This window comes from Trichosurus vulpecula, chromosome 1, assembly GCF_011100635.1.
Source record: "Trichosurus vulpecula isolate mTriVul1 chromosome 1, mTriVul1.pri, whole genome shotgun sequence".
In the NCBI taxonomy this organism is placed as follows: Eukaryota; Metazoa; Chordata; class Mammalia; order Diprotodontia; family Phalangeridae; genus Trichosurus; species Trichosurus vulpecula.
This window is the reverse complement of record NC_050573.1, coordinates 414,216,440-414,288,528: the sequence shown is the minus strand read 5'-3', so window position 1 is coordinate 414,288,528 and position 72,089 is coordinate 414,216,440. Positions and strand designations below refer to the sequence as shown.

Here is a 72,089-nt window from a genome sequence, read left to right as displayed (position 1 = left end):
CATTATAACCAGCATAGAAAGGGATCTTGTGTTGGACTTTAGGGTTGCCACTGAAACACACTGGCATGTTTATGATGACTATAAGTTCTTTGTTGCACAGATCAAATCTCCTTTGAGTGGTCATAGATCTTCTTGAAGAGGTCCTATAGTGTTCTGAGGTCCAAAGCAATCAACATAATAGCATCTCTAAACAGGAGCATCTGGTAGAACTTGCCATTCATGGGAAATCTGTTTTCCATTTGGATGGTTCTTCAATAAACTAAGCACTTATTGGTTTCGAAGACTTAGGAGAGGCAATGGGGATACAAAGATAAAAGTGAAACAGTCTCTGTCCTCAAGGCTCTTATATTCTAGTTGGGGGGGGCAATTGTTTATGTATGGTGCCCACAGATGGGTTCTATTTCTTCTGAGCCCAAATTAAACTAATGTTCAGCAATTCTGTAGGAAGAAGCTGTTAGGGATCAAGATAAAGAAAGGTATTTGCATATGTATAAGAAAAATAAGCAAAACGATCACAACATATTCTTGGGGGGGCACTAATAAATGGGAAAATCAGGGAAAATTTCCCATAAAAAGGTGGCTCTTGAGCTGAGCCCTGGTGGATGCCAGAGATGAGGGACAGTATAGTGAGGAAGAACCTCACATGGCACAGCCAGTGCAAAAGTAAGGAGATTAAAATTGGAATGTTGTTTGTGTAAACAACAAGTCAACACTATGGTTATACAGTAGAGTACATAGAAGGGAGTGAGATATAAGGAAAGTAGAAAGTAACCACATTTCAAAGAACTTTAAACATCAGAGAACTTTATATTTTGTCCTAGAGGTGTTAGGGTACCACTGGTGTTTATTAAATAATGGAATGACATGTTCAGACCAGCATTTTAGGAAAATCACAAAAAATAGGAGCTTCATGGAAGGTGGGGAGAATTGGGGAAATGCTTGACACAGTCAACAAAGAGGAAGCTGTTGCAAAAGTGTAAGTGAGAGGCGAAGAGGGCCAAAACTATGGTGAACATTATTTGAGTATCAAAGAAGGGGTGTACAAGAAATGTAGAGATAAAATAAAAAGATTCAGCAAATATTTGCATATGAAAAATAAACTGAGTGAGTGGAAGGATGTTAGGGGAAAAGATAATGAGTTGTGTTTTGGATCTATTGATTTTGAGATGGGACATGTTTGACAGGAAGTTGGCAATGAAAGGCTGCCATTCAGGATATAAACTAACTCTTTCTCTCTTCAAATATGTGTGTGTATACTATACATGTATATATATATACACATATATACACATACATGTGTATGTATGTACATGTGTGTCTGTATATACACATACGTGTATGTGTATGTATGTATATATGCACAAATATATACTGTAGGTAGCCATATAGATATATAGATAGAGAGGGATACACTCTTATTCTGTCTCTCTGCTCTATCTATATATCTATATGGTTATCTACAGTATGTGTGTGTATACAGAGAGAGAGAGAAATTCACAGATATAAATAGATGCAGACATGGATATATTTATAGGTAAATAGGTAGAAAGAAAGAGAAAGAAAGAAAGAAAGAAAGAAAGAAAGAAAGAAAGAAAGAAAGAAAGGGAGAGAGGGAGGAAGGGAGGAAGGGAGGGAGGGAGGAAGGCAAAAGAAAGAAAGAAAGAAAGAAAGAAAGAAAGAAAGAAAGAAAGAAAGAAAGAAAGAAAGAAAGAAAGAAAGAAAGGAAGAAAGAAAGAAAGAAAGAAAGAGAAAGGACAGAAGAAGGAGAAAGGAAGGAAGGAAGAAAGGAAGGAAGATAGATAGATAGATAGATAGATAGATAGATAGATAGATAGATAGATAGATAGATGGATGGATGGGTGGATATTTGTGAATCATCTGGATAGATATTATAACTGATCCCATGGATGCTGCTTAGGTCCCATAACTGAGAGAATATAAAGAGAAACATGATCACCCAGTACAGATCCTTGAGAGACACCCACAGTTATGAGGCAACTGCTATTCCTGATACTTTGTGCTGCTCTTTCTCCACAATTTCCTCTTCTTAACCCAATATTTTCCCCATAAAAAGATGCAAATTAAGAAGTGCCACATTTTAAGAAGAATACAAATTTCCTAGTGATGCGAACATTAAAAGATGCCTTATGTGCACAAGATGGCTACAGAATCTCTCCAAAGGTGACTTGGAATAAGCGTAAAAGGATAAACATGATTTGAAAAGGAGGTAGGCAGTTCATGTAGTGGAAATATGGGGTAACATATAACTTGTGCTGTTCAATTGTTATGCTTGAAATATTAAAAGATCCATTACAAGGTCTTCCAAACTAAGTGGACTGTCTATGGAGCAATTGCGGGATGATATGAACCAGAGTATTCATTAAAAGAGCAGGTAGGGATATATTTGATATGTAGTGATGGACATAGTACTCATTTCAATGACATCACAAAACTATCCCAATGCTGAAATATCTTTAATGCATCATGTCTAGAACAAAACTCATCATTTTCCAAGCAAATCAATAGTAATTTCTAACCTCAGTGTTTTTTCTCAATAGTGCTGTCATGTCTCCCAGTAGTCACCCAGACTACAAAACTGAGAAGGTTCATAAATCATAAAAGGTATGATCGTATATCTAGAGGTGGAAGGGACTCTCAGTATTATCTAGTTCAATCTTCTCATTTACAGCTGAATAAACTGTGAGACAGAAAGGCGACACCATGGATAGAATACTAGGCTTGGATTCTGAAAGATCTGACTTCTAATACATCTTAGACACTTATGAGTCAAGTGACTTTAGAGCAAGTCAGTTAGCTCTTTCCGCCACAGTTTTCCCACTTATAAAAGGTGGATAATAATTGTGCTTACCTCTCAAGGGCATTGTAAGGATCAAATGAGATGATAGTTGTAGAGAGCTTTATAACTCTTAAAATGTTTTGTAAATGCTATCATCATCATCATCATCATCATACTGAAGTCCAGTTAGGTTAAGTGACATGCTCAATCCAGTAAGTGACAGAATTCTACAAATTCTTTGATAATCTATAGTTTTGTGAGTTATAAACTGCTCTATAAATGTCAGCTATCACTGTTATTGTAATGCTTCTCAAATATGTTTCTTCCTTTCCATTTCACTGCATCTACACTAATGCAACTCTTCATTTCCTCATCTTTCCACATTTGTAATAACTTCTTAAGTGATCTGTTTGCTTCCAGGCTTCTTCCCTTTCAATTCATTCTGAATATTAATGTTAGATTAGTTTTTCTCAGTGGCATTATGGATGCCATTCCCCAGCTGCCAAACCTCTTATTGCCAAAGAAAAAGTCCAAACCATTTAGCCTGATGTACAATGCCATATATTATCTGGCCTTAGATCTACCTTCCACCCAGTGTTTTCAATTACTCCCTTGTACTTTTCCATATTGGCTAGACTCCTGTGTTCTATATCCCATGAAAAAATATTTTAGTCATCACTACCTGAATACCAATATGGGTGTCATTTCTCTAACATAGATAACCTTGTCCCCTCATCTCTACTTATTCAGGTGTTACCTATCTTTCTTTTTTAAATTTCTTACCCATATTTCAAAAGCCAGCTCCATCTCTTCCTGATGTTGTTGTCTCTTTTGGTTGTGAAATTAAAATGGTGCTTAAAACAGAATCTTTAAAAAAAAACTGCCAAACAATACAGAAAATTCAGAAATGCCTTATCGGTCATCCCCACAACAATTACAATAATAAAGAACTCATTATTTCACAAGGCAGACCATTCATTCCTTATCCTCTTTAATTATTAGAAAGTCTTTCTTTATGTTGAAATTGCTTTCTCAATAACTTCTACTTATTGAATTCAATTGTGTTTTATGGAACTATACTATGAAAATCAAACCCCTCTGATTCAAATATTTGAAGTCCCCTACCACAAGAGGAGCTTTGTAAACATTTGTTGAATTACTGGAATTGCATTATGTCTACACATGATTTAAAGTCTTTTGTGGGGGGGGACTAAACATCTCTACTTTGTTCAGTCATTCCTAATCATATGATTTGAATTCTATCTTGATTCTATTTCCATTCTTCAAGATATGACACAATTTATTACTACTCCATGGTCTACACGGATGGGGAAAGTGAAGCCTTGAGGCCACATGTGGCCTTCTTGGTCTTTGGGTATGGCCTTTTAACTGAGTCCAAGTTTTATAGAACAAATCCTTTTATAAAGAGGCTTTATTCTATGAAGTTTAGATTTAGTCAAAGGGCCATGCTTGAGGACCAAGAGGGCCACATGTGGCCTTGAGGTCACAGGCTCTGCACTCCTGGTACATAGTCTAGACTGTATAGTATAGTAAGACTACAATGCCCTTTCTTCCAAGTATTTTATTTCTATTAAGTCCAAGTTATCATCTTTGGTAGATATTTCCCACTATTGACTTATATTGACTCTGAAGTCAACTTTTTCTACATGAGCATTTAAGTTGGTTCTTTTTCATTATGTTCAAGTTCACATTTCTTTTATACCTGTGTACAGTATTTTAGGGGCAGCTAGGTAGTGCAGTGGATAGAGTGCTAAGCCTAGAGTCAGGAATACTCATCTTTGTGAGTTCAAATCTGGGCTCAGATACCAGTTATGTGACCCTGGACAAGTCATTTAACCATTTGCTTCAGTTTCCCCATCTATCAAATGAGCTGGAGAAGGAAATAGCTAACCACTCTAGTATTCTTGCCAAGAAAAGTCCAAATGGGTTCACAAAGAGTCAGACACAACTAAAATGACTAAACAGCAACACTTCAGATTTATCTGTATTGAAATCATCATGTTAGAACTATTCAGTCATTTTGCTTTCCAAGATATCTTTGAATCCTGATTCTATTATCCAACATCTTAGCTATCCATGTTAAATTGTGCCATACAGATTTGTTAAGTTAATCCTCTATTTTCTCTAATAATCTTTCATAAAAATATTGAGTAGGACAAAGGAAAATACCGAGCCCTTAAGTATCATGCAATAAAATTCCTTCAGGTTGACATTACTCATATTCTTGCTAATTTGGAACCAGGCCCAAAGTGCTATAAAACTGTCCATACCCCTTGATCCAGCAATACCACTACAAGGTCTATATCCCAAAGAGATCATTAAAAAGGGAGAAAGGACTCACGTGTACAAAAATATTTATAGCAGCTCTTTTTGTTGTGGCAAAGAATTGGAAATTGAGGGAAATTGGGGAGTGGCTGAACAAGTTGTTATATGTGAATGTAATGGAATACTGTTGTTCCATAAGAAATAGTGAGCAGGCAGACTTTAGAAAAACCTGGAAAGACTTGCATGAACTGATGCTGAGTGAAGTGAGCAGAGCCAGGAGAACATTGTAGAGAGTAACAGCAACATTGTACAATAACTGATTTTGTTAGACTTAGCTCTTCTCAGCAGTGCAATGATTTAAGATAATTCCAAAAGACTCACGATGGAAAATGCTATCTACATCCAGAGAAAGAACTATGGAGTTTGAATGAAGACCAAAGCACACTATTTTCTCTTCTTTGTCGTTTTTTGTTTTTTCTTTCTCATGGTTTTCCCCTTTCATTCCAATCCTTCTTTCACAACATGATGTAATATCAATTAAGTTGGGTGTCTTTGATTGAGTCTTATTAGGTGCTAAGCCCTAGGCTCAAACCCTTATCTATTAGGTGCTAAGCCTATGTGGGTATGAAGCCCCCAGGTTCCTAAGGGGAGTTACTAAGACCACAGCCAATAGTAAGAGCCTAAGTTCTGGTTGCTCAGATGACGGTTTGATGATTGCTGAAGAGCGCATACAAAGGGAGAACAGAGCTATTTGCCTAGGGCTCTCACTCTTGGCAGAGTGCTGATGTGGAGACTCTGGGCAACTGTAGTTAAGAGTCCTCCATCTTATAAACCTGGATGTTTGGACTTTGTTAAGCTCTGGTAACTATGCATTTAGATTTGAATCAGACAAGGCCTGTCTGCTGATATTTGTAATTTGTTTATATTTGCTCTGAAGTTCAGGGTGCTGGCTTTTTCCCCTGAACTAAGTGAATGATATTTGTATGCTGGATTAAAGTGAGGTTGTTAACCCCTTAAAGTTGCTTTCCTTAGTAAAGCAGATCAAAAGAACCTGTGTTGGCAGCTTTCTGTGTGCCAGTTGTTGGTGGGTCTTACACCCCTTCAGCAGCCACTAGCAGATTGTTGCAACACATGACTAATGTGGAAATATGTTTAATATGATTGTACATGTATAGCCTATACCAGATTTCCTGCCATGTTGGGGAGGGGTATGTGGGAGGTGGCTAATTTAGAACTCCAAATCTTATAAAAGTGAATGTTGAAAACTAAAAATAAATTTTAAAAAATTCTTGCTAAACCAATAAGGAAATTTCATGAGAAGTTTTTTTAAGGTTTCATGTATTCTATGCTCCAGATAAGCTGATGTTTTGCACAAATGAGAGTCCATCTCCCATCTTAGAAACTTTGTATAGCCATACATTTTTTCGTGTTTAAATACATTCCCTGCCTCCTTGGAATACCAAGTTCCCTTCAAGGATCAGCTCAAGTGCTACCTCCTATAGGAGACCTTCTTTATTTCCTTAAATTGTTAGCATTTTCCCCCAATCAATGTATGTATATCTACACACACACACACACACACACACACACACACACACAAACACATATATGTATATGTTTATATATCTGTGTATACATATGTGCATATACGTGTATGTGTGTGTATATTATATATGTGAGTGTAATAGTTACTTATCTATAGTTTATCCTACCTATATCTTATTTGTATATAGTTATTTGTATTAGACTGCAAGATTGTTGAGAGTATGGTATGTTGGTTTTTTGTTTGTTTGTTTTTGTTTTTTTGGTCTTTCTTTGAATCCTTAGCATTTACCACAGTGCAGGCCACATAAAAGAAACTTAGTAAATTCTCATTGAAATTTGATTTATCTGTGCATATTTTTTATTCACCTAACAAAGAATAAGCTCCTTGAGGAAAAGAGTATTTGTACCATTGGAATAAAATACAGTGCTTGACATATAGAACTTGCTTTAAAAATGCTTTTAGACTCATCATTTGTTTGATATTGAAGGATAATCATAAACTTAGTGCTGATAAAATATAAATTCATAGTTGAGGAAAAAGAAAAAGTTTGTGACTTGCCCAAAGTCACAAACCATGCTCTGACACTTGTTAAAAGAGAGGATAAAGACACAGATATTTCTTTGAGAGAATTCTTAAGAAGTGTCGGTGCTGGAACCATTTTAAAGATCATCTCACAATATCAATGAAATAATAGGACCAATCTTGGGAAAATCTTCCTAGTGGTATACCGTGGTGAGCTATTGGAGTAGATGGGAAGGGTCCTTCCCAGACTGTTTTTGTTTGTTTGTTTTTGTCTGCAATCATCGCAGTGAACTGACTGAGTCCCTTAGACATGGCTCCTGTGCTAGAAACTTAGCGGTAAATGATTTTAATTTCATTAGCACAATTCTATTTTTTAAAGAGTGTAATAGAAATCAAAGTGGGTGTAAGTAAGGTGAATCTTAGTGTAGGTAAGGTGGATTTTAGTGTGTGTAAAGTGGATTTTTTGTTATTATTGCTTAGAGTTCAGTTTCCCAGGATCTATGGCCATAACAATCTCAGTTTCCCAGGATCTGTGGCCATAACAGTCTCTTTTTCCCAAGTATTAGATATGAGCTCTCAGGCTCATGGTTCAAAACATCTCCACCATGCTTGCACGGCATTATTTAAGGATAAATAATATAAACATGTGTGCTGAAACTGTAAACACCCACTGCTACTGCACAATGAGATAAAGGGATGAGGTGATGTAAACTTGTGAGGCTATTGCTGGCAATATGCCCTCTTTATCTGATGCCCTATAAAACAGGTGGTCAGTGGTCAGTGGTCAGTGAGTTAGGGAAACTTTATGGTTGAATGCACAAGGTGTGATACTCTGTGCCTTGATTGGCCCCACCAAGGATTGGGAGGGCGGAATCTGTGTTTGCCTCCCCATTGAGGCTTGAGCGGATTTAGGGGGAACCCTGTAGGGTTTAATGCACAACTTGTGCTTGTCTTGATTGTCCCCATCAAGATATAGGGGTAGTTGCCCCCCCATTCTCGTTGGCCCCTGCATGAAGGGTGATTAGGGAATACTGTACGAGTTTGTGGTGCTTCAGTTATCAGCAATACTGTGTTAGAGAAAACTAGACTAGAATAAAGCTTATTATTAGCCCCTTTGAAGCTGTCTTTCCTGTCTGACCAGATCAAGAGCAAACCTGTTAGAGGTTGGAGTCCAAGCCTCCAGTGCCTCTTGTGTATTATCTGTCTAACAGGAGGCAGAGTCAAAATGGCAGAATAAAAGCAGAAACTTGCTTGAGTTCTCCCCCAAAACTCCTCAAAATACCTGTAAAAATGACTCTAACAATTTCTAGAGCAGCAGAACCCACAAAATGACAGTGAATGAAATTTCCAGCCCAAGACAACCTGGAAAGAGAACGGAAAAGGTCTATTGCACTGGGCTGGGAGAGGAGTAAAGTCTAGCACAAAACACACCAGCACAAACCAGGCCCCAGCAAATCTGGAGCAGGCCTCAGGGTGCTGAATCACTAGCAGCTGTGGCAGTTTCCAGACTTCTCAACCCACAAAACACAAAAGACAGCTTAGAAAGTCAGTAGGAAAAGTCTGTCAGACCTGGGTAAGAGAGGATCATGGTGTGGCCACAGCCCCAGGGAGACAGCAATGGCAGCATCTGCTTCCAGAGCACTCAGCTTACATATGGTGGGGAGACATAGCAGCTGATGAGAGGAGGATTGCAGAGATCACTTTGCTGGTGCTGAGGCAGGATTCTCTTGCTTTGCCCTTGCTTGGATGTGGGTCTCAGTTATGGGTGGAGGTCCTGAAGCAAGGAGGAGTACAAGGCAGAGCTTGTGGCAGTGGTGGAGAGAGAATCCTCCTCACAGTTCCAAGGCAGAAGAGAGTGCTTGATGTCACTCACAGACCAGAGAACAGGCCAAGGGAGGAGCACATGCCTCTTCTTTGATCATACCACCCTGGAAGAACTGAAAATTGCAGGTCCCTAGAAGTGTCATTAAAAACAGCTGCACAGAACCCCTGAAGCTTGGGACAGTATACGCTCCACACTGGAAGCAGAGCCCTACTTTAACAAAGAGTTAAAAGTCGAGTAATTGGCTGAGAAAATGAGCAAACAGTGGAAAAAAAAGACTCAGACTATATAATCTTATTTTGGCGACAAGGAAGATCAAAACATACAATCAGAAGAAGACAACAAAGTCAAAGCACCTATATTCAAAGCTTCCAAGTAAAATATGAATTGGTTGCAGGCCATGGAGGAGCTCAAAAAGGATTTTGAAAAGCAAGTAAGAGAAATAGAGGAAAAATTGGAAAGACAAATTGATGCAAGAAAATCATGAAAGACAAGTCAATGGCTTGCTAAAGGAGACCTCAAAAAATGCTGAAGAAAGTAACACCTTAAAATGGTGGTATACATACATATATATATATATACATATATATATATGCATATATATATGCATATATATGCATATATATACACACATATATATAGATATAGATATAGATATAGATATAGATATAGATATAGATATAGATATAGATATAGATATATAAAACACCCAAAAGGTTTGAAAAGTCAATGAGGAGAATGCCTTAAAAAGCAGAATTGGCCAAATGGAAAAGGAGGTCCAAAAGCTTACTGAAGATAATAATTTCTTTAACATTAGAATGGAGCAAATGGAAGCTAATGACTTTATGAGAAATCAAGAAATTATAAAACAAAACAAAAAGAATGAAAAAATAGAAGACAATGTGAAATATCTCATTGGAAAAACCACTGACCTGGAAAATAGATCCAGGAGAGATCATTTAAAAATTATTCGACTACCTGAAGGCCATGATCAAAAAAGAGCCTAGACATCATCTTGCAAGAAACAATCAAGGAAAACTGTGCTCATATTCTAGAACCAGAGGGGAAAATACAAATTGAAAGAAGACACTGATCACCTCCTGAAAGAGATCTCAAAGTGAAAATTCCTAGGAATATTATAGCCAAATTCCAGAGTTCCCAGGTCAAGGAGAAAATATTGGAAGCAACTAGAAAGAAACAATTCAAGTATTGTGGAAACACAATCAGGAAAACACAAGATTTAGCAGCTTCTACATTAAGGGATCAGAGGGCTTGAAATATGATGTTCCAGGGGTCAAAGGAGCTAGGATTAAAACCAAGAATCACCTACCCAGCAAAACTGAGTATAATCCTTCAGGGGAAAAATGTATATTCAATGAAAGAGAGGAGTTTCAAGCATTCTTGTTGAAAAGACCAGAGCTAAACAGCAAATTTGACTTTCAAATACAATAATCAAGAGAAGCGTGAAAAGGTAAACAGGAAAGAGAAATAATAATTGACCTAAGAAGATTGAACTGTTTAAATTCCTACATGGAAAGATGATATTTTAACTCTTGCTACCTTTCTCAGTATTAGGGTAGTTGGAAGGAATAGATAGATAGGGATAGGGATAGAGATAGAGATAGAGATGGAGATGGAGATGGAGATAGAAATGATAGAGACAGATAGACAGAGGACACAGGGTGAGTTGAATATGAAGGGACAATATCTAAAAATTAAAATTCAAGGGTGAGAGAGGAATGTACTGATAGTAGCAGAAAGGGAGGAGTAGAATGGGGTAAATTATCTCACATAAAAGAGGCAAGAAAAAGTTTTTAATAGTGGAGTGGAAGAGGGAGGAGGTGAGAGGGAATGAGTGAACCTTACTCTCATCAGATTTGGCTTAAGTAGGGAATAACATACTGTGCTGGTAAGCAAAATGGGCTCTTAGCACTCAGTTCAACCAAGTGCCCTTGAAGAGATTGGCTTTTGTTTCCTTTGATTAATTCAGTGTATTTCATGGAGTCTTACTAGGTGCTAAGCCCCAGGCCTAAACCCCTATTAGGTGCTAAGCCTATGTGGGTATGAAGCTCCCAGGGTCCTAAGGGGAGGTGCTAACTCAAGAGCCAATCATAGGAGCCTAAGTTCTGATCATTCAGATGACGTTTGATGATGTCTGAAATGGTATAAGAACAGAAGACAAAACTATTTGCTCAGGGCTCTCACTCTTGGTGGCGTGCTGATTTGGAGACTCCAGGCAGCTGTAGCTAACAGCCCTCCAGCTCGTAACCCAGATGTTGGGACTTTGTTAAACTCTGGTAACTATGCATTGGGATTTGAATCAGACAAGGCCTGTCTGTTGATGTTTGTAATTTGTTTGAATTTTGCTCTGAAGTTCAGGGTGCTGGCTCCCCCAACTGAGTTTATGGTATTTGTTTGCTGAATTACAGTAAACTTGTAAACCCCTTAACATTGCTTTCCTTAGTAAAGCAGCTCAAAGAACCTGGGCTTTGGCAGCATTCTTGTTGTTGGACTTGTGTTGATCTTTCATCCTCACAACAGCTGCTGGCCAGATTGTTGAAGCAGATACACGCTCAATTGGGTATGAAAATCTATCTTGTGGGGGGGGAGGAGATAAGGGGGGAATAAGAGAAGGGAGGTCAAATGGGAGGAGGGGGTAATCAAAAGGAAACACTTTTGAAGAGGGACAGAGTCAAAGGAGTATAAGGCCAATCAGTAAGTGAAAGATCTTCCCCACCTATTGAATAGACCTCAGGTGGAGCCACAAAGAAAGGTCTGATTAGAGGCAGGCCCATACCTTTGTGATGCCAAGCAGGGATCAATAGACCTCAGATGGGGCCAATTAAGGGAGGCTAAGAGGTTTGTTCATAGGCAGTCCTAATCCCTTTACTTACTAGGCACTAAGCCTCAGGCCCACACTCTTTTGCCGCTTGAGTATGAAACACTCAGGCCCCAAAAAAGAGTACATACACCCAGAAGGTAGCCATTGAGAACTGAGAATTCAGAAGTCAGAAGGGAAGCTAGAATTCAGAATTCAGCCCAAGGAGAATGAGGCAAGAAAGCTGCAGAAAGAGTACAGAGTGGAGAGTGGAAACCAGGAAGCTATAGAGACCAGAGAAATGAGGGGGGAGAGAAAGGAAGCAGGCAGTTAGGATTCATGAGTGATTGTTTAGCAGGGGGGAAGGTCACAAGATGACTTGGTTCCTTGCTATAATACTGTGTTATAATTTCCTTGAGGCCACATTGAGGTTGGCTTACTCATTTTGGAATATAATCACTGCTATATCAAATTGGAGATTTTGGTCCTTGGATTTGATCCTCTGGAGTCTAAATAAATTTTATACTCCCTCTGCCTTCTACCTAGAGAGTTTCTCATACTTTGTGATTCTGAACCATGCAGGCATGTTCATGGTCATCCTCAAGGTCATGAATCTTGCCTTACTGATACAAGGAAAAAATAAAATAAATGGGAGGTGGGATAAGATAGAGGAAAATGCAGTTGTTCTTTCACAACATGGCTATTATGCAAGTGTTTTGCATGACTACACCTGTATAACCTGTATCAAATTGCTTGCCTTCTCAATGCAGGTGGGTGGAGGGGAGAAAGAATTTGGAACTCAAAGTTTTATAAACAAACGTTAAAAACTGTTCAATTAGCTAGAAATTCTCTAAATGGTACTATCAAACCAGCTCATATTTATCTATCTTATTCATTAGTTTATATTGATAAACATTGTCAAGTACCTTGTTAAAATCCAGATAGATGATGTCACTGGCATCCTGCAATTCTAGTAACAGTGTTGGAAAAGAAAAGGAATTGATTTGAGTTTGTCATTGTTTGCCCTTAGTGAGACTTAGTGATTACTGCTTTCCTTTCTAATGGCTCGTAAATTATCCATTTATTAATTCATTCTGGAATTTTGATGTCAGAAGTAATCAAGCATACCCATCTGCTGTTTCCCAATTCTGCCTTTCTCAGATTTAACAATTAAGATAACATTTAACTGTTTTATGTCACCTGGCTCCTCTCTGGCTTTCCATGTTTTCTCAAAGATTGTTGACAGTTGTTTGAAAAGGTCATCTCTGAATTTTGTCAGCATGCTAGATCACAGTTTATCTAGTCCTAGAGATATGGACTCATTAAAAGCCAATAGAAATTCTCTTCAAATTACCTCATCAAAATCAGTTTCAATCATTTTCTTCACTAAAAGAAAAAAGATACAAAATGAAGTGAACAGAAAAAATGTTCAGTGCTTTTGTGTTCTTTCTAACCCAACCGTGGAAGTCATACTATCTGAATAGTGGGGTTTGCCCTTTTTTTGTGGTTCAAATATAGCTTTTCTCTTATAGACTCATATACTTCTTTAAAAAATTCCTTGGTTGTGTACTTCTTCCGTTTTTGTACATGCCATTGAAAAATCTGAAGTCAAAGGAGAGCATCCTATGTAAGCGCATTTAATTAATCACATATTTTCCAAAATTTTTTCAATCTTCCTTCTTGGAGTCTAGTATCTATATCTCTATATAAGGATGTCATATACATATACGTGTTATAAATGTGTATATAAATAAATATATAATAGACATATATACTAAGCTGTTAACACACATATACATAAATTTATATATATATATATACATGTGTGTATACACATATACATGCACATACATACATGTAGATATAGATATAGCTATACACACATATATGCTGAACAGATCCAAAATTTCCTATCATGGCAATTCCAAATCTAAGACTAAACATTCTCATTCAACAAAAACAATGGCCCCAAGGCAAGAGGAATATCAGGAGGCTCAACATCAACATGTTAAAACACTTCTCTGTGCATGAACAGTTTATTACTGATCTAAAAGGAAAACTGAGTGTGATATCAATTAAGTTAGGATTTTCTTACTGTTTTAAAAGATTAAGTATCTTTGATTGAGTCTTACTGGGTGCAAAGTCCCAGGCCCCAACCCCTATCTACTAGGTGCTTAAGCCATCAGGGTCCTAAGGGGAGTTGCTAAGACCAGAGCCAATAGTAGGAGCCTAAGTTCTGGTTGCTCAGATGACTTTTGATGATGGCTAAAGAGGGTATAAAAAGCTAGAGCAGAGTTATTTGTGAGGGCTCTCCCCCTTGGAGGTATGTTGAAGTGGAGACTCTGGGCGGCTGTAGTTAAGAGCCCTCCAGCTTGTAAACCCAGATGTTTGGACTTTGTTAAGCTCTGGTAACTATGCACTGAGTTTTGAATCATACAATGTCTGTCTGTTGATGTTTGTAATTTGTTTGTATTTGTTCTGAAGTTCAGGGTGCTGGATTTTTCCCCTGAACTAAGTCAATGATATTTGCATACTGGATTAAAGTAAGATTGTTAATTCCTTAAAGTTGCTTTCCTTAGTAAAGCAGATCAAAAGAACCTAAGAACCTGTGTTGGCAGCTTTCTGTGTGCCAATTGTTGGTGGATCCTAGACCCCTTCAGCAGTCGCTAGCAAATTGTTGAAACACCAAGTCAGCACACAGTTAGCAACATAGGAACAGAAAAGCAGTGGGTAGTTTTCAGAGACCTGTTGGATAGCATCATGTTTACTCTTCTGGGCCATAACAGTTGCAAACATTGATTGGTTTGATGAAAATGGTGGCGGAAATTCAGAAGCTAAAAATGAGAACTCCACAGGGTTGACCAACAGGAAAATTCATCCATCTTTAAGAAAGCATCATTTAGCTCCATCAAAAGGAAAGTGCAAGTGAAGCTCACAGATATGCAGGATCCTTGGTTCAGTGAGAAGACAGATGAGATTCAGTTCCACACTGATGGCAGCAATGGAAAGTGCTTCTACAATGTGCTGAAGGCTTTTTATGGGCTAAAGACATCTGGCACATCTCAACTTCTCAGTGCTGATGCACTCATCAATGACAAGGACATAATACTGGAGAGATGGGCTAAACAGTTGCACAGTGTTCACAACAGACTATCATCAACTAAAGTTGAAGCTTCAAACCATATACCTATGGTTGAAGTCAATTCCTCTCTTGGAGAACTTCCAGTTGAAGAAGTAGTACTGAATGCCAATAGGCTTTGATCATATGACAAAGTGCTGAACACTAAGTCCATCCCAGCAGTGATCTACAAGGCAGAGGGTCCCACTGTTCATACAGAAGTTGACTGAAATCTTCCAGGTTATACAGCAAGAGGAAGTTATTCCCCTGCACATTAAGGATGTCTTAAGGATGTCTCCCTTGTCCATTTCTATAAAGGAAAAGGAAACAAGTTGTATTGTGACATTTACAGGGGGTCTCTCTCTCTCAATCTCTCTCTCTCTATCTCGTTGGCAAAATTCTTGCCAAAATCCTCTATAATTGGCTGATCCTTCACCTGGAAGATGGTCATTTACTCAAGAGCCAATGTGGTTTCAGAAAGGGCTAAAGAATGGTCAACATTATGTTTGCTGCTCAGCAACACCAGGAGAAATGACAGGAGCAAAACAGAGATCTGTATACACTGTTCATTCATCTGCCCAAGGCCTTTGATACTATCAGTTGTGAGGGCTTATGGAAAATCACAGTGAAATTTGGTTGCCCAACAAGTTCATCATGCCAGTTTCATATTTATTGAGTATAGATACATTCAAATGTTAGCCTACAATTTCATTAATGATTATAACTCAACTGTAATACTCAAGAAACCTTAGAATTAAAACTTTATCCAGGTTTAAGACAAAAAGCATAGGAAGAATATCAATTTAAAATTGAAGATTGTGATAATTCACTGACATGAAGACACAACAAAACCTCCATCTCAATTAAAGATATTTTAAATTAGTGTCTGATTTCACAATGGTATGTATATTTGAAGTATTTTTAGAATTATAAGAATGTCCAAAATAGTTTAATAATCTTGATAAGGAAGTAGGTCTTATAAATACATCACTTCTTTTATCAAGGTATCAAAAATTAAAGAGTTTAAAGAAATCACATATCCTTGGTTTTAATTATTTCATAAATAAAATATAAACAAATGAAAACAGAAGTTCTATAAAACCACCAAGATTTTACAAGTTTTTCTTTTGAAAGACAGAAGGAATTTTAAAATCTTATATAAAGAAAGTTCCTATTAAATGAATCAGTCCTCTAAATGAAAAAAATATATATCACACTAAACTTTTTCAAGGAAAGGAATGTGGATAGGCAAATTGATTACAGTGACATTGGAAAAGCAAAATATTTCCTAGTTTTCCATAATTTGTGTTTGTTATACATAGGATACTATTAAAATCATAGCTCTACATAGCTGGAATCTGTGGCAGTCCAAATTCATCCATCAGTATACCATCCTTGTTTTTTGCATCACTGGGAACACCTTCAGGAACCGCTGGTGCAGATGCTGCTTCCTCTAAGTAAGAACTGTCTTCATCAGCTAAGAGCTCATCACTAAGTCATCTTCATCAATCTCTGGGATTCGAGAACTCTGACTCAGTGCCTCTTGGATTTCATTTACATCTTCCATCACATCTTTCAATTGGTCCTGTATATCCTCTGTCTGCTCAATTTTGACTTGCTTGTACGCTTTCTTCATTTCTTTCACACCCAATTTCATAGCATCCACCATAATTTTGGTGTCTTTTAATGACTAGATAATATAATTTGCTTGTTCCACATTAAAAGACTGTTGTGAAAGACTGTTCCTGTTGTTGTTCATACATTTGATTCTGCTTTAATACCCTCAAGGCTTTCTGTTTTACCATGTTCTTTGCAGGTCCTTCTCTCATCTTTTTTATCTGATCTTTATACTTTTAGTAGCTCTGAATCAAGTCTAGAAATCTTCTTCTTGTCAATTGATTCTGTCCAGCTATCAACTATGCTGATGAAGTCTGTCAAGCTGGGTGGCAGGGCCTTGGAGTTTGCTTTGCTGATGAATCAGTTCGTTTTTTTTTTTTCAGCTACTGAGGGTCTCAGCTGGGGGAAACAGTCATTCTTTTCAATTTTTTAAAAAAATTATTCCTTAAATCTAAAAGCTCCACAAGAAGGGAAAAATAAAGAATTTATTGGGGAAGGAAGAACATAAGGTGGAAAGATCACTCATTGTTAAATAGAATGACCACAAAAGCTTTATACATTATGTGTGTATGTATATATATGTATATATATATATGTGTGTGTACATATATATATATGTATATATATGTATATATATATATATATGTCATATGTTTAGGTGAAAACTTAGAATTAGAAATTAGAAAAATGGAAGACTTAAGATGAGTATCCCTCCTGGAGTTGGGAACATAGGGGAAAAATTAATAATTTCTCTCTAAATACAAACCAACTTCCAATCTAACGAATCCTCAGAGACACTCACTGTGTTCAAATGGATACCAATGGAGCTGGGAGAAGAAATCTTGTCCTAAATTGTGGAGGTAACTCAGAGACTAATTAGTCCCTGAACTACTTTTACTAAATAGAGATCCTCCAGATATGAAAATCTTGTCTAGGAACAAACCTTAGGATGATTTTGCACAAGATGAGGGCAGGATCTGGGAGCTAACTGACCATTAAAGTCTAGAGTAATTCCATAGATCTTTTGAAAGAAGATGGAATTTTAGTTTAGGCCTGGAAAACTCAAGATAGAGTCAATAAAGTATTGTGGCTTACTTAAATTTTTATAGGCTCCCATTTTTTCGATTATACTTAAAGCTGCAAATATTGTCTTAATTTTATCTTCACAACCACCCTGAGACATTGACTTTATTATTATCCCTATAGATCACAAAATCAATGTTGAGAGAAGTTACATAGCTTACCCAGGGTCACACAGTTAGTAAGTGTCAGTGGCATTATTTGAACTCAGGTCTTCCTGATTCTGGGTCCAACACCTTATCCACAGCTTCACCTAGCTGCCGATAACATAAAATCAAACTGAAAAGTAGGTTGGAGCCCAATATTGCAGGTTTTTTCATGACAGGCTATAGAGAATGTGAAGGTATGAAATACTTTTAAGTAGAAGAGTGACAGTCATATCTGTGCTTTGGGAAATTTCCCTTTGGCAATGTGTGAAGAATAGATCGGGGCGGGGAGGGAGGGAGTAAAAGCAGAAAGACCAATAGGAGGATTTTAAAAATAGAGCACACAATAAGTGAGGGCCAGTACCAGGGTGGTAGCTATGGGGATGGATGGAATGGAAGTGAAAGATATGGAGATAAAATAGACAAGACCTGGAGAATGAGTGGATACGTGATATTGAGAGGAAAAGTCAGTGATGACTCTAAAGTTATGAACCAAGATGACTGAGCTCATTGGTGTTATTTGGTTCAGGTCAAGTTTGAGAAGCCAATTAATTTTCTGGATGGAGGTGTCCAACAGGCATTTTTTGATGTAAGGTTGGAGTTAAGGGAGAGATTAAGGTTAGATATTTATGATAATCAAACATCTGCATAAAGATGGTACTTGAACTTGTAGGAATATCTGAGATCACCATGGAGAGAAAAGATAGCCCCTGGACTGGCTTTAGGGGATCTCCATGTTGAGGGGAAGAGAGTTGAAAATGATACAGAAAAAAAAAATATGCAGGAGTTATTATCTAGGTCAAAGGGCAACTAGGATATAGTAGTATAATGGAAGCTAAGTGAGAAAGAGTGTCCAGGAGAAGGAGGTGGGACATAATGCAAAAAAAAAAACCAAAACTGTAGAGAAGTCAAGAAAAGTTAGGTCTAAGAAACATTTTCTCTCTATCTCCATTTTCTGAATTATTTCTGTAGTCTCCCTGGTGGTCCTTGTTCCTTGATAATAGGTCTCGCTACTAAGAATTCCTCTCCCCTCCCCTCCCCTCCTTCCTCTCTCCTCCTCTTCCTCCTCTCTCCTCATTTTCCTCCTCTGTCTGTCTCTCTGTCTCTGTCTCTCTGTCTCTGTCTGTCTGTGTCTGTCTCTGTCTGTCTTTGTCTGTCTCTGTGTCTCTCTGTCTCTGTCTGTCTGTCTGTCTGTCTTTCTTTCTGTCTGTCTGTCTCTCTCTCTCTCTGCCTCCTTCCCTCCTGTTCTTGCCCCTCTTTACAATATTATACCCATCCACCTAATCAATACCTCATCTGGAATATACTTCCAAAGCAGCACTAAACTTACATATGTTTTTCAAATCAAACAAGTATGTATCTTTGTCTGGAGAGTGGGGGTGTGAGATGGGGAGACTGAAGGGTTAGTTTAGCTTTTATTATGATTAAGTGGAAAGGTGGTATTCCTAACACTGCATCTGGTCCTGGCATCAACACTCCAACCACGGTGAACAGGCCGACTCACAAGCAGTACAAATGGGGGGAAAATGGCTTTCCTCCAAATAGCACATTTCCTTCAAACACATGCTCTAGGAGCATATTAAAAAGAACTTGAGTGTCTGGCTAATGTTGAGATCGCCTTATAAGATCTCACATGTAGCTCCTTGCTTGTGTACAATGGTAGCAATAGAATAAAATCACCATAGGATTATAGGCTTACTTAAATTGATTGATTCGCCCATCAGTCAGGTCTTAGTCTGGTTCCTTTTACTATGTAGACCCTCTCCTCCCCTCGAGGGCATGTGGGAGGACATGGCCATTCTCAAACTAGTTGAGCATCAGAACCTGTGAAAAGCATCTTCTGCTCCAACATGTTGGACAATTTGGACACCTACACACTTAGGTTTTGAATTCACACAGTTATCTGAACCTTTTCAGGCTTGCTGACTGTGGAGCAATTTTGGTTAACCTTAGAAAGTCTTTTGCAGAATTTTTGTCATTTGGTAAATGTGAGTCAAAAATGCCGTAAGTGCTGTGTGTATTTTGGAATCCTTTTTGCTCATCAGAGAATGTGGTCACTTATAAAATAGATAATCTTTTTTAAAAATAATTTTAAATAATTTAAAAATTATCTTCCTATTACCTAGAAATGATCTGCCAGCTCTTCAGAAGTAAGGAAAAGAAATGTTCTTGCTTCTTTCCACATGAACTTTAAAAACTTTTTTGTGACCTTTTAAGTATAATTAGGAATAAAATTTTCATATAAGTTAGCATAAACTCTGGATAAGAATCTGACCTCAGTGGGGTTTTAGCCAGACCCACAAATCTTCAAACGTTCACGCATCACCACTTTGTAACTTGAATTGGGATTTCCAGCCAGGAACAGCAGGAGAACTAGAGCCAAGTGAATTATAATACCTAATAGTTATTACATTGTGGAGCAGCAGTTGAAAAGCTGGGCCTGGAGCCAGTCAGCTCTTAGATACTAACACTACACACACAAATCATGGTCCACGTTTTCAGCAAAGGCTGGGGGAGTGAACAGTAACAGAGCTTACAGATAAACTCCCCTGCAGAACTCAAATTCCCAGTTGCTTATCTCTAATTAAAATTTGACAGCAAACACTCCTTTTCAACTGTCAAGTCCCAGCATTTTCTAAAAGCCTATATTGATTATTGTGATTTCTGAAAGGTTTAATGCTGTAGGTAAAAAAAAAATGTTATAATAACATGCACTTTTCATCTCACCCACTCTATCAACAATAAACAGTTATTTACATTTGCAGATTGCAGTTCTAAGATGTAAGTAGACTGCTCGTGGACTGAATCATTTCTTTTGTATCATATGCTGGCTGCCAAGAATTCAGTGGATACATAATTGTTCAGGATTGATGGCATTGTCTCCAGCTTAGAGAGGAAGAAATTCTGGGGCAGAAATGCTTTGCATAAGGTCAGAATACATCCGTCATGGACAGAAGTAAAAATCAATTGTTTTTCCACTTCTCTTACCTTGCCTTTAAACAAACCCATCAATAGAAAATGACAGGGAAAACATTGAAGAGGATAACTTCTGATCTTCTTTAAAGTTTATAAGACATTCACAATAACTCCCCTTTAGTAAACACACACTGCTGAATTGTTTTTCCTGGTGTTCAGACTGGGAGTCATTGCTTGGGGTGGGGGAGGGAGGAAAAGGAGGAAGTTCTTTAATATGTATTCTATACCCTGAGGCTACTCATTTTCCTAATGGAGATAGATAGGTAAGAGAAGAATCAATGGTTTTCAAGAGACAGTCCCCTTAGGCTTAGTGGTTAGTTTATAAAACACAAACAAAACCCATAACTTTTTCTAAAGCACAGTACCAACATCACACTGTAAGGAGTGAGTACCTGGTGTATTTGTGTTGTTTACAAAGGAGTTAGTTCCATTTTAAAATCCCTTTGACAAGAAGGCACCAGGCTTGTTTTATCTGTCATAAAAAATGTTAAATGCTTTGAATTCTTAAAGTAAAAGAACAGAGCATACGTATTCATATTAAACAAACAAAAAACTAAAAAAAAACGTGTTCCGCACCACATCTGGATATAAATTTTAGGTCCCAGTAAATTATGGATTCTATTGAATTCTTGCCAAAAGAAAATGCTTTCACTATCTACCCACTCCCATAACAGGTCCATTATATATCTGCCAACCATGGACTTCCCTGGATGATGGTGATGAGGGCAATGATAATGGTGATATTGTAGAGGACTGGACATGGGATTTAATTGGTATAGGGAACCTCTACCAAGGCAGGTTAGCGCCTGCTCTCTATATCTTATTCTTAGATAGCTGCCTGGGGTACTGAAAAGGTCAAGTGAGAAGGTCACAGAGCCTGTGTGAGAAGCGGGACATGAACCCAGGTCTTCTGGAATGTAAGACCTGCTCCTATGTAGTCTTTTAGCAACACTGCCTATAAGTATCAGGATCATCATAGCAATTCATAACACTTATATTAGCACTTTAATATTTGCAAAATGTTTTATGCTCATTGAATCATTTGAGCCTCACCACAATCCAAGGAGATATAAACTCAAGGTGTTATTATTTTATTTATTTATCTCCCTCATTAGACTGAAGGGTTTTGGGGGGTATGGACTATTTTTTGTTTCTGTGTGTGGTTTTCTTTGACCTTTCTTTGCATCCCTAGTGCTTAGCACACTACCTTTCACACGTTGCTATTATTGCTGTTGTTCAGTTGTGTCCAACTCTTCATATTGTTTATGTGTTTTGAGGTTTTGTTGTTGTTGTTGTTGGGGTTTTTTTGCTGTTTTTTTTTTTTTTGCAAGGATACTGGTATGGTTTGCCTTTTCCTTCTCCAGTGGATTAAAACAAACAGATGTAACAAAAGTCACAAGGCTAGTAAGTTCCTGAGGCTACCTCTACCCATAGTAGAGTAGGTGATTAATGTACGCTAGTTGACTCATTGATTTTTTCTAAGTCTGCAAAGGATCATCATCAGGGGTTGACTACTAGGTGATGATTTTATTTTCAAACACAGAAGCTTGGGGAGTGTGCTCATTTTTAAATTTAATGGTAAGTTCAGAAGTTATGATTAAAACATAAACATTATTGTTTATATTTTGTGCTGGTTATTTGCTTTCCAGAGCAGCTTATATTCAGTGATCCTTTTTTTCTTCCCACTTCAGAGTGTGAATAATGTTGAACCTTTCAAAAATACAATTTCTATTATTTTGAGCATGTCCTAAAACTTTCATTTCTTAAGGTCTAGACTTTCATATGCTCAATTGTTTTACTACACGAACTTGGAAAATCATGGTACCTCTCTGATCCTTCATTTCTTCAATTGTAAATTAAAGAATTTGGACTAAATTTCTCTAACATCTAACCCAACTCTGCAAGCTATTATTCTAAGTGATGATATGACCATTTCAATTAGAATTCATAATAGTGTATATTGCTACATAAAAGTATTGCAGTGTCTATTGAAAAATAAATGAGGATTGTACATATCAGGTTTTTCATATGTATCATCATCATTTGATACAGCAGTACCCACCTACTCCCAATAGTTTTATTGCTAGCTGTAAAGCTACTTATTTTTAATTAGGTTTCTTGAAATAAGACCTAGTTTGGTTTTATTATGAAGTTAACATTCAGAGTAAATCATCAAAACAGTACTCAATACTATTGGTTTGTACCTTCAAGGCCTTTCTCAAAGTTTTAAATGAAATAATTTGTCTAGGGATATGACAGTCTTCTTTTTGCCATTTAATACTTAGGCCTAGCTAGAAATGATCAATGATTAGACCATCTTTTGCTGAATTTTACTTTTTCATTTGCCTTAAAAGTCTGATTGCTGTATAATCAAATTAATTATGTAGTCATCCTTACTGAACACCAAGAACAATTGAAAGCTGGAAAGTCCAATAATATAGTTGAAGCAGATAACGTATTCAACTTTGAGCCCAGAAGACCTGGGTTCAAATCCCACTTGAGACACTAGTTTTATAACCCTGGGGTAATTACTTAGCCTTTCTTTGCCTCAGTTTCTTCATCTGTAAAATAGGGTGGGGAGGGATGGGCTCTGGTTTTCACAGTCCCTTCTAACCCTAAAATGTTGATTTTCAATAGTAGAAAATGCTATGCACACTGAAGTTCAGTTACATGTTCTTATATTTTCTTAGTGCAGTTGTAGTTGAAAAATGTTTTAGAAAAGCATATTTTATTACCTAACAGTTCTCTGGGAAGGCAACATGATGTATTGAAGGAACACTAACTTTTGAATCAGAAGATCTGTGTTTGAATGCTAATTTGGGTCCTTACTAGCTATAAATTCCTATTGATTTTTACCTTACTAAGCCTCAGTTTCCTCACCCGTAATGTAGAGTTTTGCTCATGGATGAATCATCATGAAGTGTTTTGTAACCTTATAACACCATAAATGTGAGCTATTATTATTAATAACCAACTAGTTACTTTAGGATTCAAATGCCAGTATACAAGAAGTAATTTTCATAAAATGGGCTTAATTCAATCAGTATCCACTTACATTGCTAAACCCAACTTTTGGTAGCATTGTAAACTAAGGTCAGTTAAAATAAAGGGCAAAAAAAAAATAGAAAAACCCACAGGATTAGAGCCTTAAGATAAATAATTTAGACACATTGAGAGACTCTTTGTGAGATGTGAATGAACTGACTCTGCCTGCTGGGATATTTAGCAGATGAAAAGTGTGACAACGACATTACTGTGGTTGTTTGGTACATAATTTACAGTATTCCTAATGAATATTTCATATAGTATCATTTGAGTATGAATTGTAAGACATGTATATCTCCACTCACAAGAGGCATTGTCAAACTCCTCAGTTTGAAATAAGCATTTATAAATTACTTATGAAGACTGTGAGAGGGAAGAAGGCTGCTGTCTCCCTTTGCAATTGTCAAGCAACTTTTTAAGAAATAGAATCCACTTTTCCAAGAATAAAATCAATATCCTGGAGATTGAACAGGGTGCATCCTATCATACTAATGAATCCAAGTTTAGCAGGGGCTCAGATGGAAGATTAGCCTCAGTAGCTTTTTAAAGTAGCAACCACAAAATAACAAGGCTAAGAATCTTGAGTGATCCAATTTTGGCATGCAATATTTCTTTTCTTAATATTCAGATCTAATGTCCTCACCTCTCTTCCTCTATGCTCCTCTTTACCTCCTATTTCTCTTTCTTTTTTCCTCTATCTGTCTCTGTCTCTCTGTCTCTCTTTGTCTCTGTGTCTCTGTTTCTGTGTCTCTGTCTCTCTGTCTCTCTCTGTCTCTCTGTCTCTCTCTGTCTGTCTCTGTCTCTCTGTCTCTCTCTCTCTCTTTCTCTCTCTCTCTCTCTCTCTCTCTCTCTCTCTCTCTCTCTCTCTCTCTCTCTTCCTGCTCCCTCCTCCCTCTACTTCAGAGGTTAAGGGACTTGCATCTAAGGAAATATTTAGTGTCACAAACAAGAATTAAATCCAGATCTTCCTAATTCGAAGCCTTCCAGACTCCATCTACTATTTCATGCTAAGTTTTAACATAATTAACTAGAATTAATTGAATGTCCCCTTTGCTCAGACTAAGCTGTAAATACTGCATTTTGATATTATCAGTGGCTGTGTCACTAACTTCTTTGGTATCCCCCATACTACCTGGCCCATTGTTGGGCACACATCAGACACTCTGGAAATACCTGTTGGTTGAACTATAAAGAAACTTGAGATGCCTCACAGATACATACTCAGGCAACTGGGATATATTATGTCAGACCTCCAAAAATTTAAGGCTTCAGCTACTGAATTTTAACATCAAAAAAGTTCATCAGTATTTTTTCTTTTCCATAAACATTCATATTTTCTTTGATTATTTATTATCAATCAGTTATTCCCACTCATATGTAAACATTTTTGAGGGATTTCTATTTTCAATTTATACCATCCCTTAGGTTGTTACAAGGTCCATAAATTTAATTCCTACTTTGCAAAGTAATACTACCTTTTATTTATTGAAAACTTACTTCCATATTGTTTTAAGGAGTTTCCTCTAGTTCAGTTATACCAGTTGTAAATTACCCCTCCCTGCTCCAAACTTTCACGACATTGTATACTTTTTTAAATCATTATTTTTGGTAAATTGTTAGAAACCTGAAAGCACTGCAAATATATTACTTTTATTATCTTTTTAATTTATTTAAAGTCATCTTCCTACATGTATTTTCCTTTCTACCAAATGTCAGTTGCTTGAAAGCAGGAACTATGCCTTATTTATTGTTTTGCCCCCCCTTAGTCACTTGAACCTAGTAGGCAATTAATAAAGGTTTGTGAGGCGATTGAATGACTGGCCAGATCTGGTCAAAAAGCCTTTGCTTCCCCTATGTATGCAAGTGATAGTTGTTACAACCCCAGAGTCATAGTATATTTGAAATAGTTGATTTCCAAGGACACAGATGTTTTGCCATATTGTGTTATAAAGGTTTCTGTGACTGGGCAATAATCTGAAATAATGAGAAACTGAGCTTTGTTGTGAAGGTGGAGAAATGCAGCTGCAACTCTGAATCTTCTGACTTTTATGCCCTGTGTTGCCTCACCTTAGCATAGGATCTGATTGTAGATCCAACAAGACATCCACAGTCACATTTCACAAATGCTTGCATGACTAAAATCGTCCCTGGGATAGACAGTACTATACACAGTGCCCTTAGGCAAGACAAGCTGGAAAATTCTGTACCACCAGAGCTGAACTACTACTGTTAGCTTCTCAGAGCCTTATAGGATGGATTCACTGTCTTAGTATAAATGAATTCCATTCATTTCCTTGCCTTGGGGTGCTGACAGTGGACCTCCCAGAGAGTCAGCCTCACCTGCTGAATCTTTTTGAGGTTGAGGATAAACATACTCTCTATCTGAGTTATTATCTTTTTTGTTTCAGAAGTAGAGACTGGGCCAGACTCTCCATGGAAAATGGAATTTTAAAGGATTTGGGGTATAGAAGCAGGTGAGAGTTTTTTACTGTAGGCAAAGGTTTGGGGAGTGTGTGAGGGTTGTCAGGGCAAAGGTTTCTTGAGGTGGATGGAATACATTAGTAAATTAGGATAATAAAGAAACTACTGACTAGATTCCTTCATTAAGATACCCCTTAGGAATAAGAGAAGAAAAAGAAATTTAAGGAATTAGAATAGGCAGAGAAGAGTTATCACTCTTTGCAGACAATATGATGATATACTCAGAGAATCTTAGAGAATCAAGTAAAAAACTACTTGAGATAATAAACTTTAGCAAAGTTGCAGGATATAAAATAAACCCACATAAATCATCTGATTTTCAATATATTACTAACAAAGCACAACAGAAAGAGATATAAATTCCATTCAAATTTACTGTAGACATTAGAAAATATTTGGGAGTCTACCTGCCAAAACAAACCCAGGGGCTGCATGAACAAAATTACAAAATACTTTTTCACAAATAAAGTTAGATCTAAATAATTGGAAAAACATCAGTTGCTCATAGGTAGGCTGAGCCAATATTAAAAAAAAAGAAAATTCTATCTAAATTAATTTATTTATCCAGTGCCATACCAATCAAACTACCAAAAATTATTTTATAGAGCTATAAAAAATAATAGCAAAATTCATCTGTAAGAACAAAAGGTCTAGAATATCAAGGGACTTAATAAAAAGAAATGCTGGAGAAAGTGGTATAGCCATACCAGATCTTCAATTGTGTTATAAAGCAGCTACCATCAAAACCATTTGGTACTAGCTAAGAAATAGAGTACATCAGTGGAATAGGTTAGGTACACAAGACACGGTAGTCAATGATTATAACAGTCTACTGTTTGATAAAACCAAAGACCCCAGCTTCTGGGATGAGAACTCACTGTTTGACAAAAACTGCTGGGAAAACTGGAAAATAGTATGGCAGACCAATAGTATGGTGTAGACTAATGTCTGGCACCATATACCAGAATAAAGTCCAAATGAATACACAATCTAGGTATAAAGGCTGATACTATAAACAAATTAAGGGAGGAAGAAACAGTTTATCTGTCAGATTTATGGGGAGTGGAGGAATTTATGACCAAACAAGAGATAGAGAACATTAAGAAGTACAAAATGGATAATTTTAATTATATTAAATTAAAAAGTGTTTGCACAAACAAAGCCAATGCAACCAAGATTAGGAGAGAAGCAGTAAAGTGGGAAAGAATTTTTACAACTAGTGTCTCTGATAAAGAACTCATTTCCAAAATATATAGAGAACTGAATAAAATCTACAAGAACACAAGTCATTCCCCAATTAATAAATGCTCAAAGAATATAAACGGTCATTTTTCAGAGGAAGAAATTAAAGCTATCTATAATCATATGAAAAAAATGTTCTAAATCACTATTGATTAGAGAGACACAAATCAAAACAGCTCTGAGGTACCCCATCACACCTACAAGATTGGCTAACATGATAAAACAGGAAAGTGATAAATGCCAAATATGTGGGAAAGTTGGAACACTAATTTATTGTTGGTGGAGTTGTGAGCTGATCCAACATTCTGGAGAGCAATTTGGAACTATGCCCAAAGGGCTATAAAAATGATCATACCCTTTGACACAGCAATACCACTTCTAGTGCTGTATCCCAAAGAGATCACAAAAATGGGAAAAGGTCCCACATGTACAAAAATATTTATAGCAGCTCTTTTTGTGGTGGCCAAGAACTGGAAATTGAGGGGATGCCCATCAATTGGGGAATGGCTGAACAAGTTGTGTTATATGAATGTGATAGAATACTACTGTGCTATAAGAAATGATCAGTGGGCAGACTTCCAGAAAACCTGGAAAGACTTATATGAACTGATGCTGAGTGAAGCGAGCACAACCAGGAGAACATTGTACACAGTAACAGCCACAGTTTGGGAGGACTGATTTTGATAGACTTAGCCCTTCTCAGCAATGCAAGGACCTAAAACTTTTCCAAAGGACTCATGATGGAAAATGCCATCCACATCCAGATAAAGAACTATGGGGTCAGAATGCAGAGTGAAGTACACTCTTTTCTCTTTTGTTTTGTTTGTTTTCATTTCTTTCTCATGGTTTCTACCATCTTTATAATTCTTCTATGCATCATGACTAATATGAAAATGTGTTTAATAGAAATGTATGTGTAGAGCACGTATTGTATTGGATGCCATACTGGGGAGAGAGGGGGAGAAAATTTAAAACTTATGTAAATGAAGGTTGAAAATTGAAAATAAATAAATTAAATATAAAAAAGATACCAGCACTTAGGGATGCACTTTTTTGGGGTTGGTGGGGTGGGGAGAATGCAAAGAAGGAGGCAGAAGTGATTTCATCTGCAGAAGGAAATTCCAGATATGTAAATTCCTTCCACCAAAACAGTACCACAACTTAACAGCAGTTTAAGGTAGTAGAGATTTGCCTGGGGACATTGACAGGTTAAGAGCAGAGTCACACAGCTAGTATTATGCATCAGATCCCAGGACTTGGTCTTCTTGGCTCTGAAGAAGAACCTTTACCCTGACTTTAACATCCTAAAAATCCAAGCAATTTGGTCCTGTTCTCTAGGATATACTAGTCATCGTAAAGCCACAGTTTAAGTAAAATGACAAACCATGAAGAGTTATGTGTGAAAACTGTGTACTGATAAACCTCCTGTAATTAGTAAGGGGATGGAGTGGAGGAGAAAGGAAGGAGAGGTAAGAAGCAAGAATTTCTAGATAAAAGCTTGGTAAGCTTAAATGGGGCAATGATCAAACTATACCCAAACTTCTAATGTCATTATGGCTCCAACTTAAGGAAAGAGAAGGCAGCAAATTGGGAAAGTGTTGGACTTGCAATTCAGAACACCTGAATTCAAATTACTCGTTGTGTGACCTTGGGCAAGTGAATAAACCTCTTTGGACCTCAGCTTCTTTATCTGTAAAATAAAGGATTGGACTCAATATTCTCTAAAGTCCCTTTCAACTCTAACTGTATGCCATTGGACTGTAATTTCTTGAAGGCAACAACTATCTTTGGCCTCTTATTTTATTCCCACTGCTTAGCACAGTGACTGGCATGTAGTACTTTTCAAAGAAGACCAAGGACACCAATGATGACATCTTGACTCCTATGTCAATTGGATTTAAGTGAGGGAGAGTTGCAGAAAGCTGTCAGGCACACTCTCTCTTCCTGAGTCATCAAAATCCAGTGGCAGGACAAAAGTTAGGATGACTGTTGATGGCTCAGGATACAGTGGATTACCTTGGTGCATTTGAAGTCTGACCAGGCTTTAAGTGCTCCACAGCACATGCTTCAGCTGCCTTAATGGTCATTGGAACAAATTTTTCTTTTTTGCCCATTCTGCCAGGGAAAGTCTCCACATTTTCAGGGTAGACATCTCCAAACTCACCAGTGGGTTTGAGGCCTATCAACTAACCTCAACCTGGTTTATCCCATCTGAGAAAGTTTTACCAGGTTGTGGCTTCTGTGCATGCTACAGTTTCTTTGAGACACAGGTTAGAGGTAAAAGATGAACAGCAAAGATATATGAACAGCCCTAAAAAGGGATTGGTAAATCATCACACCATAAATGTAAGGCATTTGGTAGATGGCATAAAGTGGACCTTAATAAATTTTCATTGATTGATCTTACAATTTTCATGTCTTACTACATATAATTACTAATGGAATAGAGAAAAGCAATGTTAATTTGTGTATGTAGGGGGTGGTGGAGATGAGTCTGGACCTCTCATTGTATCTGTGTGTGAAGGGCCTTACTGTGGCATTCTAATCTGCATCTCATCTGCAACCTATAATTATAGAGTTGCCTGGACAATTGGGTGATAAAGTGACTTTCATATGGTCATATGTATGTATCAGTAAGGCAATAATAACAATGTAGATGATAATTGTCAAAATGCCTGTGTGGTTCTGTATAGCAAAGCATACAAGACTCTCCACATAAAAGGTGGAAGAAGTAAACCATTTATTCAGACACCAGAGAACCGTATCCCACAAGCCATTTACCCAATCTATGAGAGCACTAAAACATTCAATACACAATATCACAACATGGAGCCTCACCATTCCAAAACCTCTCTGAGCCCCTGCTTGGGTCTTCCCAAAAACAAACTCACAGTACAGCTAAGTCAGTCTGTTCAGCTCTATCATGACAGCGACCATTAGCAGCCATAACTGCTCTCTCTTTCTCTGCATTTACTGTGACATAACTTCCTTTTCCTGTCAGGAAGCTCTTCCTACCACATATGACTTAGGCTTCCTGGGACATAAGCAAATCACATGGCCTATTAATGGGTGAGAAAGATGTTTAAATCTAAATTGCTACTACAATGTATTAGAAGGGGGACTTGAATCTGGGTTTTCTTTTTACCAAGGGCATGCCTCTATCCATCCTCCCATTAGGAGTACCTTAAATAGAATTACCTTTTTTATATTTTTCCCTGATAAATGCAGGTTTAGAACAGAGCTCCTCAATCTCTTTGAAAGTCTGATGAATCTTATTTTATTCTTATTGGAATAATGTTTTTAAACTTATAAAATTTATCAGATTACAAAGGAAATAAATTATGTTGAGATATAGTTATCAAAATATTTAATAAAAACAAACAAGTTAATGGACTTCAGGTTAAAAACTTCTGGTCTACAGAAATCTAAAGCATAAATTCTTCTCCTCCACATTGTCATTTCTATTGCCTCAAACCATATATTCCCATCAGAAAGGGAGAACCAGGTGCTCAGTTTAGGATTGACTGGATGAACCATCCTAAGTTAAAAAAAATTCTCTCCTTGGTTTACATCTTGTCAGAGGGTAGTTTTCTAAATAATTTGGTTATTGTCTCCATCCTCATAGAGAAAAAATACACAATGTGTGTGAGGAGCCATTCTGCTTTCCAACTTTATTGTAGAATGCCTTCAGAGGCAATGAAACAACAACCACTTTCATTTCATAGATTTTATTGAATTACTTTCACAGACCATTATTTATAGAATAGAATTGATTGAAACTTAAAGTATTGACTAGATTGTTTATGGAGAGCCTCCTGAATTTGAATGTTATAATTTATATTTTAAAAAAATACTTATTCACCCTGTCTTTCTTCCAAGCCTCTCCCAAACATGGGGCCAAGGAGAAGTGGAAGATAGGGAGGGGAAGGTAAAGAGCAATGTTATGTGAACATGTCCTGACAACCTAAATTTGCATTTAGAAAATGGGGAGGAAAATATCCCTCTCAGCCCTTCACCCTACCCCTAGCCTTCCACATACAGGCAAAAGCCACCAGGACTATGTTTGAAGGCAGTTATGTTGGATGTATAAATATGTAATTATAAAACCAGTCATGTCTGGATCACAGGAGTCGCATCATCTTAGAATTCCTTATCATCTTTTCCAACATTTTCATTTTACAAATGAAGACACTGGGGCTCTAAATGGTGAAGCTGCTTTTCCAAGATCACATAGGGAGCAAATACACATAAATGATGCCCAGATTCTAGTACAGGTCCTTTAACTTCTGACCCAGTTTGTCCTTACTCCATGGAGCCTCCATGCTTCCTCTCATATGGAGGAAAGAGAAAAGCTGATTTGAAATTGAACTTATGTTGTAATTTCCCCTGGAACCTGTGCTCCAGCTTTTGTATGCTACAGGAGTGGGCTGCTTGGCTCTTCTTCCCTTGATGTTTAACAGATATTAGGGATATAGTGTCTAGGATTAACTGTTTTGATGTACTGTCAGTAATTGAGCTGATGGTGTCACTGTCAACAGAAAATTAAAAACTTTCTCCTGTGCATAGCAACTAAACATGCAAATTTTAAAACAAATGGAAAGAAGGTATCATAAACCTGAGCTGGCTTTATATGTTGCAAATCCCTCCACTCAGATCAAGCTCACGTGTTACTAATTGAGAATCATTAAATGTTCAAAGTCAACAGTACTTTAGAGATCACAGAATCAAAGAAGCCCAGGATTTCAGAATCAAGAGGTACCTAAGGAACCATACGGTCCAACCCATACACCCCAAAAATTCCCACTGCAAAATATCATACTGCCAATCACCCTGCTTTTGCTTGAAGGCCTCAAGTTAGGTCTGGCATTAGAAAAAAGGACCATTCCACTTTGGAATGGTTCTAATCTTTAGGATTAGTTATTAGGATCATTAGGAAGTAGAGAGGTGCGGTGGATAGAATGGTTAGAATCAGAAGGACCTTAGTTCAAATCCTACCTCAGACACTTCCAACTGCTTGATTCTAAACCATTCTCAGCTTGAGTTTCCTCATCTGTAAAATGGAGATAGTAGTAATACCTACCTCCCAGGGTCATTTTGAGGATCAAATGAAATAACATTTGTAAAGAGTTTTGCAAACCTTAAAGGACCGTATAAATGTTAGCTATTGTTATTAGCAAGTATTTCCTTATGTAAAACCCAAAGTAGCCTAATTGAGACTTTCTCTGGTTTTAGCCTTTGTGGCCAAATTGGAACAAATAGAATTTCCCTTCCGCTTGATGGCCTTTCAAATATTTAAAGACATCAATATGTTGTGGACTCAAGGTCCTTCACTATCTAGGTTGATTTCCTATGCATTTCAAGTTTATAAACGCCCTTCTTAAACTGTATCATACAGAACTTATGTCAATACTTCAAATGAGGCCTGAAGAAGGCTGAGTACAGAGGATCACCTCCTGATTTCTAGAAGATATTATGCCTCTTAATGCAGCCAAAGATAGCATTAGCCACATCACATGCTGATTCATATTATATTGCAGTCCATTAACACCACTAACAACCCTACATCTTTTTTCAGAAAAATGGATATCTAGCTATTTCTCTGATATTAAAATCTAAGTGTGCATTATCTTGACTTAATTTCATGTCATTAGATTCTCCCCAAAGCTCTAGAATGTCTAGACTTTTTTATTTCCAGATTCAGTCACTCACTGTGTTAGCTATCCCTGTCAACTTAAGGTCATGTACAAGTTTGACGAGCATGTCAATTATGTCCTTCTCCTATATCACTAACAAAAATGTTCAACAGCAGATCAAATAGATATGCCCACAGATACACACACATGTATAACCATAAAAAGGTTACTTAAAATTATCTGTCACAAAAATATGAAGTGTTGAGACATAATTGAAGCACGAGAGAACTCTGCTAACTAAAATCCATTAAAAAAGTGTATAACCATATGCTTATGTCTACCTTACATAGTGAAGATCGACAAAAAATAATAACTCAAATTTATATAATATCACTGCTTAAAAACCTGTTTTCTCATAACAACCCAATGAATCTGGAAAGTTTAGTATTCCCATTTTTCAAATGAGGTTGGAGCTTGTCAAGATTCTTGTTCTTGGTGATAAATTTTAGATGTGGAATTTGAATTTAGGTCTTGGGATTTCAAGTTCTAGATTTTTGTTTTAGCATGCCACACTAATAAAAGATTTGGTAATGTTTTTGTAGGTGAATTCAGACTTCAGATTTATGCACAATCCCAGTATGTAAAGTGTTTGTTGCAAATGAGCATATAGTAATTCAGACAATAAAAAAGAAGAGAAATCATAACATTAAGCCCACAAATGTAAAGAGCTGATTTGAACTGACAAAGGGTGAGCCTGTAATATGTACAAAGAGATTCCAGATACCCTGGGGGCTTTGAACAATCTTACAGACAGGGAGACTTTGGCCTCCCACTGCACTGAGGCCATGTCCAGTCCTCCTGATCTATGCCTTGCTACTGGAGCCAGATGACTCTGGAAAAGAGAGTGAGGCTGGTGACTTTGCACAGCCCTGCCTCCCTTAAATCCAATTCACTTGCAAGTCAACTTCCCAATGTCATCAATCCTCTTTGAGAAGGAAGGACACACAACAATGTAAGCTGGCCCTAACATCCCTTTCCAACCACCATTCAATGCTCTTCATAATTGGACAGACCCCTCCCCCCCCCAAAAAAAAATCTTTTCTATTTTCTTATACTTTGCATCCCCTCCTCTTGCCTGCTATCTTTCAATCCAGCAATACTGGCCTCCTTACTATTCTAGAACAAGTCACTCTGTCTCTCTGCTCAGGTATTTCACTGGCTCTCTTCTTTTTTTTTTTTTTTGGCCTTTTGGCAGGGCAGTTGGGGTTAAGTGACTTGCCCAAGGTCACACAGCTAGTACATGTGTCAAGTGTCTGAGGCCAGATTTGAACTCAGGTCCTCCTGACTCCAGAGCCAGTGCTCTACTCACTGTGCCACCTAGCTGCCCCTCACTGGCTCTCTTTTATGCCTGGAATGATCTCCTTCCTCTTCTGCTTCCCCTGGCTTCCCTGAGCTTTCTTCAAGTTCCAACTCAAATCTCACCTTTTTTGAGAAGTTTTCCCTAATCTCTCTTAATTCTAGTGCTTTCCCTCAGTTGATTATTTCCTATTTATCATATATATGTACACATATACATACATATACATATGTATATATATGTATTTATCTGGTCATTTTCTCTCCCACTAGTTTTCAAGTTCCTTGAGGGTAGGGGTGGTCTTTAGCCTTTCTGTGTATACTGAGCACTTTTAAAACCCATACCTTTTCTTAAATGTTGGTAGTGTTTGTCCAAGTATCTCAAATGTAACTTGTTTGGTTATGAAGATCTGAATTATATGTTTGCTTTTAATGGCTGTGTTTTGGGGGTCAGGGAGAAAAGCACAAAGTGACAGTTTGAGAAAAGGCATATAAAAGCTTCAGTATTCTGATGTGTGGAGAAATGCCTTTGCAATGAAAATCCTGAATTTTCTGTAGCAAGTGGTAATCCTTTCTCAAAACTAACATACAGACTAGTGAATCTTTTCCAACATTAAAAAAGTGCACAGTATCTGCCACATACTAGACACTTAATAAATGCTTATCAACTGACTGACTCTACAGAGTCTTCTCCTTGGTCTTCTCCATGCTGTTATTCTCAAATGACACTGTCTTGCATTTCTGCTACACTGGCTTTCCTGCATGTATATAATGCCCTCAAACCTTATCCCCACCTCTTAGAATTCCTGACTTCTTTAAAAACTCTGCTCAAGTACAATTTTTTATGTGAAGCCTGTCTTGATACCCCCAGTTGCTGGTGCTTTCTCTTATAATATTACCATTTTTGTATGTATTTGGTATGGATATATGTGTTTGGATAGATGTATGCATGCACATATTATTTCCTGACTATTAAATTGTTGTCTCTCTGAGGTTAGGATCTTTGTCTTTGTGTTTCCAGTACCTACCACAGTGCTTGGCACATAGTAAGTTCTAAATAAATGCATATTGACCAGTTGCTTGAAGACAGGTCTATGATGTGATAACAGATTACATTTGGTCTAGAGAGTGAGGAATGAGGTATAACCATTAATGACAAGAATACTCTTAGAACATACTTCCTCACTATTTGCAATTGCATTAAGATTGGTTGAGATAAAAGGAACAAAAAAATAATAGCTTACATTTATATAGCACTTGAAAGGAAAATGAGTCAACAAAAGATCACTCAGAAGTCAATAAAATAAGTATTTACAAATTAAATTTCCCTCTAATAATAGATTTACTTATACCATGAGAACTTACTTAAAATCTTTTAAATTTCTTTTTAGGATTTAAAGCTAAATTTCATCCTTCATGCAATAAAATACTATCATCTTTCAATTTAAGTCAATTCGAAGTATGAAGAAAGTGGCTAGAGAAACTGTTATTTTGAATCTGATTGCATATTGGACAGTCAAAGAAACAATGGAAAGCCTAATAGGAAACAAAAACTCTATCTTCTTATTTGTAATAGAGGAAAAGAGGAAGGAGAGTCTTATATGTGCTATCAACTTTGTGGCAAAAGATTTCAAGGTGTTCAATTAAAAAAAAAGGATAGATGGAATCCCAGTGCCTACAAGTCTATAGGAAAAGATCACCTGAGAGGGATGCGAAGCCCACTAAAACAATAAAAATAAATAAAAGCAATCTTGTACAATCATTATTTCCCAAGAAACCTGAACAAATTTCCTTACAAGGTACATTTTCCACCAGAATACTTGACCAGTTGTTAATCTGCCTTGAATTGACAGCATTATTTTACTTTCTTTTTATTTAACTAAAGTCTCATTGCCTCTCCTTGTTGATTGTATGAATGATGTAGTCACTGAATGTGTGCATATAAATTTGTTTGTGTTTCTTTTATATGTATTACTTCATATAAGTATCATATAAATCTCCTCAAGTTTTTTCCCTAAATTCCACATATTTCTTCATTCCTTACTACTTAGTTATAATCAGCTCAATTCCTCTGTTGTGATTTGTTCAGCTTTCTCCCAATTGCTAGGAGCATATATGGTTCTAGCTTTTACCATCATATATAATGCTACTATGTGTGTTTGCATATATGAGCTTTTTATTGCTTTTATTAAGATCCTCTGGATATAGAATCTATAGTGGAACCTTTAGGCCAATGAACATTAAGAATTTAGAACATTTCCTTGAAGTATTCAGAACTGATTAATAAGAATATTGAATTAATCCATAGTTCTAGGAAAAGAGAATTAGTATAATTCTTGGCTCAAACCCCCTACAACAATGGATTTTCCCATCTTGCAGCAACATTTCTGAAGTGATAGGTGTAAGGCAATATTTTGGGATTATTTTAATTGATATTTCTCTGGTAATTCAAGATTTTTAATGGATTTTTAAATGGTTATCAATATATTTATTTCTTCTTTTGAAAACTTTTCAAATCATTTTAACACTAAACACTGGATACTGAATTTGAAAGAGAATTGTTTGGATGTGGAGCCAAAATGGAGGAGTAGAGAAAGTGCTCAGCTGTGTTCTCCAAAAAATTTTAAAATAATGTCTCAAATTGAATTCTGAAGTGACAGAGCCAATAAGAGGTCAGAATGAGACATTCTTCCAACTCAAGACAACATGGGAGGTGGAAAAGAGAAATCTGTGATATGGGACAGGAGACAAGCTCAGAGTCCATGTGGATAAAACACAGTGGTGGGAGTAGGTGGAGGTAACAGAAGCAATAGCTTTAGGAGTTCTAAAAAAAGAGATGGTAAGGAGATCTGACAACTGGTCAGAACGAGATTACAGTAGAACCCAGTGCTAATAGTGGACAAAGCAACAGATGCTGTTTGGCAAATCCATTGCCTATACCCATTTCTGAGTCACAGCTCAAAGGCAGTAAAAGCATTTTGGGTCAAGACAGTGCAAGTCCTTGGGCAGCTAGGTGGCACAGTGAGTAGAGCACTGGCCCTGGAGTCAGGAGGACCTGAGTTCAAATCCGGCCTCAGACACTTGACACATGTACTATCTGTGTGACCTTGGGCAAGTCACTTAACCCCAATTGCCCTGCCAAAAAGCAAAAAAAAAAAAAAAAAGAGAGAGAGAGAGAGAGAGTGGAAGTCCTGAAGGACAGTATCACTTCTGGCCCCAAGGTCTTAAAGGCAGGGATAGAAATCATGATCTCAGACAAAACAAAAGCAAAACTAGACTTAATTAAAAGATAATAGGTGAAACTATATCTTGCTAAAAGGAACTATAAACAATGAAATAATATTAATACTAAATATATGCAAGTGGCATAATATTCAATATTCAAATTCTTAAAGGAAAATTTAAATTAATAACAGAAAGAAATAGAAAATAAAATCATCCTAGTGGGAGAACTCAACCTTTCCCTTTCAGAGCTAGATATATTTAACACAAAATAAATAAGAAAGAAGTGAAGGAGATGAATAATACCTTAGAAAACTAAGCTATGATGAATTTCTTGGGGAAAAACTGAATGAAAATAGAAAGAAGTACATCTTCACCTTATAAACAAATGCAGAAAGACAAAAATTTTAAATGTACCCTTTTCAGAAAATAATTAAATAAAAATTACATTTAATAAAGAGCCCTGGGAGCAAAATTAAAATTTAACTGGAAATTAAACAATCAAAACTAAAGAATGAATGAATCAAAGAACAAATAATAGCAATAATCAATAATATTATTAAAGAGAATGACAGCAAAACAATATTCTAAAATTTTTGGGATGCAGCCAAAACAGTACTGACGTGAAAATTTATATCTCTTAATGTATACATTCATAAGAGACAGAGACAGTGACAGAGGGACAGAGAGAAACAGACTGCTGATCAGTAAATTGGGTGTGCAACTAAAAAAAAAAACTAGAAAGAGAACAAATTAAACATCTCCAAGAAAACACCCAAATGGAAATCCTGAAAATCAAAGGAGAAGTTAATACAATTGAAAATTTAGAAGAAAATTGAACTAAGAAAACTAGGAGCTAGTTTTGTGAAGAAAAAAAAAACCTGATAAAATAGATAACCCATTGGTTAATTTTATTTAAAAAAGAAAGAAGAAAACCAAATTACCAGCATCAAAAATGAAAAGGGTAAATTCACCAACAATGCAGATGAAATTAAAGCAACAATTAGTAAGTAATTTTCCCAATTATATGTCAGTGAAATTGACAATCTAAGTGAAATGGATGAATATTTACAAAAAATATAAACTGCCTAGATTAACAGAAGTAGAACTGGAATGCTCAAATAACCCTAAGTTAGGAAAGGAAATTGAACACTCTGTCAATGAGCTGCCTAAAAAAAAAAATCCCCAGGACCAGATAGATTTACAAGTGAATTCTACCAAATTCTTCCATTTATGGAATAATTATTCCCCAAACTAGATAAATCATTTTAAAAGTAGGTAAAGGAATCCTATCAAATTCCTTTTATAACACAAATATGGATTGGATACCTAAACCAGGCAAAGCAAAAACAGAAAGAAGACTATAAACAGATTTCTTTAATGAATATTGATGCAAAAATTTAAATAAAATACTAGAAATGAGATTACAGTAATATATCACAAAGATCATACACTATGACCAGATTAAATTTATACCAGGAATGCAGGGCTAATTCAATATTTGGAAAACTATCAGTATAATTGAGCATATCAATAATAAAAACAACAAAAAATGTATGTTTCTATCAATAGACTTGGAAGAAGCATTTGACCAAATACAACACCCACTCCTATTAAAAACAAGGTATAGGAATCAATGGGATCTCTCTTAAAATGATAAGTATTATCTATCTAAAACCAAAAGCAAGAATTATCAGTAATGAGAGTAAACTTGAAGCCTTCCCAATAAGATCAGTAGTGAAGCAAGGATGTCCATTATCACCACTAATACTCAGTATTGCACTAAAAGTGCTAGCTATAGCAATGAGACAGAAAAAAGAAATTGAATGAATAAAAATAGCCAATTGAAGGAATAAAAATAGCCAAATCAGCCAAAAATAGCTACTCTTTGCAGATGATATGACAGTATACTTAAAGAATATTAGGGAATCAACTAAAATACTAGTTTAAACAATACTTCCATCAAGATTCCAGGTATAAAATAAACCCACAGAAATCATCTGCATTTCTATATATTACTAACAGAACATAGCAGAAAGAAATAGAAACAGGAATTCCATTTAAAATAACTGCAGACATAAAATAATTGAGAGTTTCCCTGCCAAGACAAACCCAAGGATTATATAAACACAAGTATAAAACACCATCATACAAATAAAAACAGATCTAAACAACTGGAAAATATTAATCATTTTTGACTAGGCCAAGCCAATATAATTAAAAATGCCTATTTTACCTAAGTTAATTTAGTTATTCAGTGACATACAAATCAAATTACCAAAAAATTTACTTTATAGAGCTTGAAAAACTAATAAAATGTATCTGGAAGAACAAAAGGTAAAAAATATCAATAATAAATTAATGAAGGGAGCCTAGCAGTTCCAGATTTCAAACTATTTTACAAATAAGTAATCAGCAAAACAATTTGGTAATGGCTAAAAAATAGAATGGTGGATCAGTGGAATAGATTAGGTACATAATGAACATAATAAGTGACTATAACAATGTAGTGTTTCATAAACTCAAAGATACAAGAACTCACCATTTGGCAAAAAAATTGCTGGGAAAAATAAAAACAAAACCACTTTGGCAGAAATTAGTCGTAGGCCAACATGTCACATTGTATACCATGATAAGGTCAGAATGGATAAATTATTTAATCATAAAGGATAATTTTGTAAGTAAATAGGTGGAGCATATACCTGTCAGATATATCAATAAGGGAAGAGTTCATAACCAAACAAGAGAGAGAGAGAGAGAGAGAGAGAGAGAGAGAGAGAGAGAGAGGGAGAGAACCATAGGATATAAAATGGATAATTTTGATTACATGGAATTAAAAATGCTTTTGCATAAATACAAATAATACAGCCAAAATTAGAAGGAAAACAGAACATTGGGGGGAAATGTTATAGTAAGCTTCTCTGATAAAGGCCTCATTTCTCAAACATATAGGGAACTGAGCAAAATTTGGAAAAATAGGAGCCATTCCCTAGCTGATAAATGGTCAAAGGGTATGACTAGGCAGCTTTCAGAAGAAGAAATCAAAGCTATCAATAATCACATAAAAATGGCCTAAATCACTACTAGATGAATGCAAATAAAACAACTCTAAAATGCCACCTCACACCTATCAGAACGGCTAACAAGACAGAAAAGGAAAATAATAAATGTTAGACTGAATGTGGAAAAGTTGAGACATTAATGCATTGTTCGTGGAGTTGTGACCTAGTCCAGCCATTTTGGAGACTACTTTGAACTATGCACAAATGGCTATAAACTGTATATACCCTTTGACCCACCAATACCACTACTAGATTTATATACCAAAGAGATAAAAGAAAAGAGAAAAGGACCTATTTGCACAAAAATGTTTATAACAGGTCATTTTGTGGTGGAAAAGAATTGGAAATCAAAGGGATGCACATCAATTGGAGAATGGCTGAACAAGTTGTGGTATGAAATTATGATGAAATACAATTGTGCTATAAGAAATAATGAGCAGGATAGTTTCTGAAAAAATTTGAGAAAACTTATGTGAGTTCATGCAAAATGAAGTGAGCAGAACCAGGAGAACATCGTAAACATTATTAGCAGTAATATAAGAATGATCAATTGTGAAATACTTACATACTTTTCTAAATCTCTGTTTCTATTGTTTTTGTTCACAAGATGGAAATGTCTTCTATAACTTCACACGTATAATTTATATATATAAAATCTTGCTTTCTTAAAGAGGGAGCATGGGAGGGAGAGAATAAAAAAAACTCAAAATTCCAAAAAAGATAGTCCAAAAAATTTACATGCAATTGGTAAATATTTAGTGAAATAAATGTGAGACTTTTTATCTGTATATTTTATGAACAAAATTAAACCTGTAACATTTTCTTCTGATTTTAGCTACATTGACTTTCTTTTTAGAAAAGATGTTAAAAATTTTTATATAATCAAAATATCTTTTTTCATTTATGATTCTTCTGTCTTCTATTGGTTATATTTTTCTTTTGTAACTGTAGAAAATATAAGATTTTATGAAGTTTCTTTTCATGTTAATAACACTTAAGCATTTGATATTTATCATCATGAAATCTACAAAGTATTGCGATGAACATAATTGTTTCTTTTTTGCCAGATTGCTATTTTTCTGAGCAGGGCTTATGGGAGAGTATGTTCACAGGAATTCATAGTCTTGAGTTTAATTTAAAAAATCAAATTAAACTTCTATGTGCATTTATTTCTAAGGCATGCTCATATATTACTCTATTCTACTTTTCTATTATCTAATAACAAATATTTTTGATAATTACTCTTTCTTAGCCATTTGGAATTTATTAGACTAATCACTTCTTTCTGCATTTTCAGATTGTTTGATATTTTGAATCTTATATTCCATCAAATGAATTATTTTTGTCTAACTTTAGATATATCCCTGGTATAACATGAGTGGGATAACAGTAAATTTGTTAAGTAATGATTATTATCAATATTTTTACCATATTAGCATGAATAAGCTACATTGTAGAAATTGTTCATTTCTTTCTATTTTGTGGTAATGGTTAGTCAAATTTAGATATAAGCTTTCATTTGGCAAAATTGCCAGAAGTCTCCTTATTGTTGTTGTTACTGTTCATTCATTCCAGGTTTCTCCAATTCTTTGTGACCTCATTATTTTGGCAAAGATACTAAAATGGTTTGCCATTTCCTTCCCCAGCTCATTTTACAGGTGGAGAAACTGAGGCAAATGGTAGTGTGACTTGCCCAGGGTCACATGGTGTCTGAGGCCAGATCTGAACTCAGGTCTTCCTGACTCCAGGCCTGGTACTCTATCCACTGTGGCATCTAGCGAGAAGTTTCTTTAACCTAACTTTAAAAGGTCAATCTGTGTGCATTCTACCTTTCCCATAAACTCACCTTTATTTTCTATCATTCTCTTTCAGGGACTTTATATTTCTAGTGAAATTAAATGCTACTAACTATTCCTCAAACTCAATATTCTATCTCCTCCCTCTAAGCATGCACACAAGGCTCTCCCATATTTAGAATGCACGTCCTCCTAATTTCTCGCTTTTCAGAATTTTTATACCTATAAAATTTAATTGCAGGAAGCCTTTACTAATCTCTGCCCCATGTCCCATATAGCTGCTCCTCAAATTATCTTGTATTTACTTATCTCTATGGGTACATATCTAGTTGAATATAATTATTTATATCTTTATATCCCTAGCATCTAGGAGAGTGGCTCTCACAGTCACAGATCTTAGTTTAAAGCTAGAATGGATCTCAAAGGTTACCTAATACAACCTCAAACTGACTTGCCTAAGATCACACAGGTAGTGTGAAAGATGGTTATTTATTTATACTTAATTAATGCTGAATTAATTGAATGGAATTCTAATTTCATTACACTTATTTTCCAAAATTCTTCAGACTGAAGTAATATTTGAAAAGGTTACACTCATAACTACAAGGGATTGGGAGTGTACCCTGAAATTCTCTATTGCGATGGAATTTTTCATTTGTATGTGTCATCTCTTCAACTTGATTGTAAACTTCTTGAGAGGGGTGATTATATTTTATGAAATTTTTATTTTCTAGGTCTGGGCTTAAACTTTTTCCACTAGCCAAGCATTTTCCCATTTGGCATCTTTGGTTGGCACTGAGGGGTCTAAGGGCATTGCAGTGCCAAGTGTGCATGCTTTGTGTTCAGAACCAAGGCTGCAGTAAAGTTGTGTGATGAAACACAGGCAAGCACTGCCAGAAATACCTTGGATTCATTACAGTTTTATTTTTAATTATGTTTTGGTCATTTTGCATTCAGAAACCTTTTACTGTTGGCAAGCAGTATCCCGTATGGGGTCGAGACCTACAATTTAAGAAGCACTGGGGTGAAGGAAGTCTCCTATCTTCTGCTCACTGGTAAGCCAATGCAATGGGAGACAAAATACCATGGAAAAATCATTTTCTTTCTTAAATTTCTCAAGAAGACATATTTTGTCCCCTTTCAGAGGGAAAATCCAGTTCACTCTCATTCATTTAATCAGTCTAAAATATTATATACTACTAGAGACTCCAATCATTTCATCCCAACACTTCTGCAAAATAAAAACAAGTTTACAAGAATACAGTAAATGTTTTGTGGCATCATTTATTATAGGAAACAATTTAATATCAGGTAAGTCTATCTTCGACTGAAATGAAGGAGATTTAGTTCCTGAGGGATCAAAGCACCTCATAAGACATATTATCTTTATGAAGTATAAAATACTTTACTATCAAAATATTTTACTATTAAAACCATATTATAGTGAAGTTCTAGTAGTGAATCCAAAGAGACAATGCATTTAAAATGCTTTGTAATCCTATCTAGACCAGCTTTGCAAAGCATTACTAATCCCAGAGTATATAGCAAGAGAAGATTCAGAAGAGATCCTGGGAAAGCTATGTGTATGAAAGTGGGTGAGAATGGTTTGATGAGAGGTCTAGGATAAGATGTTGGAAGATGGAAGAGAAAGCCATGAATCCACAAGGTAGGTTACATTGCTTCCACAATGAAGGTATGTGAATTTTGTAGTGGAAAGCACATAGTATGGTATTCATACATCTCCACTATCTACTTCAAAGACCATGAATAAAATTACTGAGGCTAGTTCAACAACAGTCATCTGGGGAATAACGTAACTGAGGTGGGGCAAGAATGACTGTGAACAGTAAGAAGGTTGGGTAAAATAATCCCTGAAATCTCTAAAAATAATCTCCTTCCAGGACTCTGAGCCAGGAAGAAGACAATTGCCCTAATTGCCAAACTCCTCCTGACTTCCTTCTTCACATCTTCTCCATAAGTGGATGGAATTAATGCAAGAAGTAGCATCAGGCTGTACCAAGTATGCACACACAGCCTTCACCTTCCTCTACTGTGGTTATTGTCCATTCTTTTTGCTGTTAGATATCTCATTTCTAGATAAAACAAAAATACTACTCTTATCTGTACTTCAATTATTATGTGAGAGAGAGGTTTTTGGGGAGGGGGTAGAGAAAGGAAATAAGTCTAAGATAAATAAGTTTGGACTCATACAGTAAATAATGTGAAGCTGGAAAATGGTAACTGAGGTAACTGAGCGAAAATTATGACTCAGGAAACTTCCCACCTGCTGGCATTCCCCACTGTTTCAGCCCTTAGCTAGGCCAAGGTCTCCCACCTCATCTGGGGCCATTTCCAATTGTCCCAATCTATATCTTACCATCGGACCCAGATGGCTCCAGAAAAGAGAATGAGGCTGGTGACTCTGCACAGCCTTCTCTCACTTAGATACAAGTCACTTACAAGTCATGGCATCACCTTCCTGATGTCATGGTCCTTTTTGAGAACAAAGAATAAACAGCAACATTTCATGATGATGAATGAGGTAAGAGCCAAGAAACATCTTAATTAGGATCTTCATTGTTAAACACTGTTCCTGTCACTATCTTTCTGTCTCTCCTGTCTTCCTCTTCTCCCTTTATCTCTTCCTCCCTTAACTCTGTTTTTCTCTTTCTCTCTGTCTCTCTTTCTTTCTCCATGTATCTCAGTCTCCATCACTCTTTTATCTTTGTCTCTGTCTCTCTGTCTGTCTCTGCAGGCTCTGTGTGTCTCTCTCTCCCTCCCTCTCTCATTCCTATCATATTTCAATCCTAAAACATAAGGACAAAAGAGGATAGAATATCATATATGCATCACATCATGTATTATATGTGTATGTGCATTATATATGTATGCTAACATATATGTGTGTCTATAATATTTCTCAAAATTTTTAGTGCTTCCACATAATGTCTGCACATTGCAAACAATACAGTAGAATAAACAAAATGAGCAACAGATGATATGCATGGGTGACATTGTCATTTCCTAAATAAGTCTGACTCATGAATGCTACAACTGTACAAATATTCCCTTGGCTTTTATAACAGGAAGAACATCTACATGGTAGACAGGATCTGTTGAACTAATTGCTAGCCATAATGGCAGTTTTACAAGTCAGAGACCATGCCACACAATGCAGAATACTGAAATGCAAAAAGAATCCAGTTCTACCATACATTAGTGGACCAAATTGGTGAATTTTTGTTCTGGATGAAAAAAAATTAATCACGTATTACAATTTTACACCTCATTTTTGTAATATTCATTCCATTTGTATTATTGTATTGTTTGAGAATACTGTTTATTTGATTCCTGACCATGCTTGCCCTCCCTTCTCACTTTCTCAAAAAAAATAGTGAGAAAATGTAGCTCTTATCCCTCATTGTAGAGGTAGAGTATTGAGGTACAAAATATTACACATGATACTGGATGTGGTTGATATTGTTTGCTTTTGATAAACTTTTTTTTGGGGAGGGCTTGCAAAGAAAGGCTCACTGAGTAGAAGGGGAGCACTTATTTAGAAATGAAGTGAAAATCACAATGTATCCACAAAGCTAAATAATACATAACATATTTAAAATTATGCTATGAATATGTTTTAACTTTATATGTGTGTGTGTATATATATATTTATATGTGTGTGCATATATTTATGCAATATATATATATATATATGTGTGTGTGTGTGTGTGTGTGTGTGTGTATGGGTATTTATAGGCATGTATATATGTATAATCCAGAAGCCTGGTGATGAATTTCTCTAATTTTTAATAGTCTTGTATTTGGACAACAGATACAGAGTATAGGACTCATACTTAAAGCCTTTGCATCTTAATAGCACCTGCCAGTACTTGGGATACACTGTCATGGAGAAAATAAAATCACTTCTTTGCCATGATGAGGTCTTCAAGGTACCATTGAGTAGAGCTTCCTCTTTAGCAATATCACTGATGAAAAGACTGATTGATCTGACCATCATGTAGAAATTAAGTCATAGAATTTCTGTACAGACAGGAGCATAATTGAGTATCTAGTTCTAAGGTTTCAATTTAGATGTGATTAAAATGAAACATGCAGTTAGTTAGAAAGCTATGTCCACAACTGCGGTTTCTAAATTCAAGATCACCATGTAATCTACCATATTGTCCTCACTTTTAGTGAGAATGCCAGAATGCCATTCTATCCTAAGGCTAATGATAAGAATGCCAAACAAACAAGGCCCCACCTAAAAAAAGAAAGATAAACAACAAGGTTCCTTATGTTTTACAGACTTTTCAAGTGCTTTCATAAATACACTGTACTAGGAAGAATAAGGAATCATTGAATTAAATTACCTACTGCACAGTAAACTCCAAAACATGTTTGGAGATTTAGGTATGCATTTCTTCCAACTTGTGATACTCATTTATTTTTTTCATCATCTCCTTTTTGCTTTGCTTTAGGACAATTGCTTTCTTCACATCAGTTTCTCCAGAACATGGATGGTGAGAAATTTCAAGATGTTTCTTCTTTCTTAATAAGGTTTATTTTCCATGGTTCTCTGAGTATAAATATAAGATGATGGCTCTAGTGTGGGATAGTGGAAAAAAAGCACTGATTCTTGGACCTGGATTTAAATGCTGCCGTTGATATTCCCATGTGACATTGGACAAATCATTTAGTATTCCCAGATCTTACTTTCTTTGTCTGTGAAGTGCAGGGGTTGCACTTGAAGGATTTTGGGGTCCCTTCAAGCTTCTCCATGAAAGCAATGAGTTTAGTGAATTGGATGTTTATTTTTTTAAATAAAATGTTATTACAAAAGCAAGTAGATAGTATCCCATGTTTAGGTCTGCTCTCTGTTGCATCTCTTCTTTTCATTTTTATTAATTTATTTATTTTTTGTTTTCATCATTCATTTCTACAAGATTTTGAGTTCTGAATTTTCTGCCCATCTCTCCCCTCACCCCCACCTCAAGATGGCATGCATCCTGATTACCCTTTCCCCCAGTCTGCCTTCTTTTCTATCACCCCCCTTATCCCCTTCCCCCTTTCTTTCTTGTAGGGCAAGATAATTTTTATACCTCATTGCCCGCACATTGTTGCATCTCTTTAGCCTGGTTCAATTACGTGCTTCATGTAAGGGAACAAATGGATAACACCTATCTGCCTCTTAAATTTAAAAATAATCAATTCCTTAATAACTTCTCAGATTCTCAAAAGAACAATAGCAGATACTAAGATACTAAAATAAAGAAATCAGGATACTTTACTGTTCAGTCAATATAATTTATTTATTGTAGCTACTTGTAAGGCTGTTAAATTGTTTATATATAAGAATAATTCTATACATGCACTCATCCCTTGCAAAAGATGCTGGTACATACACAGAAGTTATTTTCATGGGTGTTTTTCTGCTTAAGCTCCCCGTGAGTACTTCAAGGCAAGATTATCAATTACATCTTGTTATCTTTGGGCAAATGATAATACCAAATCAAGAAATATATTTGCTTCTCTGCCAAAGAAAATTTTAGCCTTCTTTCAATTTACTTGCTATTTTTTTTGCTTCTGATTTCATTTCTAGTCAGAATGTCAATAAAGATATCTTTGAGTTCATTCAGTTATACAAAAACCTGTTGGCCTTTCAGCAAAGATCACAGTTTGAACACCAACAGTTAGATTAGTTTTTACACAATCTAAAAGCTGTATAAACCTTAGCACACTCTACCTCTTTTTCTGCCCACTAATAAAGCCACATGGGATAATGGGCAATTTCATGTGTCAGCATGGACAGTCTTCTGATAATGCAAGCTTCCTATGTTTAACTAAGCTTCACTAAGATGACAGGTAGAAAATATGTTGCTAAGACTATGTTCAAAGCCTTTGCAGCCAAATTCAACCTACTAGAGCTTCTACTCCAAGGGCGCAGGCTAGGATCATGACCCACCCTCAAGCCATTTGCCAAAAGGACAATTGGTCATAGGTATTTTAGCCACAGCCTTAGGAACAACTCTTGTCTTGGTAAAAAATAGTGGGGATAGGTACATCAGAGAACTTTTTTGGTTTTAGAGGTATGAATAAGTTTCAGTTTTGCTCTCTTTGTCTGGAATACACTCCATCTTCACCTCAGCCTCTTGAAATCAATCCTTAGTTTCTTTCAAGATTCAGTCCAAGCACAGTCTTCTATGTGGAATTTTTGCTGATGCCTCTCCCCCTCACTCACTACCTCATTTCTAGTACCTTCCCTTCAAAAATTGTATGCTTATTTTGGATATATTATGTATATCATAATATACTATTAGAATGTAAGCTGCTTGAAGGCAGAGACTGCTTCATTTTAGTCTTTGTATGTCCAGTGCTTACTTAGCACAGTGCCCAGCTCGTAGCAGGAACTTTTTAAGTGCTTATTGAGTAACTGACTGATTTCTGCCAGAGATGTCGAAATAGGATCTTATAGAATCTTCATCTCATGCGATTCTCAGAACAACTTTGTAAAGAGAATGATATTATTAACCCCATTTTACAGATGAGGAAACTGAGGCTGGAGAAATTATGTGACTTGTTCAGAATCATATAGTAAGTATCTCAGTTGGATTTTGAACTGAGGTCTTCAGGACTCCAACTTTGCCCATAGGCATTTCTCTACTATAAACAACAATATACACATGCATGCACTTACAATACATACATACATACATGCATACATACATACATACATATATACATACATATGTATGTGTATATACACATAAGTGCATGCATGTGTGTGTGTGTATACTTACTCTGTGGTGTGGAGAAATGTAACTTACCCAAAAGGAAATAGGAGGGGAAAGGGATAAGAGAAATATAGAAATATATAGGTTGGGGCAGAGGATGATAAAAAGGAAGTCAGAATAAGAGAGGCAATGATTAATATAGACAAAATAGACTTTTGAGGAAGGACAGGAAAAGAGAGAGGGGGAGAGAGAGAGAGAGGGAGAGAGAGAGAGAGAGAGAGAGAGAGAGAGCCAGAGACAGACACAGACACAGACACAGACACAGAAACAAACAGAGGTAGAGGCAGAGATAGAGATAGAGAGGTAATGGAAGAAAACAGAATGGAGGGAAATACACAGAAGTGGACAGCAGAATGAATTAAATCTAGAATCTAACAATATGTTGTTTATAAGAGACACACAGAGAATTAAAATAAAGGGCTAGTGCAAAAACTGATATGCTTCAGGTAAACCAAAAAGAGGCAGGAGTAGCAATCATGATCTCAAATAAAGCAGAAGCAAAAATGGACCTAAATAAAATAGATAATAAGTGAAACTAGATTTTGCTAAATGGTGCCATAGAAAATGGAGTACTATCAAAAATATTTTACAGTAAATATCTATGATAAAGGCCTCATTTTGTAAATACACACTGAGAATAAAACTAAGTCAAGTTTATAGAAATATGAGCCATTCCCCAATTATTAAATAGTTCAAGGATGTAAATAGGCAGCTGCCTATAATCATATGAAAAAAATTTCTAAATCACTATTGACTAGGAAAAGGTAAATTAAAACAACTCTGAGGTATCACCTCACACCTATCAGAAATGTCAAATGCTGGGTGGGATGAGAGCAAAATAAGCAGACTGATGAATTATTGGTGGAGTAGTGAACTGGTCAAATCATTCCGGACAGCGCTTTGTAACTATGCCCAAAGAGCTATAAAAACTGCGTCTACCCTTTAACTCAGCAATACCACTGCTATGTCTGTATACCAGAGAGATAAAAGAAAAGAGACCTATATATTCGAAAATATGCATAGCAGCTCTTTTTGAGGTGGCAAAGAACTGGAAATTGAGGTGATGGTCATCAGTTGGTGAAGAGCTGAATTAGTTGTAGCATATGATTGTGATTGAGAACTATTGTGGGGTTGGTTTCAGAAAACCATAGCAACACCTTTATTAAATGAGGTGAAGTGAAGTGGAAAGAACTGGGAGATCATTGTTCACAGTAACTGTTTGTCGTTGTTGTTGTTGTCTTTGTTCTTCATTCTTGAAAAGGACCATGATATCAGAGAAGTGATGACAAGACTTGCAGTTGACTTTGATTTGAGTGTGAGGGCTGTGCAAGGTCACCAACCTCACTTTCTCCTCCAGAGCCATCTAGGTCCAGTGGTCTGATATTCACCAGGGTGACTGGAGATGGCCCAGAATGCACTGCGAGGCCTTGGCCCTTTCAGGCTAAGGTCTTACCGATGAGTTGCCTCTGCCTGTACCTGTGTTTCCTGCCCCTGCCCCTGTCCCTGCCCCTGCCTCTTCCTCTGCCGCTGCCTCCTCTCTGTGCTCCATTTCAATGACTGAAGGCTGCCTCCTTAACTTTGGGTTTAATGGCTAGATTTCTTTCTCAAATATCAAGTCTTAAACCCAATTCACTCTGGAGTTAATAGACTGGACAATAGGTCCCTGGTCTCCTAGCACAGAGTGAATGTAAATACCAAATAGTAATTGTTTCTCTTTTGGTCAGGAACCCTGAGGGTCATTCCCTCCCAGTTTGATTTTTTGGGGGGGGAGTTTCGATTAAAGGGGCCATCCCTTCTTTAACTTCTTAAGGAGGCCTTTTCATTGAATGGGCATTGCCTTACTCAAAGTGAGAACCTGAAAAGACAGTAACAGCAGTGTTGTAATGCTGATCAACTGTGAAAGACTTAGCTACTCTGAGAGATAACAATGACCCAAGACAATTCCGGAGCACTTGTAATGAAAAAACACTGTCCACCACCAGAGAGAGTATAAGTTGTAATATGATTTTCTCATGTTTTCTTGTTTTTGAAATATGGGTAATGTGGAATTATGTTTTGCACTGTTCCACATGTATAATCGATATCAGATTGTTTGCCTTTTTAGTGGATAGGAGAGTGGTGGAAAAGAGGGAGAGAATTTAGAACTCAAAATTTAAAATGGAAAAATGCTTAAAATAAATAAGGAAATTAAAATATAAAAAGCAAAATACCCAGAAAAAGTAACTAAATAGCTTACAAATCAAACAACTGAATACCACCTATTTTTTTAAAAGCTACAAAAGTTACTATTTTTGTTATTTTTGTCATCACCGTAATCAACAACAGCAACAGTTATCCTTCATATTTTTTGGTTGGAATTTAGATTGAAATGATCCAGGGACATTTCACTATCAGGCTCTTAGGCTTTTGTGATTGTCTTTTCTAATCAAATAAAAGTATTAGGACATTTACTCATCTTGTGTAGCTTTACTGAAAGCATATTTGGAACAATTCTATAGGATATATCTATTTCAATCTCTTCCTACATGTTTATGATTTCTTCTGTTGTATCTCTATATTTTAACAACTTTTCATTCCACCTAGTTTGGAAATTGTAAGCATTTGATTTAGCAACATCTATTAAAATCATCTTTCTTAAATGAATATGCGTTGATGTTAAGTCCATTTGATTGTGGGTAACTTTGTCATCATACTTTGGTGCTACTGCATTTTATTTGTCAAATTCTCTTGAAGTCTATTTGTAATACAAGAATTTGTCGTCGGTTAGCTTCTGAAGAGTAATTAACTTCCAGCGTCTATGCCTCAACATTTAATTGTGTCTTTCTAGGTATTCAAAATGTACTAACTCTTTGTGACCAGTAATGACATTCATTCATTGTTTCTACCATTTTCTTGCACTATTTGCATTAATAAATAAATCTGGGTACCTTAAGGATAATTCTCCTATAATTTCTGGTCACAAGGATATGACATATAATTGTTATTTTATTGTTGTTATTATGTAAAGAGTTTATGATTTGCTTGCACAGTCCAGTATTATTGGAAAGTCGTATTTAAAGGAAGATTTAAAGGAAGGTATGATGAATATCTCTGCCTATTCTATGGGTGAAATAACAAGAATAAGAACAAGAATATGATTATATAGTGCCAACTATGGGCCAGACATTGTACTAAGCAATTTACAAGTATCATCTCTGATAATGAAATATTTATTCTGATCTCATAAGCTATTTAATCTAAAATTAGAGATTTTATACTGTATAGAACCAAATTAGTAGGAAAATTTCAACACTGAAATAGACTGGTAACTGTGGCAATTAAATCAGTGGTAGGAGATTAAAGGAAATTATTTCCTAAATAGAACTAAAAAGCCAAAAAGTATTACCTATATCATTATACTCTTAGAAATAGTTTTCAAGTGTATTATTGTTCTACTCTTCCAAGTTTCAGGATAGTCATTAAATTCATTAACGTTCGAATTAAAACATTGTTTTACCAATCATGGACTTTTAAAAAAAATGCGATTCTATCCATCTTGTTCATCTCGTAAATTTATTTTTAATTTTTTCAATGGAAAATTTAATATAGTGAGCTAGTTTAGTTTAACAATATGTGGCTAGAATTGATCCAAGATTCTACCAAAATATCCATTGCATTTACTGTATTTCAAGTATATTTTTTACCACAAAGTAAGATGTTACCTAAGCTATCCTGGAGAGCAGGATAACCTGACTGAGGATTTAGTCACTCCTCCGCCCCAACCCCTTTTTAAGTGGAAAAGATTCAGGAGTTGTGTGGGATCATTAGTAAATATGACAGATTGAATGTCACTAACCAATCAAAAGAAGACAGGAATGGATTATCTTTGTGAAAACAGCACAAACTGGGGGTTTTAGTGGCCTTTTGACAAGAATGCCAAAGGAAGCTTCTGGCCACTTACAATAGAATGTTAATAGCTTATGTCACTTTTACACTGACAGCTCTGAAGTGAGAGGCCACTAATCTCTGTTTGTAATATCCACAGCTGAAGAAAAAAAATAAGTCTTTCTGCTTAAGCATGGGATCAGCATCAACAGTCTAAAAATTTAGGGAATGCTATACAACATGTCTGAAAGTAGGAGGGAATAAAAGAAGGTGTTGGAATGGGTTCTTTTTATTGTTATTTTCTCATGCACTGATATACCTGATTAAAATGGAATGCAGCTTTCAAGACCGATTAGCTAACAAATCAACCCTTTTGGGGGCTGTGTCTACATCAAGCACACAATTTAGATATAAATCATCACACAGATTTATCAAAGAGACGAAGGCCACTGTGCATTCATAGTCTGGGCTTTGGCTAAGGTCAACCTGGAATTTATAAAAGTAAATTAAATCAGAAGGAAATATTCTTTGTTAGGGAGTGGATGCCCCAAAACTAAAATGGAATCTGTTCATCAGCTCAACATTATTCAGGCACGTAAAAAGGAGACATTTTAACAACCCCTGGCTCAATTAGGCATCAAATGTGATTCTGGCAGGAACCTGGCATACTTCTTCATTCTCAGGAGGTTTAGATGGTGTTATTTACAATTTCTTCCCCAATGAATGCCCTAAAAAACTCTGGACATAATCGTAACTTATGCACCAATCTCATAATTCTCAGCTTGACAGATCAGTTGGACATCCTTCATCTAATTAGGTGGCACTATAGTGGCACTTGAAATGTAGTAGCTCAGTGCTCAGCTTTGAAGGAACAAGAGAAGGTAAAGGGTACATTTATGAAATTACTTTATATAGATATCAGAGGAATTTGAGATTCCGAAAGTTCAATGGCCAACATAAAAAAATAAAAACAAATGGTAAATAATGCCACAGATAGCAATGGCTTAATTACTCTGGAAATTTCCCACAAAGATTCAATAAGTTCAAAACCCACGTTAGTCCATTTGCGATTTTCTACGTTGTTCCTTACACAATTACCGATTAATTTACCTGAATCTCAGCAGTTTATCCTGTGGAAAAAATGTACTTTTCTTAGATGCCAACCATCCTAATGATCTGACTCATGCTTTTGGTACCAAAAAAGTCATCTCTTAGGTAATTGGCAAAATTGCAGTCATAATGGCTCCTCCTTATGGTTAGGGGCTTCAATTTCCCCAACAAAGAAACCTCAAATATTCCCCCCTTCCCATGAAATATATTGTAAAAACCTGACTAGTAACATGTTTCCATTCTTGAATTTTCTGTACGTGTCATCTAAAGGGTTACATTTGAGAAACAAGTAAAATTCTTTTTATTTGTTCAGATGTTACTTATTGTTCCCTTTCCCCCTTTTAGTCTTACTTTAGTTCATTAGATGCAGTAATATCTCCCTTGTCTGTGACAATTTCCATTAATATCTCAAACAGCAGCTATTAAGTCTCATTACAAGAAAAGATTATAGAAGGATACCGCATACAATAACAGAGAAGATAAAGACAATAGATAAAGACAATTTTCATTTGTTTCTTTGTTCTTAAGATGCAAATCAAACTTGAAGCTTCTTTTAGCCTGCTTTTTCTTACTTTGGGCTTTCAAAGCTTTCCAAAAGGAAAACCCTTCACGGCCAAATAAATTCTCGTATTTGGATTATTCATTTCTCAAATTTCAACAAAAGAAATGTAGCTCCTGTCAGAAATTTGCCACACTTATTACTTTCAAAAATCTCATTGTCAGAAAATACAAAAATCTTTTAGAGTTTCATCATTTGCATAAGCTATTCGGGGAAACTGAACAGTAGGCTATAATGAAGCTAATTAATGGTTGTTTCAAAGACACTTTATAAGGTGGTCATTATTACCAACAATATAGTCTATCATTCCATCAAAATACTTAAAAGATCAATTCTTAGACAATTATCCAAACGTATCCATGGGAAACTAGCTGTGTGTAAAACTCATTCAATATCCCACAAGAAATAAACTGTTCAATATGTGTTATTTACCTTGGCTAATAGCTATTTACAATTGTGGATTTAGTTCTTGAAGAAGGAGTCAGAGGCTGAGATGAAAAGTAATACACTTCCATTTGAAACAATGAATATCAATATTTACTGTGAAACAACCTAAAATAAGTATTTTCATCAGTTTTATCTTTAATATAAATACTTTGTTAATGAGCAGCACCTGTTTAATGAGTAATCAAAGCTCCATCAGAATTTATTCCTGGTCAGTCATAACTAATGTTGAGTAACCAGGCCTTTGTTTCAATAGATTTGATAACATCTCTAGCTATTCAACAGCATAGAAACACCTAAGTGTAGCTCCTCTTTACCAAAAGCAATTACTTAAAATGATGATTTTATCCAGAAATTGAAACAATCTAAGTAAGTAAACAACTATTAGCCCAAAGATCTTAGAAACCACCTACTCAGCAAATATCTGGCTTACTTGCCAGACAGAGAGTAATGGATGCCAAAGGCAAACCTTGGTAAGAATATAAATGTATTTGTACAATTACAAGTAGAAGGGTGATGGATGATTATGTGTAGTGTCATGTCATAAAGCAGATATGAGAGCAGGGGAAAGTAATACCAATTTAAAAGTAAATGGCTGAGATAATCTAATTGAGCAGTCATCTATGGACAGGTAAATGGGAGAACTACGAACAAAACAAAAATGAAAAAAACAAAGATTTGCAAAAAATTAAAAAAAGAAATTTTCTCCACCAAGGACTTTTGATCCACCACACTTGGATCCTAATATCACATTCCCAGATGTGCTTATCTGTAACAAGTAGAAAGCACAAAGACAGGTAAGGCAGATATATTGGGCCAAATCTATATAGAGAAGATATGTTCTGGAGGTGATAGAAATATATGGGATGTTGAGGGATAAATAATAGATAAGGTATATAAAGGAGGGGGTGATATCAAAGGTTTGTAAAACTTCTTGGATATTACTAATACTGAACAAGGTTAATAAGAGACCATCAATATTGTGCCAACCAGATGCCTAATCTACCATGTATGCAAAATGATTACAAAAGTAATCAATATGTGATTCAAGGGCTTCTTTGATAAGGGTATTAATGTTGTTGGTGTTGGTGTTCATCAATCTCGAAGAGGACCAATGTTATAAAGAAGGTGATGTCTTCACTTGCAAGTGAATTGGATTTGAATGAGGCAGAGCTGTGCAAGGTCATAAGCTTCTCTCTCCCCTCCATAGTCAGAACTAGTAAACTTTTGTAAGTATTACTAAAAAGAAATAACTGTTTGGGGTTCAAATGAGAGAGTGTGTGTAAACTGCCTTGCCCACCTTAAAGTGCCATATGAATGTCAATCATCAATATAATTGTTACATGCCAAAATGACAGTGATTCAGAATAGTTAAAAATGTGATAATGGCACGTAGGGTATGCTAACTAAAAAAAGCATTCAACTCATTGAGAAATTTTATTATAACAGAACTTAGCTACAACAGGGTTTCCAAAATAAATTATTTGGTACAATGTAGATGCTTCAGGGCCTGAAAAGAGGTGTTAATTAATAGAAGATGCTCAATGTAACAAAGTCTTACATAGAAGAGTAATCAAAGAATACTTTTAGATGGGAACTCTAGTGCAATTCTTTTAAAATATCTCCTACCTCATGTATAAATGCATCTAGAGATTGAATTATAAGGTGATTAAGTGATTTCTATTCAGTTGCAGATCAGTAACATAGAAAAGCATGATTAATAAATATTTAAGGAATTAAAATATAAATACAATAAGTCAATTATATACAGTATATACTAAACATATTATATATGTATACATATACCTTTATATAAATATCAAGAGTAATTCCTTAATCAATAAGGGGGCAAAGAATACAAACAAGTAATTTTCCAATGAAAAATTGAAAACTATACATGATCATCTTTGCTTCAAATCACTGATGGTAAAAAGAAATGCAAGATAAAATATCTATGAGGTTTCAAGTCCATGAAAATTGGTAAAGATGCGAAAGATAAGAACAGTTCATGTTAGAGGGGCTCTGAGAAGATAAGCACTTTTATTGGCTATTGGCTCAACATCATGGATTGAATTTGCAATTAAGCAAGAAGAGTGACTAAATCATCTATGTTGTTTCCCCAGAATTTCTGCTATTGGGTATACAACCCAAGAAAGTCAATGCCAGAAACACAGATCCAAGATGTACTAAAATGAACATAGATGTTCTATTTGTGGTAGAGAATAAAGGGGGAAGAATGAATGCTCCTTGCTATCAAGGATGATTTTATTTTTTTTTCCTTTTATATCCACAGTGCCTAGAAAATAGCCCAGCAAATAGTAGGCACTTAATCAGACATGAATGAATTGAAATGAAATCAAATCAAATTAAGAGGGCTCATAAATTGTAAAATGGCTGAAAAAAATCTGTGATATATTAATAGAGTGGAATGTTATTTTGGAGAAATTAGGAATATGAGGAATTCAGAGAAACATGGGAAGATCTATATAAACTGATACAGAAGAAAATAAGTGAAATCAAGGGAAGAATATACAAAGAACCTACAATGATTGAAATTAAAAGTTCACTAAAAGGAATTTGAACTTTGAGTAATTGGGACATCAAATAATGATGCATAGAGAAAGGGCAGAATATTTTACAACTTGTCAGATGTCATCACTATATCAGACATTTTTCTTCATTGCTTTTCTTTCTCAAAAGGGAGATGTCAAACTTGGACAGAGTGCTTTGAAATAACTGTGATAAAAGACATCAGTGCAACATATTTGTTAAAATGAGGAATGGAATAAAAAGGAAAGAAAATTAACAATAAAACCAGCACCTTTTCCCTAAGCTTCCCCCCCCGCCTTTTTTCTGGATTTGTCTTTTTTGAAAAAGCCCACAGCTTGGCAAAAGCTTTTTTCCAATGTTATTTACATTTGTGAAAACTTAAATAGTTGCATGTTGATTAACTAAAAATATGATAATCAGCCCACACATTTTATTAGGACACATAATGCACAATTCGTACCTTAAAAGTGCCGTTTGTTCACAAAGGTATTGCAGAATTATTGGTAAGTGCTATTTAATAACATTTTAAAATTGGAGTGATTATTAACAGAACAACTCAGAAGTATACAAATAAAGATAAAAGCAAGAGAGGCAGCCTTTCAATGCATTTGGGCTCAAGGTAGTGGTAGAAGGGTTCACAATAATCATCATACATTTATCACTTTCCTGAAGTTGTATTCATAGAATCCTAGATTTTAGGGACAGAAGAAAACTTAAAGGTCATCTATTCAAATTTTCACATTTTACGGATGAGAAAACTGGGGTACAGTAAATTGCCTAAGGTCAACAAGTATGGGCTTTCATAAGTGACATATTTGGATATCATAGCCAGCTATAGACTCCAAATTTAATTATTGCAACACTATACCTTGCTTTTAGAATATACACATTTTCATTCACTTTAGAAACAGGCATTCTCCCTTTTCATCATAAGAAACTCAATTTTAAAATACCCTGCCTATCCACAGTGGAAACACAATAATTCTCTTCTCTAGATCTTTTTTCCCAATTTCTTAGCTGGAACAAGGCTCTTTTTCTACTTATTACCCTGGGATAGTCTCTCATTCACTGTCTCTAGGGAAATTTTTTGAGGGGGAGGAGTAGAATGAGTAATCTGGATAATCCAGCCACTGAAATCTAGCTTCTTTTCTCTCAAGCATCATCAGATGGCTTTTCATAATTCCTTCTCCTACTCTTTCCCTTCTCTAATTTAATGTTCTCTGGCTTTTCTTTTCATTCTAATAAATTTCTGAAAATCCAGTTTAGGTCTCCTTCTCTGCTTTCAACTCTACCTCCTATTTTCTTTGTTCTTTTTCTTCTTGTTTCTATTTGGCCTCCTATTGTCTTTGCTTTGCCGGTAACAGCAATCTCAATGGCTAATCTTACCCTTCTTGTTTGTACATACCTAAACATACTAAGGAGAACCTTATATTCCAACACCATCCACCCACCTGTTTGTTTATTCCTTTCTTTTTTTTAATTTATTTTTATTTTTAGTTTACAACAGATGGTTCTACATAATTTTGAGTTGCAGATTTTCTCCCCTCCCTCCCCCCTCCCTCCCAAAGATGGCATGGAATCTCATATAACTACCACGAATGACTTCGCATTGAATTAATTTATACACTAGTCAAGTTGCAGAGAAGAATTATGAGCAATGGAATGAATAATGAGAAAGAAGAAACAGAACCAAAAAAAAAAAACAAAAACAAACAAAAAAAAACAACCCAAAAACAAAAACAAAAGAGAAGAGAAAAAGGTGAGCATGAAGTGTGCCTCAATCTGCATTCAAACTTCATAGTTCTTTCTCTGGATGTAGATAGCATTCTCCATTGTGAGTCCTTTGGAGTTGTACCTGCACCTTGTGTTACTGAGAGGAGTGAAGTCTGTCAGGGTTGGTCCTCAAGGAATCCATATATCTGTGGTTGTGTACAGTGTTCTCCTGGCTCTGCTCTGCGCACTCAGCATTATGTCGTGTAGGTTTTTCCAGGTTGTTATGAAGTCCGTATCATCCCCATTTCTTATGGCACAATAGTATTCCATTACCTTCATATACCACAGCTTGTTCAGCCATTCTCCAATTGATAGGAATCCCTTTGATTTCCAATTCTTGGCTACCACAAAAAGAGCCGCTATAAATATCCTTGTACATATGGGTCCTTTTCCAGCTTGTGTGATTTCTTTGGGATACAACCCTAGAAGTGGTATTGCTGGGTCAAAGGGTATGAATATTTTATAGCCCTTTGGGCATAGTTCCAAATTGCTCTCCAAAATGGCTGGATCAGCTCACAATTTCACCAGCAAGGTAACAATGTTCCAATTTTCCCACACCCCTTCCAGCATTTGTCATTTTCCTGTTTTGTTATTTTAGCCAATCTGACAGGAGAGATGTGGTATCTAAGAGTTGTTTTGATTTGCATTTCTCTAATCAGTAGTGATTTAGAGCATTTTTTCGTATGTCCATAGATAGCTTTAATTTCTTCCTCTGAAAATTGCCTGTTCATATCTTTTGACCATTTCTCAATGGGGGAATGGTTTATATTCCTATATATTTGGCTCAGTTCCCTGTATATTTTAGAAATGAGGCCTTTATCAGAGATACTAGTTGTAAAGATTTTCTCCCAATTTTCTGCTTCCCTCCTAATTTTTGTTGCGTTGGCTTTTTTTGTACAAAATCTTTTCAATTTAACATAATCAAAATTATCCATTTTGCATTTTGTAATGCTCTCTATCTCTTGTTGGGTCATGAATTCTTTTCTTTTCCATAAATCTGATAAGTAAACTATTCCTTGCTCTCCCAAATTACTTATAGTATCAGCCTTTACTCCTAAATCATGAACACATTTTTTTTTAAAAAAATAAATTTCTTTATTTATTTTTAGTTTACCACGCACGGTTCTACATAGTTTTGAGTTCCAGTTTTTCTCCCCACCCTCCCCCTTCCCTCCCCAAGATGGCATGAAGTCTCATTTAACTGTCATGTATAACTTCGCATTGAATTAATTTATGCACTAGTCAATTCGTGGAGAAGAATTTTGACCAATGGAATGAATCATGAGAAAGAAGAAACAGAACCAAAAAAAAAAAAAACCCCAAAAACAAAAACTAAAGAGAAGCAGAAAAGGCGACCATGTAGTGTGCCTCAGTCTGTATTCAAACTTTGCAGTTCTTTGTCTCGATGAAGATAGCATTCTCCATCGTGAGTCCCCTGGAGTTGTCCTTGCCCCTTAGGTTGCGGAGAAAAGCGCAGTTTGTCAGGGTTGGTCCTCACGGAATCCATATATCTGTGGCTGTGCACAACGTTCTCCTGGCTCTGCTCCGCTCACTCAGCATTATGTCATGTAGGTTTTTCCAGGTTGTTATGAAGTCTGCATCATCCCCATTTCTTATGGCACAATAGTATTCCATTACCTTCATGTACCACAGTTTGTTCAGCCATTCCCCAATTGATGGGCATCCCTTTGATTTCCAATTCTTGGCTACCACAAAGAGGGCCGCTATAAATATTCTTGTACATATGGGTCCTTTTCCCGCTTGCGTGATTTCTTTGGGATACAACCCTAGAAGTGGAATTGCTGGGTCAAAGGGTATGAACATTTCTATAGCCCTTTGGGCATAGTTCCACACCGCCCTCCAAAATGGCCGGATCAGCTCACAACTCCACCAGCAATGCAACAATGTTCCAATTTCCCCACATCCTTTCCAGCATTTATCATTCTCCTGATTTGTTATTTTATCCAATCTGACAGGAGAGATGTGGTATCTAAGAGTTGTTTTGATTTGCATTTCTCTAATCAGCAGTGATCCAGAGCATTTTTCCATATGCCTGTAGATAGCTTTAATTTCTTCCTCTGAAAACTGCCTGTTCATATCCTTTGACCATTTCTCAATTGGGGAATGGCTTGTATTCCTATATATTTGGCTCAGCTCCCTGTATATTTTAGAGATGAGGCCTTTATCAGAGATACTAGTTGCAAAGATTTTCTCCCAATTTTCTGCTTTCCTCCTAATTCTTGTTGCATTGGCTTTTTTTGTACAAAAACATTTCAATTTGACATAATCAAAATTATCCATTTTGCATTTTGTAATGCTCTCTATCTCTTGTTGGGTCATGAATTCTTTACTTTTCCACAAATCTGATAAGTAAACTATTCCTTTCTTTCCCAAATTACTTAGAGTATCAACTTTTACTCCTAAATCATGAACCCACCTCTTTACATCTCTTACTGAACTTATTTATTTTGAGGTTAGATTTATCAAGTTCAGAAAGGGGGAAGTTGAGGTCTCCCAATATTATAATTTTGCTGTCTATTTCTTCCTGTAACTCCCTTAACCTCTCCTCTAAGAATTTGTATGCCTTACCACTTGGTGCATATATGTTAAACAATGATATTGCTTCATTGTTTATGGTTCCTTTTAGCAGGATATAATGTCCTTCCTTATCTCTTTTAATTAAATCTATCTTTACTTTTGCTTTGTCTGAAATTAGGATTGCTACACCTGCTTTTTTTACTTTAGCTGAGGCACAATATATTTTACTCCAGCCTTTTACCTATACCCTGTGTGTATCCCCCTGCTTCAAATGTGTTTCTTGCAAACAGCATATTGTAGGATTATGGTTTTCAATCCATTCTGATATCTGCTTCTGTTTTATGAGCGTGTTCATCCCATTCACGTTCAGAGTTATGATTTCTATCTGTGTCTTTTTCTCCATCCTATTTCCCCCTATTAATGCTTTTATTTCTCCCTTTCCCCTTCTCCTCCTCCACAAAGTTTTGCTTTTGACCACCGCCTTCCTCAGTTTACCCTCCCTCTTTATTCCCCTCCCTTATCCTACCGTTTCCCATTTGCTACTTCTCCCCTCCCTTCTGACCACCCCCTTTTCCCCCCTTCCCCTCCTACTTCCTGTGGGTCAAATTAGATTTCTAAACTTATCAGGGTATGTTATTCCCTTCTTGAACCAGATCAGATGACAGTGACACTCAAATACTGCTCTTCTCCCTCCCTTCTTTCCCTCTACTATAATGTTTTTGTGCCTCTTTACATCTCTTACTTATGTTTTTTATCTTTACATCAGTTAATTTATACAGGCATTCACAATCTATGTGTATCCCTTTCAATTGTCATAATAGCTGTACCATTCTCAAGACTGACATATATATGTATATAAATAAAACATACATATGATGATATAATCCCACATAAAGATACAGACAACCTGCCCTTATTGGTTAATAAGGTTTGTGGGGGGTTTCCCCCTGGTTACCTTTTTATGTCTCTCTTGAGTTTTGTATTTGGAGATCAAATTTTCCATTGAGTTCTGGCCTTTTCATCAGGAAGGTCTGGAATTCCCTTATTTCATTGAATGTCCATCTCCTTGCCTGAAAAATTATGCTTAGTTTTGCTGGGTAGTTGATCCTTGGTTGTAGTCCCAGCTCTTTTGCCCTTCGGAATATTATATTCCAAATTCTCCTGTCTTTTAATGTGGAAGCTGAGAGATCCTGCATGATCCTTACTGTAGTTCCACGATATTTGAATTGCTTCTTTTTGGCTGCTTGCAGTATTTTCTCCTTTAGTCTATAGTTCTGAAATTTGGCTATAATATTTCTTGGTGTTTTCAGTTTGGGATCTCTTTCAGGGGGTGATCGGTGAATTCTTTCAATGACTATTTTGCCCTCTGGTTCTAGGACCTCTGGGAAGTTGTCTTGGATAATTTCTTCGAAGATACTGTAAAGGCTCTTTTTTTCATCGTGGATCTCCGGTAGACCAACAACTCTTAAATTGTCTCTCTTGGATCTATTTTCCAGGTCAGTTGTTTTCCCAATCAGATATTTCACATTTTTTTCTATTTTTTCATTCTTTACATTTTGTTTTACTACTTCTTGGTGCCTCATAGATTCATTAGCTTCCACTTGCTCAACTCTAATTTTTATTGAATTAGTGTTTTCATTTTGCCTTTGAGTCTCCTTTTCCAATTGGTTGATTTTGCCTCTCAGGGTGTCATTTTCTCTCTCTAGATTCTGAATCTCCATAGCCATTTACCAATCTTATTCTTTAGGGACTTTTCCATTTTTTCAATGTTTTCTTTTACCTCCCTAATTTGGTTTTTAAAATCCTTCTTTAGCTCTTCCAGCAATGCTTTTGGGGCTGGAGACCAGTTCATATTACCTTTTGAGGTATCCAATGTATCTACAGTGTCATTGCTGTCCTCTTCCATATTGGTATTTTAATCCTGCCTGTCTCCATAAAAAGAATCTATTGTCCTCGGTTTTTTTGTGTTCTTCTTCATGTTTGTTGGTTTGCCTTTTCCTGGCTTTACAACGAATTTCTACCTTGGGGCCTCAGGGCTCTCTGTCCCAGATTTCTTATTCTGGGGATTGTGAGTCTAGAATTATAGCCTTCATTTTCCTGAGGTGTGGGGGAGGGGTCTGGCTCCCTGATGTCTCACTCCCTACGGGTGCTCTCCAACACTTGCTTTTCAGCAATGGTCTCAGCTGTTTGTTGTTTGAGCTGATGTCTGGCACTTCCCTTGGGGGAGCAAGATTACGTCTGGGCTCCTGGTGTTGACCCCTGCCGATTCTGCCCCTCTGGGACTGATGAACTTCTACTATTTGACCACTGAAGCCCCACTTCTTTCTGCTCAGTTCCAGCATTCTTCCCCCCCGCCCAGGAATTCTCTGGGTGGGGAGGGGAGGTATTAGAGCTCTTTACCTGGCCATTACGTCTCCCGGAAGTTCAAAAACCAAGTTTCTGGGCTGCAAGAGAAAGGACTTGGTATTTCCCAGTTGGTGGTGTTGCGCTGCCTCTCATCGCTTCCAGAGACTGCCGTCCTGTGTTGGGGGTCCTGGGGATCTCCACCAGTTTTGGGCGCCCAGCTTTCTCCCAGCCTGTCTCCCATGTGTATTTCCCAGCCCGCCGCTTCCGCTTTGGTCTGGAGCAGCTCGCACCAAGCACTCTCTGAGCCTACAGATTCATGCCTTCGGGTTTTTAGACTCTCCCGGCTGGGAGATTCGCCCCACGTAGACTGCTCGCAGTTTCTAACTCTCTCAAATCTGCTCAAATTCACTTTTTTATAGGAATCTGACAGACCTTGTGAGAGAGCTCCGGTAAAACGCTGCCTTCATGCGGCCATCTTGGTTCCGCCCCTCCCCCCTTGTTTATTCCTTTCAAGGAAATCTATTAAGCCTCTATAATACCATTGCAATACTATTGTGTTATATTCTTAGGTCACTACTAATAAATAAGACTCAGATGATAAAAACAGGTATTAGGAGAGCTGTAGTACAGGAAAAAAATACATATATAAGACATCTGCAAGAAAAAACATGAAGATCACATGTGGAAGAGATCGTTTCTGGCTAGGGTGGGTGATGCATTGAATCTTCATGCCTATAATGATATTAGAGCCGAACCTTGAATATTAAGTAAGATTAGAACAAATAGAATTAGAGGGCATTCAGGCTTCAGGAATGAAATGAGCAAAGGCACAGATGCAGGAAAATTCACTATGTGGTCAGGGGATGACTAGTAGATCAATTTGCCTGAAGCATAGAATAGAAAAGAGGGAGTAGTGTAGAGAAAGTTGGAAAGGTATAAGATATCAGACCACTTTGAATGTCAAGTGTTTGAGTCAGGTCTAATGCCAGTTCTCTCAGTTCAAGTTCATTGTTGGTAAAAATGAGGCACTCAAAGGTCATTGAACAATTAAGAAAAGAAGGTTTGCTTGGTCCTAACACAGCTAGAATAAGCAACAATCACACCAACCTTTTCTGGGTATGCCCTCCTCATCTACATATGGAAATATCTATTCATCAGGACAGGATATGGTGAAGGACATGGTGACTCTTGGAGTCTTCAGAAATGCCCTCCAAGTTGGAGGATTACTGAGTTTTTATGTCCTTAGATCAGGGCTTCTAAAACTTCTTCCTTTCACTCCCCATTCAGTGCTTCTTAAATTGTGGGTGTGACAACCAAAAATATGAGAGAAACAAAAGCCAATTAGGCCTCTGAAAAAGGAGTCTCTGTCACAGGAAGGAAGGGTTATCCTAACCTACGTTATGGGGGAAATGCTTCTAGGTATTACTCCTATTATGCAGGGCAAAAGAATATAGCCTTTATTCAGTGGTCAAAAGGGACTCATCAAAAGTTTGTTTTTTTTGTTGTTTTGTTTTTTTAATCAGGAGATTATTCTGACCATTCTCATAAATTAAGATACTTTCAGAAGTAATGTATAGAATGGATTAGGGGAAATAGGGACCAGGAACAGAGAGACCAAACAGGAGGCTACCACAGAAATCCAGAAGAGAGGTAAGGAGGATGTGTATGTATAGCTAAAATGAAAATGGTTAGAAAGAAACAGGTGCATAACCTATAGAACCTCAGCATCCTTTTAAAATAGATTGGTTGGAAGACCTGTCAGAAGCCATTTAATCCACTTCATATTTGAACAAGAGCTTTGTCAACAACATACTGAGGTGGCCAGTAGTTATCTAGTATTTGCTTCAAGACCTGTATCCAGTGGAGACCCACTACTTCCTGAGGTCACCCATTCTACTCTAGGATATTTCTAATTGTTAGGAAGTTTGTTCTTATATCAAGTGAAAACCCATTCCCTTATAACTTCCATCCCATTACTTCTAACTCTGATGACTTGGAGTAAGCAAAACAAGTCTCATCCCTCTTTCAGATACTACAAAGCAGTTATCAAGGTCCATGTTAGTCTTTTCTTCTTTAGGTTAAAGATCTCCAGATCCTTCAGCTGATCCTCATATCCCTTACCTGATCTACCCTGTTGCAAAATCTCTCCTTTTCCACACAGCATTAAGTTACATGCATGTACCTAATATAATGTTAATTACTTCAGGACAGAGATTTTTATTCATGTCATCAGGGAAAAATAGCACCTTGTACATAATAGGCACTTAATAATTATTTGTTGAATGAATGATTATGGAAAGCATCTCAAGGGTTTTCATGATCCTGGATGCAATTCTCTAGATGTAGTCCAGCTTTTCAATATCTTTCCAAAACAATGGTCTCTAGACCATTATACTCATACGTATACTTGAGTATGCATAATACTCAATTTGTTTTCTGACCAGGTAAAAATGCAACAGGACTATGCCCTTCCTAGCTCTTGATGCTATGACTATTTTAAAGTAGCTTAATACAACATTGAGCAAATTTGAGAGGGAAGAAGAGGTATTTGGTATCACAAAGTTGGTCTTATAGTTCACTAAAAGCCCCATATCTTCTTCAGATGAATTGCTATATATCTAGTCACATCTCTCCAATCTTGCACTTGCAAAGCTTTTTTTTCAAAACAAAGTTACAGGCTTTATATTTGTTCTTACGAAATGTTATTTTGGTTTTAACAACATTCTAGAATTTTGAGATCTTAATTGTCATCCAGTAAAAGACTCTTTCTTAGTTTTCTGTCATCTGAAAACTTAGGCAGCCATACCTTTATTCAAGACACTGATAACAATGTTAAACAGAACATTAGATTGTGAACTTTATGAGGGCATGGGGCACTTTTTGCTTCCTTTTGTATCTCCAGCACTTAGCAGAGCATCTGAAACAAATTAGGTGGTAATAAATATTTATTTATCAATTGATTGATTGATTAAGGTCTAGTATAAATCCTTGATGCCCTCTGCCAGATCCCTTTTGCTAAATAAACATCAGTTGACTACCTTTTGGTCCAGAGATTCAACACATTTCAAATATATCTAACTGATTGATCATCTTGTCCATATTTCTTCATTTTACCCAAAAGAGTTACAAGAAAATATGTGTCAAATGCATCGCTAAAATTTAGGTAAGCAATCTCTACAGAATTTCTCTGACTACAATCTAGTAATCCACTCACAAAAAGAAAGGATGTCAATATCAACAATGGTTCTTTTAGATCACCACTTTCTTTGCTAGCCATTCAGTTACTCTCTCCTTATTAATACATTCCAAAATCCTGACAATGATCAAAGACAAAGTCACTAGCTTATTGTTTGCAAAGCCCTCTCTCTTCCTTATTTATTTTTAAAATCAGAGCAGCATTTTCTCTTCTCTGGTCCTGTGGCATCTCTTCTGTTCTTTTGCATTGTGGGTGATCTCTAGTCATCCTGATCACTGGATCCAGGTCACTGGATTCAGATGGCTCTGGTGGAGAAAGTGAGGCTGGTGACCTTACACACCCCTCCCTCACTCAAATCAAAGTCAACTTCAAGTCATGTTATCATTTCCCTGATGTCATGGTCCTCTTCGAAAATGAAGGACAAACACAACCTGTGAGTAGACTGAGCTGCCTGAAAGGGGACCCAGCTAGTTGGGTAATTCAGCTCATCCTCTCCCTCTCCCTCCCCTTCTCCTTCTCCTCCTCCTCTCCAAAGGAAGGTAAATTTTGATGACCAGAAGCGATCCATTTAACTTGGGGTTTATTAGCTAGATTTCTTTCTCTTTCCTTCCTTCCTCCCTCCCTCCCTCCCTCTCTTCCTTCCTTCCTTCATTCCTTCCTCCCTCCCTTCCTTCTTTCCTTCCTTTTCTTTATTTTTCCTTTTCTTTCTTCCTTCCTTTCTTCCTTCCTTCCTTTCTCTCTTTCTTTTTCTTTCTTTCTTTCTTTCTTTCTTTCTTTCTTTCTTTCATTCATTCTTTCTTTCTTTCTTTCTTTTTTCCTTCCTTCCTTCCTTCCTTCCTTCCTTCCTTCCTTCCTTCCTTTCTTTCTTTCTTTCTTTCTTTCTTCCTTCCTTCCTCCCTTCCTTCCTTCCTTTCTTTCTTCCTCAAAACCTTAAACCCACTTCACTCTGAAGCTCATATATTGTACCACAATAGATCCTTGTCCAAGCTCCACTTAATGACTGTATTTTGGGCCCTCCTGGCTTAGAGTAAATGTCGATGGTAACTGTTTCTCTTTGGAACAGCAATCCTGAGGGTCTTCCCCTCCCAATTTGATTTTTTTCCTTTTTTTCTAATAAAACAGTCCATCTCTTGACTCACTTCTTAAAGAGGCTATTCACTGAATGGGCATTACCTCACTGTAATTGAGTACATGAAAAAGCCTAAACCTACAAGGGCCAAGGCCTCCCACTGCATTCTGGGTCATCTCCAGTCATCCTGGTGAATATCAGGTAACTGGATCCAGATGACTCTGGAGGAGAAGGTGAGGTGGGTGACCTCCCTCACTCAAATCAAAGTCAACTGCAAGTCATGTCATCATTTCCTTGATGTCATGGTCCTCTATGAAAATGAAGGAAAAACACAACAATAACAACAAAAAAATCTCCCAAAGTTTACTGACAGTGGCTCAGCAATTCTAACTGTCATTTCTTTCAGGACCCTAGATATTGTCCAGTTGGGCCTAATGACTTGAATTTATTCAAGGCAAGATAAGCACTATCTTACAAACTCTAGACTCAAGACTATTCTCTGGTATAAAAAAAAAAAAAAAAGGAAAATAGCTCAGATTTCTGTCCTTGGCAAGTTAGCATGAATCTACCCATTCTGAGAAGTGGTTAGAAAAAGAGTCAATAGGACTTGGTAACTGCCTGAATTTAAGATATAAGGGAGGAATTGTGGAAGTGTTTTACATAATGATATAGGTGTGACCTATGTTGAATTGCTTGCCTTCCTAGGGAGAGTGTGCAGCAAGGGAAGAGGGGAGAGAATTTGGAACTCAAAGTTTTAAAAGCAGATGCTCAAAAAAAGTTGTTTTTGCATGTAGCTGGGAAACAAGATATATAGGGAATGGGGCATAGAAATCTATCCTGCCCTACAAGAAAGTAAGGGGGGTAGTGGGGTGACAGAAGGGAGGGCTGACTGGGGAATGAGAAAATCAGAATATATGCAGAATATATGCCATCTTGGAATAGGGGGGAAGGTAGAAATGGGGAGAAAATTTGTAACTCAAAATCTTGTGGAAATCAGTCTTGAAAACTAAAATATTAAATAAAAATGATAAAAAAATTAAAAAGATGTTAGGGAGAAGTGTCAAAGATGAAATGTAGATTTCAAGAAAAAATATGAACTATTCCATGAATTTGTATGTCTACTAATCTTTTCACTATCATTTCAATTTTAATGTACGTGCTAAAAATATTTCATAACTTAAAGTAGTCCTTTTCAGTTAATAGGTGCTTAATAAAATGTTTTACTAAATGGAATTGTATTTACTACACATTTAAGTCGCTAATTATATTTTACCCAATTTCTAACTACCTAGAAAAGAATATGCTATCCTGGGCAGAAGAATGACATCATGGAAAGGAAGCAGAAGGACTTGAAATAAGAAGATCTGAGTTTACTTAACTATGTGTCTTGGCTCTTGTGCTACCTTCAATAAGTCATTTTCTCTTTGCCTGATATTTTTTTGGTCTATCAAACAAAGAATTAGACTAGTTGCTTTTCTAGATTTTCCTTGGAAAAACTCTTTCAGCTCCGTGATTTTGAGGCTCAAGGTATTGACAATCTTCTCAGTGCCTTGCATATTTAAAGTAATTGACAATTTTTTTTTAAAATTAACTGCTTAAAACATCTTTGTGGTTAACCTAAAGTCTCCAGTGATTTGAATGAATCCTTTTTATCTTGCTAGCAGCCCTATCACCTTCTCAAGTATCCTTTCCTGCCCACCCTCACCTACTTTCCATCTCTTGCTCTGTACTCAGTAATCAAATTGACACAACCACGCTATCATTGCTCCCAGAAAGGATGGGTCAATTGTTTACCCTATGGATCAATTTATAATCCCAGTGATTTACTAGATACTCTCTTCTGCCCAACATTCCCATATGTGCATTGTTTTCCCCATTCAAATACAAACTGGTGAGGATGATGAAACTACCCTCTGCACTTGTATTTCTTGCTGTATCTTGTTGGGCATACAGTAAGTTCTTAATAAATGCTCAGTCATCTCTGGCACTAAGCAGACAGAAGACAACTAATCAGCCCCTGAATTTAAAGAGAGGCAATGCAGTAGTTTTGACCTAGCTCACCAGATTTTTTATCAACAATTAGCAGAAGACATCATTAAGTATTTCCAGTGTTACTGCCCAACTTTCAATTATTACTGATAACATCAGTAAATAGAAACAGATGCAAAGTGGTGAAAAGGATAAAGATTTGGTCTCACCTCTGACACTAGCTGAATAACCCTGGGCAAATTACTACAGCTCTTAGTATCTTGGTCAGTCTCTGATTTTATCCGTTGTGGAAAAGATGCCAATGTAAAAGTTTCTTACTTTGAGCTCTCTAAATCCAATGAAATCAGAGATCTGGGGCAGGGGGGAGGCAAAGAAAAAATTTCAAGAAACTACCCTGCCTTCTGAATTCTCCATTTAAAACCCACTAATTACACCTTAGCTTCCATAAGCGATGTTTGTAGAGAAAAAAAAAAGTTAAGGAATTGGCTTTCTATCTAAATTCTGTATTCTTTTCAAAATAAAATATTTTCTCTTCATACATGACATCAATACTCTCTAAATTCCTGTGGAGCTTTAGATTCTCAGATATAGATTTTGTTTTCATTGTAGAAGTCCAATTCTGATTTCCAAAGTGAGCTGATTATCCTCTTCCTTTCCAAATGATTTTTAAAAAAGATAATATTCATCATTAATGCAAATAGAGTACAACCAGTTTTTGAGAATTTGTAGTAATTGAGTAAGCTCAGCATGCTTAATATAATGCCCCACTTTACCTGATGGTTTTAACTGCCTTGCACACTGAATATTTTCAGGAGATTCCAAGAGGCAAAACAAATTCACTCTCACCTCTTGCCCTCCGCTGAAGGTGCTGACATAGAAGAAGTAAGGACCATGGCTAATCAGTGTTAATGACAATATAATTAGTATTTGAGCAAACTATGAGTAAACATATTAGATAGCTGGATGAAAAATACATATTGATCTATAATATTTATCCCTTTGTAGAATGAGGCAGATTTCCTTGTCTTCACAGAGGGCAAACTCTTGCAACTAAGGTTCATGACCCAACATGAATTATTATAGGAGCAGTCTCTTGGGATGAATCACCAGGGGATTAGCATTTTACTTTTACTTTAATAAAAGAGCCTGACAGCATCAGAACTCTATTTAGCATGGCATGATTTTTCACTGGAAGAAGGCAAAGAGATATTGTTTATGTAAAATAAAATTTCAAAGATATAAATTTTTTTTTGTCTTACTGGTGAGATTTGCTGCAGAAATCTCTGATCAAT

At 36.4% G+C, this 72,089-nt stretch overlaps 1 pseudogene; it reads right to left on the bottom strand.

Annotated features, from left to right (window-relative positions):
* Positions 1-16,252: 16,252 nt before the first annotated feature.
* LOC118839199 lies at positions 16,253-64,605 on the bottom strand (annotated as a pseudogene).
* Positions 64,606-72,089: the final 7,484 nt, after the last annotated feature.